The sequence below is a fragment of the Neoarius graeffei genome, chromosome 16, assembly GCF_027579695.1.
Source record: "Neoarius graeffei isolate fNeoGra1 chromosome 16, fNeoGra1.pri, whole genome shotgun sequence".
In the NCBI taxonomy this organism is placed as follows: domain Eukaryota; kingdom Metazoa; phylum Chordata; class Actinopteri; order Siluriformes; family Ariidae; genus Neoarius; species Neoarius graeffei.
Genome location: NC_083584.1, coordinates 4416986 through 4489074, shown reverse-complemented (window position 1 = coordinate 4489074; position 72089 = coordinate 4416986). Strand labels below are relative to the sequence as shown.

General features: G+C 37.0%; 1 protein-coding gene and 1 long non-coding RNA gene across 2 annotated transcripts; both read right to left on the bottom strand.

Moving 5' to 3' along the window:
* Positions 1-19171: 19171 nt before the first annotated feature.
* On the bottom strand, positions 19172-50297 carry LOC132901023 (uncharacterized). Its single transcript, XM_060943435.1, has 7 exons — positions 49332-50297; positions 48805-48963; positions 48586-48617; positions 48378-48525; positions 47950-48048; positions 32698-32826; positions 19172-19684 (listed from the first exon to the last, which is right to left on the bottom strand). The coding sequence occupies exons 1-7, from the start codon at positions 50295-50297 to the stop codon at positions 19172-19174; spliced, it is 2046 nt and encodes a 681-aa protein (XP_060799418.1).
* A 1758-nt stretch (positions 50298-52055) lies between these two features.
* On the bottom strand, positions 52056-54842 carry LOC132899895 (uncharacterized). The gene is made up of 3 exons (XR_009656727.1): positions 54710-54842; positions 53513-53599; positions 52056-52130 (listed from the first exon to the last, which is right to left on the bottom strand). It is a non-coding gene; the product is annotated as an uncharacterized LOC132899895 (long non-coding RNA).
* Between the last annotated feature and the right edge of the window lie 17247 nt (positions 54843-72089).

Here is a 72089-nt window from a genome sequence, read left to right as displayed (position 1 = left end):
CATCTGAGCTAAATGTTGACGTTCTGGACGACGGTCATTTCCACTGTCAGTGTGTTAGCAGTTTGATGCTAAATGTTATTACAGTGTAATATCGGTATTTTCTTATTAATTTTTCAACATATCTGAGGTACGGTAAATGTTAACATTGTAGGTAATTCTGTGTCATTTCCACTGTCACTGTGTTAGCAGTTTGATGTTAAGTGTAATTACAGTGTAATTTAAAAATTTTCGTAATATTTTGCCAACACATCTAATATAAATGTTGACGTTCTGGATGACTCTATGTCATTTCCACTGTCACTGTGTTAGCAGTTTGATGCTAAATGTTATTACAGTGTAATGTAGGAATTTTCTTATTAATTTTTCAACATATCTGAGGTAAATGTTAACATTGTAAGTAATTCTGTGTCATTTCCCCTGTCACTCTGTTAGCAGTTTTATGCCAAATGTTATTACATTGTAATGTAGGTATTTTCTTATTAATTTTTCAACATATCTGAGATGAATGTTAACATTGAACGTAATTCTCTATCATTTCCACTGTCACTGTGTTAGCAGTTTGATGTTAAGTATAATTACAGTGTATTTTAAGTATTTTCGTAATAATTTTTCAACACATCTGAGGTAAATTTTGACTTTCTGGATGACTCTGTCATTTCCACTGTCACTGTGTTAGCAGTTTGATGCTAAATATTGTTACAGTGTACTGTCGGTATTTTCTTATTAATTTTTCAACATATCTGAGGTAAATGTAAACAATGTAGGTAGTTCTGTGTCATATCCACTGTCACTGTGTTAGCAATTTTATGCTAAATGTTATTACAGTGTAATTTAGGTATTTTCTTATTAATTTTTCAACATATATGAGGTAAATGTTAACATTATATGTAATTCTGGTCATTTCCACTGTCACTGTGTTAGCACTTTGATGGTAAGTGTAATTACAGTGTAATTTAAGTATTTTCGTAATAATTTTTCAACATATCTGAGGTAAATGTTGACGTTCTGGATGACTCTGTCATATCCAGGGTCACCGTGTTAGCAGTTTGATGCTAAATATTATTACAGTGTAATGTACGTATTTTCTTATTAATTTTTCAACATATCTGAGGTAAATGTTAACATTGAACGTAATTCTGTATCATTTCCACTGTCACTGTGTTAGCAGTTTGATGTTAAGTGTAATTACAGTATAATTTAAGTATTTTCGTAATAATTTTTCAACACATCTGAGGTAAATATTGACGTTCTGGATGACTCTGTTATCTCCACTGTCACTGTGTTACCATTTTTATGCTAAATGTTATTACAGTGTAATGTACGTATTTTCTTATTAATTTTTCAACATATCTGAGGTAAATGTTAACATTGAACGTAATTCTGTATCATTTCCACTGTCACTGTGTTAGCAGTTTGATGTTAAGTGTAATTACAGTGTAATTTATGTATTTTCGTAATAATTTTTCAACACATCTGAGCTAAACGTTGACTTTCTGGATGACTGTCATTTCCACTGTCAGTGTGTTAGCAGTTTTATGCTAAATGTTATTACAGTGTAATGTAGGTATTTTCTTTTTACTTTTTCAACATATCTGAGGTAAATGTTAACATTGTAGGTAGTTCTGTGTCATTTCCACTGTCACTGTGTTAGCAGTTTGATTGTAAGTGTAATTACAGTGTAATTTAAGTATTTTCGTAATAATTTTTCAAGATATATGAGGTAAATGTTGACATTCTGGATGACTCTATGTCATTTCCACTGTCACCGTGTTAGCAGTTTGATGCTAAATATTATTACAGTGTAATGTAGGTATTTTCTCATTAATTTGTCAACATATCTGAGGTAAATGTTAACATTGTAGGTAATTCTGTGTCATTTCCACTGTCACTGTGTTAGCAGTTTGAAGTTAAGTGGAATTACAGTGTAATATAAGTATTTTCATAATAATTTGTCAACACATCTGAAGTAAATGTTGACGTTTGGGATGACTCTATGTCATTTCCACTGTCACTGTGTTACCATTTTTATGCTAAATATTATTACAGTGTAATTTAGGTATTTTCTTATAAATTTTTCAACATATCTGAGGTAAATGTTACCATTGTAGGTAATTCTGTGTCATTTCCATTGTCACTGTGTTAGCAGTTTTATGCTAAATGTTATTACAGTGTAATGTAGGTATTTTCTTATTAATTTTTCAACATATCTGAGGTAAATGTTAACATTGTAGGTAGTTCTGTGTCATTTACTCTGTCACTGTGTTAGCAGTTTTATGCTAAATGTTATTACAGTGTAAATTAGGTATTTTCTTATTAATTTTTCAACATATGAGGTAAATGTTAACATTATATGTAATTCTGTGTCAGTTCCACTGTCACTGTGTTAGCAGTTTGATGTTAAGTGTAATTACAGTGTAATTTAAGTATTTTCGTAATAATTTTTCAACACATCTGAGGTAAATGTTAACGTTCTGGATGACTCTATGTCATTTCCACTGTAACTGTGTTAGCAGTTTGATGCTAAATGTTATTACAGTGTAATGTAGGTATATTCTTATTAATTTTTCAAAAGCTCTGAGGTAAATGTTAACATTGTACATAATTCTGTGTCATTTCCACTGTCACTGTGTTAGCAGTTTGATGTTAAGTTAATTACAGTGTAATTTAAGCATTTTCGTAATAATTTTTCAACATATCTGAGGTAAATGTTGACGTTCTGGACGACTCTATGTCATTTCCACTGTCACTGTGTTAGCAGATTGATGCTAAATGTTATTACAGTGTAATGTAGGTATTTTCTTATTAATTTTTCAAAATATCTGAGGTAAATGTTAACATTGTAGGTAGTTCTGTATCATTTCCACTGTCACTGTGTTAGCAGTTTGATGCTAAATGTTATTCCAGTGTAATGTTGGTATTTTCTTATTAATTTTTCAAAAGCTCTGAGGTAAATGTTAACATTGTACGTAATTCTGTATCATTTCCACTGTCACTGTGTTAGCAGTTTGATGTTAAGTTAATTACAGTGTAATTTAAGTATTTTCGTAATAATTTTTCAACACATCTGAGGTAAATGTTGACTTTCTGGATGACGGTCATTTCCACTGTCTGTGTGTTAGCAGTTTGATGCTAAATGTTATTACAGTGTAATGTAGGTACTGAATTTTCTTATTAATTTTTCAAAATATCTGAGGTAAATGTTAACATTGTAGGTAGTTCTGTGTCATATCCACTGTCACTGTGTTAGAAGTTTTATGCTAAATGTTATTTCAGTGTAGTTTAGGTATTTTCTTATTAATTTTTAAACATATCTGATGTAAATGTTAACATTGTATGTAATTCTATGTCATTTCCACTGTCACTGTGTTAGCAGTTTGATGTTAAGTGTAATTACAGTGTAATTTCAGTATTTTCGTAATAATTTTTCAACACATCTGAGCTAAATGTTGACGTTCTGGACGACGGTCATTTCCACTGTCAGTGTGTTAGCAGTTTGATGCTAAATGTTATTACAGTGTAATATCGGTATTTTCTTATTAATTTTTCAACATATCTGAGGTACGGTAAATGTTAATATTGTAGGTAATTCTGTGTCATTTCCACTGTCACTGTGTTAGCAGGTTGATGTTAAGTGTAATTACAGTGTAATTTAAAAATTTTCGTAATATTTTGCCAACACATCTAATATAAATGTTGACGTTCTGGATGACTCTGTCATTTCCACTGTCACTGTGTTAGCAGTTTGATGCTAAATGTTATTACAGTGTAATGTAGGAATTTTCTTATTAATTTTTCAACATATCTGAGGTAAATGTTAACATTGTAAGTAATTCTGTGTCATTTCCCCTGTCACTCTGTTAGCAGTTTTATGCCAAATGTTATTACAGTGTAATGTAGGTATTTTCTTATTAATTTTTCAACATATCTGAGATAAATGTTAACATTGAACGTAATTCTCTATCATTTCCACTGTCACTGTGTTAGCAGTTTGATGTTAAGTGTAATTACAGTGTAATTTAAGTATTTTCGTAATAATTTTTCAACACATCTGAGGTAAATTTTGACTTTCTGGATGACTCTGTCATTTCCACTGTCACTGTGTTAGCAGTTTGATGCTAAATATTGTTACAGTGTACTGTCGGTATTTTCTTATTAATTTTTCAACATATCTCAGGTAAATGTTAACATTGTAGGTAATTCTATGTCATTTCCACTGTCACTGTGTTAGCAGTGTTATGCTAAATGTTATTACAGTGTACTGTCGGTATTTTCTTATTAATTTTTCAACATATCTGAGGTAAATGTAAACATTGTAGGTAGTTCTGTGTCATATCCACTGTCACTGTGTTAGCAATTTTATGCTAAATGTTATTACAGTGTAATTTAGATATTTTCTTATTAATTTTTCAACATATATGAGGTAAATGTTAACATTATATGTAATTCTGGTCATTTCCACTGTCACTGTGATAGCACTTTGATGGTAAGTGTAATTACAGTGTAATTTAAGTATTTTCGTAATAATTTTTCAACATATCTGAGGTAAATGTTGACGTTCTGGATGACTCTGTCATATCCAGGGTCACCGTGTTAGCAGTTTGATGCTAAATATTATTACAGTGTAATGTACGTATTTTCTTATTAATTTTTCAACATATCTGAGGTAAATGTTAACATTGAACGTAATTCTGTATCATTTCCACTGTCACTGTGTTAGCAGTTTGATGGTAAGTGTAATTACAGTATAATTTAAGTATTTTCGTAATAATTTTTCAACACATCTGAGCTAAACGTTGACGTTCTGGACGACTGTCATTTCCACTGTCAGTGTGTTAGCAGTTTTATGCTAAATGTTATTACAGTGTAATGTAGGTATTTTCTTTTTACTTTTTCAACATATCTGAGGTAAATGTTAACATTGTAGGTAGTTCTGTGTCATTTCCACTGTCACTGTGTTAGCAGTTTGATGGTAAGTGTAATTACAGTGTAATTTAAGTATTTTCGTAATAATTTTTCAACATATCTGAGGTAAATGTTGACGTTCTGGATGACTCTGTCATATCCAGGGTCACCGTGTTAGCAGTTTGATGCTAAATATTATTACAGTGTAATGTACGTATTTTCTTATTAATTTTTCAACATATCTGAGGTAAATGTTAACATTGAACGTAATTCTGTATCATTTCCACTGTCACTGTGTTAGCAGTTTGATGGTAAGTGTAATTACAGTATAATTTAAGTATTTTCGTAATAATTTTTCAACACATCTGAGCTAAACGTTGACGTTCTGGACGACTGTCATTTCCACTGTCAGTGTGTTAGCAGTTTTATGCTAAATGTTATTACAGTGTAATGTAGGTATTTTCTTTTTACTTTTTCAACATATCTGAGGTAAATGTTAACATTGTAGGTAGTTCTGTGTCATTTCCACTGTCACTGTGTTAGCAGTTTGATGGTAAGTGTAATTACAGTGTAATTTAAGTATTTTCGTAATAATTTTTCAAGATATATGAGGTAAATGTTGACGTTCTGGATGACTCTATGTCATTTCCACTGTCACCGTGTTAGCAGTTTGATGCTAAATATTATTACAGTGTAATGTAGGTATTTTATCATTAATTTGTCAACATATCTGAGGTAAATGTTAACATTGTAGGGAATTCTGTGTCATTTCCACTGTCACTGTGTTAGCAGTTTGAAGTTAAGTGGAATTACAGTGTAATATAAGTATTTTCATAATAATTGGTCAACACATCTGAAGTAAATGTTGAAGTTTGGGATGACTCTATGTCATTTCCACTGTCACTGTGTTACCATTTTTATGCTAAATATTATTACAGTGTAATTTAGGTATTTTCTTATAAATTTTTCAACATATCTGAGGTAAATGTTACCATTGTAGGTAATTCTGTGTCATTTCCATTGTCACTGTGTTAGCAGTTTTATGCTAAATGTTATTACAGTGTACTGTCCGTATTTTCTTATTAATTTTTCAACATATCTGAGGTAAATGTTAACATTGTAGGTAGTTCTGTGTCATTTACTCTGTCACTGTGTTAGCAGTTTTATGCTAAATGTTATTACAGTGTAAATTAGGTATTTTCTTATTAATTTTTCAACATATGAGGTAAATGTTAACATTATATGTAATTCTGTGTCAGTTCCACTGTCACTGTGTTAGCAGTTTGATGTTAAGTGTAATTACAGTGTAATTTAAGTATTTTCGTAATAATTTTTCAACACATCTGAGGTAAATGTTAACGTTCTGGATAACTCTATGTCATTTCCACTGTCACTGTGTTAGCAGTTTGATGCTAAATGTTATTACAGTGTAATGTAGGTATTTTCTTATTAATTTTTCAAAAGCTCTGAGGTAAATGTTAACATTGTACGTAATTCTGTGTCATTTCCACTGTCACTGTGTTAGCAGTTTGATGTTAAGTTAATTACAGTGTAATTTAATCATTTTCGTAATAATTTTTCAACATATCTGAGGTAAATGTTGACGTTCTGGACGACTCTATGTCATTTCCACTGTCACTGTGTTAGCAGATTGATGCTAAATGTTATTACAGTGTAATGTAGGTATTTTCTTATTAATTTTTCAAAATATCTGAGGTAAATGTTAACATTGTAGGTAGTTCTGTATCATTTCCACTGTCACTGTGTTAGCAGTTTGATGCTAAATGTTATTCCAGTGTAATGTAGGTATTTTCTTATTAATTTTTCAAAAGCTCTGAGGTAAATGTTAACATTGTACGTAATTCTGTATCATTTCCACTGTCACTGTGTTAGCAGTTTGATGTTAAGTTAATTACAGTGTAATTTAAGTATTTTCGTAATAATTTTTCAACACATCTGAAGTAAATGTTGACTTTCTGGACGACGGTCATTTCCACTGTCAGTGTGTTAGCAGTTTGATGCTAAATGTTATTACAGTGTAATGTCAGTATTTTCTTATTAATTTTTCAACATATCTGAGGTACGGTAAATGTTAACATTGTAGGTAATTCTGTGTCATTTCCACTGTCACTGTGTTAGCTGTTTGATGTTAAGTGTAATTACAGTGTAATTTAAGTATTTTCGTAAGAATTTTTCAACACTTCTGAGATAAATGTTGACGTTCAGGATGACTCTGTCATTTCCACTGTCACTGTGTTAGCAGTTTGATGCTAAATGTTATTACAGCGTAATGTAGGTATTTTCTTATTAATTTTTCAACATATCTGAGGTAAATATTAACATTGTAAGTAATTCTGTGTCATTTCCACTGTCACTGTTAGCAGTTTTATGCTAAATGTTATTACAGTGTAATGTAGGTATTTTCTAATTAATTTTTCAACATATCTGAGGTAAATATTAACATTGTAAGTAATTCTGTGTCATTTCCACTGTCACTGTTAGCAGTTTGATGCTAAATGTTATTACAGTGTAATGTAGGTATTTTCTTATTAATTTTTCAAAAGCTCTGAGGTAAATGTTAACATTGTACGTAATTCTGTGTCATTTCCACTGTCACTGTGTTAGCAGTTTGATGTTAAGTTAATTACAGTGTAATTTAAGCATTTTCGTAATAATTTTTCAACATATCTGAGGTAAATGTTGACGTTCTGGACGACTCTATGTCATTTCCACTGTCACTGTGTTAGCAGATTGATGCTAAATGTTATTACAGTGTAATGTAGGTATTTTCTTATTAATTTTTCAAAATATCTGAGGTAAATGTTAACATTGTAGGTAATTCTGTGTCATTTCCACTGTCACTGTGTTAGCAGTTTTATGTTAAGTGTCATTACAGTGTAATTTAAGTATTTTCGTAATAATTTTTCAACATATCTGAGGTAAATGTTGACGTTCTGGTTGACTCTATGTCATTTCCACTGTCACCGTGTTTGCAGTTTGATGCTAAATATTATTACAGTGTGATGTAGTTATTATCTTATTAATTTTTCAACATATCTTAGGTAAATGTTAACATTGTAGGTAATTCTGTGTCATTTCCACTGTCAGTGTGTTAGCAGTTTGATGCTAAATGATATTACAGTGTACTGTCGGTATTTTCTTATTAATTTTTCAACATATCTGAGGTAAATGTTAACATTGTAGGTAGTTCTGTGTCATATCCACTGTCACTGTGTTAGCAGTTTTATGCTAAATGTTATTACAGTGTAATTTAGGTATTTTCTTATTAATTTTTCAACATATCTGAGGTAAATGTTAACATTATATGTAATTCTGTGTCATTTCCACTGTCACTGTGTTAGCAGTTTGATGTTAAGTGTAATTACAGTGTAATTTAAGTATTTTCGTAATAATTTTTCAACACATCTGAGCTAAATGTTGGCCTTCTGGACGACTGTCATTTCCACTGTCAGTGTGTTAGCAGTTTGATGCTAAATGTTATTACAGTGTAATGTAGGTATTTTCTTATTAATTTTTCAACATATCTGAGGTAAATGTTAACATTGTAGGTAGTTCTGTGTCATTTCCACTGTCACTGTGTTAGCAGTTTGAAGTTAAGTGGAATTACAGTGTAATTTAAGTATTTTCATAATAATTTGTCAACACATCTGAACTAAATGTTGAAGCTTGGGATGACTCTATGTCATTTCCACTGTCACTGTGTTAGCAGTTTGATGCTAAATGTTATTACATTGTAATGTAGGTATTTTCTTATTAATTTTTCAACATATCTGAGGTAAATGTTAACATTGAACGTAATTCTGTATCATTTCCACTGTCACTCTGTTAGCAATTTGATGTTAAGTGTAATTACAGTGTAATATAAGTATTTTCGTAATAATTTTTCAACACATCTGAGGTAAATATTGACGTTCTGGATGACTCTGTCATCTCCACTGTCACTGTGTTAGCAGTAGTGTTGCCACCTGTCCCGGTTTTTCCTGATTGTCCCGGATTTTCATGGTCTGTCCCGGAAAAAAAAAAAAAAAATCCGGGACACTGAATGTCCCGGTTTTTTGTACATAATGGGCAAAATGTGTATTTCAACTTCCGAGCCAGCTGAGAACCAGTTTGCTTTTCCGAGCTCGCCGTGCTAAGCGGAGCCACGTCATTACGTCGCTGAATACGTCATTACGTCGCTGTATACGTCACTTACGTCGCTGTATACGTCAGTTGCGGCGCTACGTTTGCATAAACCTTGGCGCGAATATCAAAGCAAAAACAACACGGAAGAATCAGCAACAGCAACAATAATAATGATGATGGATGACTTCGCGTTTGTACAGCTGCTGCTTCTCGTCGCTTAAAAATGGCGATCTTTCGCGGTCTTTTTATTGTTGTTGGTCTTAACAACTCCGCCCCCCGCTGACGTAAGCGGTTCTTTCCTCTGGCCCAGCAGAGAGTTGGTGCTAGCCTGGAACCATTTTTTTCTGCCCCCAGAGCCAGTTCTTTGTCAGTGGACACAGAAAACCCGGTTCCAAACTAAGTACTGGCCCCGAACCAGCCCTGGAACTGCTTTGGTGGAAAAGGGGCAATGGAGGATGCTTGGACTGATAAAAGAAACAGACTCTGTTGCAATGGTGAAGGCTGAGTTTCAAGTCAGGCTAAACTTTCAGTTGTCCTGTACTGAGTTCAAGACATTCACTGAAAATCAGCCAGGACTCATAGCAGCAGCAAAGAAAAACACCAAATATAAATGGAAGATTAGGTAAGGTTTTGGTGAATTAAATGAAATAGTGTAGTGTAGTACATACTCCTGTATGTGCCCAGTTATATCAGTTACATGTCCTCCTATGTATTTGTTTAGCCAAGAGCAGCAAGCAGCAGAGGCACCGGCAAGCACAAGCAAAGCACACACCACACTCTAAGCAATCAGGTAAGCTGTTTGACACTACACCTTACATTGTTACATTCAGGTATTCTTAGATACAATGAAAAATTAATTATTTTTATTCCACATAAGCAAACAAACAGAACTTAATTATGTATTCCCCTTTTACCTGTGCCCACTACTGCCCCCAGGTGTCCACAACCAAAAACTGTTAGAAATAAACCAAAATAATGAAGACCTGCTTTATTATGTAAAGCAATTAACTAAACAAATAACTAGCAAAAGCGTCATTTTTACTAATTAGAGCAATACAATTTCAGCGTAGAAGGGCGATTTTTTTTTTTGTCTTGGGTTAGATGTGCGAAGGGCGCCGTTGCTTACAAGCAAAAAGGTCGATTGGATGGTCGAAATGTCCAGGATTTTTGTCAGACACAGGTGGCAACCCTAGTTAGCAGTTTGATGCTAAATATTCTTACAGTGTAATGTAGGTATTTCAGTATTAATTTTTCAACATATCTGAGGTAAATGTTTACATTGTAGGTAATTCTGTGTCATTTCCACTGTCAGTGTGTTAGCAGTTTGATGCTAAATGATATTACAGTGTACTGTCGGTATTTTCTTATTAATTTTTCAACATATCTGAGGTAAATGTTAACATTGTAGGTAGTTCTGTGTCATATCCACTGTCACTGTGTTAGCAGTTTTATGCTAAATGTTATTACAGTGTAATTTAGGTATTTTCTTATTAATTTTTCAACATATCTGAGGTAAATGTTAACATTATATGTAATTCTGTGTCATTTCCACTGTCACTGTGTTAGCAGTTTGATGTTAAGTGTAATTACAGTGTAATTTAAGTATTTTCGTAATAATTTTTCAACACATCTGAGCTAAATGTTGGCCTTCTGGACGACTGTCATTTCCACTGTCAGTGTGTTAGCAGTTTGATGCTAAATGTTATTACAGTGTAATGTAGGTATTTTCTTATTAATTTTTCAACATATCTGAGGTAAATGTTAACATTGTAGGTAGTTCTGTGTCATTTCCACTGTCACTGTGTTAGCAGTTTGATGGTAAGTGTAATTACAGTGTAATTTAAGTATTTTTGTAATAATTTTTCAACATATCTGAGGTAAATGTTGACGTTCTGGATGACTCTATGTCATTTCCACTGTCACCGTGTTAGCAGTTTGATGCTAAATATTATTACAGTGTACTGTTGGTATTTTCTTATTAATTTTTCAACATATCTGAGGTAAATGTTAACATTGTAGGTAATTCTGTGTCATTTCCACTGTCACTGTGTTAACAGTTTGAAGTTAAGTGGAATTACAGTGTAATTTAAGTATTTTCATAATAATTTGTCAACACATCTGAAGTAAATGTTGACGTTTGGGATGACTCTATGTCATTTCCTCTGTCACTGTGTTACCATTTTTATGCTAAATGTTATTACAGTGTAATTTAGGTATTTTCTTATAAATTTGTCAACATATCTGAGGTAAATGTTACCATTGTAGGTAATTCTGTGTCATTTCCACTGTTACTCTGTTCGCAGTTTGATGCTAAATGTTATTACAGTGTAATGTAGGTATTTTCTTATTAATTTTTCAACATATCTGAGGTAAATGTTAACATTGTACGTAGTTCTGTGTCATTTCCACTGTCACTGTGTTAGCAGTTTGATGTTAAGTGTAATTACAGTGTAATTTAAGTATTTTCGTAATAATTTTTCAACATATCTGAGGTAAATGTTGACGTTCTGAATTACTCTGTCATTTCCACTGTCACTGTGTTAGCAGTTTGATGCTAAATATTATTACAGTGTAATGTAGGTATTTTCTTATTAATTTTTCAACATATCTGAGGTAAATGTTAACATTGTAGGTAATTCTGTGTCATTTCCACTGTCACTGTGTTAGCAGTTTTATGCTAAATGTTATTACAGTGTACTGTTGGTATTTTCTTATTAATTTTTCAACATATCTGAGGTAAATGTTAACATTGTACGTAATTCTGTGTCATTTCAACTGTCACTGTGTTAGCAGTTTAATGTTAAGTTAATTACAGTGTAATTTAAGTATTTTCGTAATAATTTTTCAACATATCTGAGGTAAATGTTGATGTTCTGGATGACTCTGTCATTTCCACTGTCACTGTGTTAGCAGTTTGATGCTAAATATTATTACACTGTAATGTAGGTATTTTCTTATTAATTTTTCAACATATCTGAGGTAAATGTTAGCATTGTACTTAATTCTGTGTCATTTAAACTGTCACTGTGTTAGCAGTTTGATGTTAAGTTAATTACAGTGTAATTTAAGTATTTTCGTAATAATTTTTCAACATATATGAGGTAAATGTTGATGTTCTGGATGACTCTGTCATTTCCACTGTCACTGCGTTAGCAGTTTGATGCTAAATATTATTACAGTGTAATGTAGGTATTTTCTTTTTAATTTTTCAACATATCTGAGGTAAATGTTAACATTGTAAGTAATTCTGTGTCATTTCCACTGTCACTGTGTTAGCAGTTTGATGCTAAATGTTATTACAGTGTAATGTAGGTATTTTCTTTTTAATTTTTCAACATATCTAAGGTAAATGTTAACATTGTAGGTAGTTCTGTGTCATTTCCACTGTCACTGTGTTAGCAGTTTTATGCTAAATGTTATTACAGTGTAATTTAGGTATTTTCTTATTAATTTTTCAACATATCTGAGGTAAATGTTAACATTATATGGAATTCTGTGTCAGTTCCACTGTCACTGTGTTAGCAGTTTGATGTTAAATGTAATTACAGTGTAATTTAAGTATTTTCGTAATAATTTTTCAACACATCTGAGGTAAATGTTGATGTTTTGGATGACTCTATGTCATTTCCACTGTCACTGCGTTCGCAGTTTGATGCTAAATGTTATGAAAGTGTAATGTAGGTATTTTCTTATTAACTTTTCAACATACCTTAGGTAAATGTTAACATTGTAAGTAATTCTGTGTCATTTGCACTGTCACTCTGTTAGCAGTTTTATGCTAAATGTTATTACAGTGTACTGTCGTCATTTTCTAATTAATTTTTCAACATATCTGAGGTAAATGTTAACATTGTAGGTAGTTCTGTGTCATTTCCACTGTCACTGTGTTAGCAGTTTGATGGTAAGTGTAATTACAGTGTAATTTAAGTATTTTCATAATAATTTTTCAACATATCTGAGGTAAATGTTGATGTTCTGGATGACTCTATATCATTTCCACTGTCACTGTGTTAGCAGTTTTATGCTAAATGTTATTACAGTGCAATTTAGGTATTTTCTTATTAATTTTTCAACATATCTGAGGTAAATGTTAACATTGTAGGTAGTTCTGTGTCATTTCCACTGTCACTGTGTTAGCAGTTTGATGTTAAGTGTAATTACAGTGCAATGTAAGTATTTTCGTAATAATTTTTCAACACATCTGAGGTAAATGTTGACGTTCTGGACGACTCTATGTCATTTCCAATGTCACTGTGTTAGCAGTTTGATGCTAAATGTTATTACAGTGTAATGTAGGTATTTTCTTATTATTTTTTCAAAATATCTGAGTTAAATTTTAACATTGTATGTAATTCTCTGTCATTTCCACTGTCACTGTGTTAGCAGTTTGATGTTAATTTAATTACAGTGTAATTTAATTATTTTCGTAATAATTTTTCAACATATCTGAGGTAAATGTTAATGTTCTGGATGACTCTGTCATTTCCACTGTCACTGTGTTAGCAGTTTGATGCTAAATATTATTACAGTGTAAATTAGGTATTTTCTTATTAATTTTTCAACATATGAGTTTAATCCTAACATTATATGTAATTCTGTGTCATTTCCACTGTCACTGTGTTAGCAGTTTGATGTTAAGTTGATTGCAGTGTAATTTAAGTATTTTCGTAATAATTTTTCAACATATATGAGGTAAATGTTGATGTTCTGGATGACTCTGTCATTTCCACTGTCACTGTGTTAGCAGTTTGATGCTAAATGTTATTAAAGTGTAATGTAGGTATTTTCTTATTAATTTTTCAACATATCTGAGGTAAATGTTAACATTATATGTAATTCTGTGTCATTTCCACTGTCACTGTGTTTGCAGTTTGATGTTAAGTGTAATTACAGTGTAATTTAAGTATTTTTGTAATAATTTTTCAACACATCAGAGGTAAATGTTGACTTTCTGGACAACTGTCATTTCCACTGTCAGTGTGTTAGCAGTTTGATGCTAAATGTTATTACAGTGTAATGTCGGTATTTTCTTATTAATTTTTCAACATATCTGAGGTACGGTAAATGTTAACATTGTAGGTAATTCTGTGTCATTTCCTCTGTCACTGTGTTAGCAGTTTGATGTTAAGTGTAATTACAGTGTAATTTAAGTATTTTTGTAAGAATTTTTCAACACATCTGAGATAAATGTTGACATTCTGGATGACTCTATGTCATTTCCACTGTCACTGTGTTAGCAGTTTGATGCTAAATGTTATTACAGTGTAATGTAGGTATTTTCTTATTAATTTTTCAACATATCTGAGGTAAATGTTAACATTGTAAGTAATTCTGTGTCATTTCCACTGTCACTCTGTTAGCAGTTTTATGCTAAATGTTATTACAGTGTAATGTAGGTATTTTCTAATTAATTTTTCAACATATCTGAGGTAAATGTTAACATTGTAGGTCTTCTTCTTCTCTCTTCTTCTTTAGCAGTCCGTCGATAACGACGATGACACAGGGAGGGGCTTGTGCCTATGGCGGATGTGGGAGGACATCCCAATTGCTGTCTTAAATGTCCTGTCGCAGATGACACACCTGTAGGTCGCTTCAGCAGGTGGAGGTGCTGGTTCTAGTTTGCGCTGCCTCTTTTTTGACAATAACTGAACATTTCGTTCCCTGATAGCGCCGGCAGCGCCGGCCACCACCTTCCTCCAGGTCACACGATCTTCAGCTTTCACCCTCCAGTTTTCGTATTCATTAATGTTCTTCAGGTGCCTCTTGAACACGTCTTTGTAGCGCAGCCGCGGTGCTCCTACTTTCCTTGACCCTTCTTTCAGTTCTCCATAGAAAACAGCTTTTGGTAGTCGGCTGTCTTCCATGCGTGTAACATGTCCTGTCCACCTTAGTTGACATGTGGTGAGCATTTCCTCAACACTCTGCATTTCTGCCCTTTCCAGTACTTCAAAATTTGACACGTGATCTTTCCATGAGATGTTCATTAGTTGTCGGAGATGTCTCTGCTGTACTTTATCAAGACTCTTAATGTGGCGTTTATAGATGGTCCAAGTTTCAGAGCTGTACAGAAGTGTTGGCATTATGATGGCTCTGTAGACTTTCATCTTGGTTTTCAGATGGATTCCTCTCTGGTCCCATAGACGACTTCTCAGTTTTCCGAAAGCTGATGCTGCAGATTGGATTCTTTTTGATATTTCTATGTCTATACTTCCACTGTTGGAGATAGTACTACCCAGGTAAGTGAACTTGTCTACTTCAGCCAATGGAGTACCATTCAGGAGCACTTTTCGAGGATTCAGCTTTGCGTTATAGGTGTCTTGGATTAAAACTTCTGTTTTCTTTATGTTGATTGTTAGTCCGAATCTTTTGGATGCTTCAGCAAAAGCTGTCAGTAGATCTTGCATGGCCTGAAGACTGTGAGTTACAAGCGCCGAATCATCTGCAAAGAGCAACTCCTGAATCAGTAGTTCCCGTGTCTTGTTCTTTGCTTTCAGGCGCCTAAGGTTAAAAAGGTCTCCATCACTTCTGGTTCGAATGTAAAGGTCACCAAGTTCTTCTGGCATACTTTGTAGGACTGCAGTAAGGAAAATAGTAAATAGAGTTGGTGCAAGAACACATCCTTGTTTCACGCCATGCCCCACACTGAATGGGTCTGAACAACCATCACCACAGCAGATGCTAGCAGTCATACCATCATGGAAACTGCGTAACACTCTGATGAAGGTTTGTGGACAACCGTAACAACTTAGTAGCTTCCATAGGGTCTCTCTGTGAACCGTGTCAAAAGCCTTGCTGAAATCCACGAAGGTGACAATAAGTGGTTGGCGTTGTTCAGCACACTTTTCTTGCAGTTGTCGCAGTGTGAATATCATATCTTGAGTGGATCTGTTTGATCTGAACCCACACTGACTCTCAGGAAGGATATCTTCAGCAAGAGTCTGCAGTCGAAATTGCAGAATTTTGGCAAGTATCTTTCCCGCTACTGACAGAAGTGAAATTCCCCTGTGGTTTCCACATTCTGTACGGTCTCCTTTTCCTTTATAGATGGTCACGATGGTCGCATCCTTAAAATCTTGGGGGACTTCTGCTGTTGTTGACCAGATGTTGCAGAATAACTGCAACAATTGGTTTCTCAAAGCTGGTCCACCATATTTCCAGACCTCCGGTGGTATACCGTCTGGTCCTGCAGCTTTTCCACATTTTGTTCTCTTGATGGCCTTGTCAAGTTCTTCCCCGGTTGGTGGCGCATCCATGTGGTACCTGACTGGTAGCTGTGGGATGTTGCTGACAACATCATCATCGACGGTGGTCTCTGGGTTCAGCAGAAAATTGAAGTGTTCTCTCCATCTCTCCATGATCTTGTTTTTATCTGTGTGGAGCACGCTGCCGTCAATACTCTTCACCGGGTCCAAGCAGGCACCCTTCGGACCATATACTTCCTTCAGTGATGCAAAGAACGCTTTGGAGTCGTTTTGGTCTGCAAGGCTCTGGATTCCAGCCGCCTTCTTGGCCCACCAGTCATTTTTCATTTGCCGCAATTTCTTTTGGAGCTCAGACTTTACGCTCTTATACTTGTTCTTTGTTGTTCTGGTGCATCCACCAGCTAGTGTCTTATGGAACAGCATATTCTTCTCATTAATAAGTTCCATGATTTCTTCGTTTGATTCGTCGAACCAGTCTGCATGTTTCCTAGTAGGTTTGCTGAGCACATCTGATGCAGCACTATACACTGTATTCTTCAAGGCTTGCCACTGTTCTTCGCTGGTACCAGTTGGTGGTGTTGGGAAATTATCATTGATCACAGTTACAAGCTTATCCTTCTCACTTTGCTTCTTCAACTTCTCTACGTTCAGTTTCTTTGGGGGTTTTGATCCTTTCCTCTTCATAGGTGGGGGTTTTAGTTTGATGTTACATTTAGAGCGGATCATAAAATGATCAGTAGAGCACTCGGCTCCCCTCATAGCTCTGGTGCTGCGAAAGTCCTTCATATCACACTTCCTAGTAATGATGTAATCCAGTAGAGTCGGGTGCTTGGATCTTGGATGTTTCCAGGAGTAATACCACTTGTCTGGGAAGTTGAAGAATGTGTTTGTGATAATCAGTTCGTGTTCAGAACATTTTGTTAGGAGCATTTCGCCGTTTGAATTCATTTTCCCTCTTCCAAATTTCCCCAGCGTTTGAGGCCATGTTTCATGTTCCTTTCCTACTCTTGCATTAAAATCTCCTAGTAGTATGAGCTTGTCTGCAGCAGGAGTCTCAGAGAGCAGGCTGTCCAGTGAGCGATAGAAGAGCTCTTTAGCTTCATCGTCGTTGGTCATTGTTGGTGCATAGGCTGAGATCAGTGTCAGATATCTTCTTTGACCAATATGAATTCTTAGCGATATCAGACGGTCATTCTTTCCAGTTGGTAGTGTCTCAAGGTCTTTTACAAGTCGATTTGAAATTGCAAAGGCAACCCCTGCTTCTCTTCGTTCACCTGATGGTTTGCCAGACCAGTAGAACGTATGAAACTTTTCTCTAAGTTGCCCCTGATTAGAGAAACGAGTTTCTTGTAGTGCTGCTATGTCAATCTTGTAACGTTCCAGTTCACGTGAGATGAGAGCTGTTCTTCTTTCAGGTCGATCGTCATTATCTAGTAGAGTTCTGACATTCCATGATGCCAGGACAAGATTAATAGTTGTTTTTTCCGTTTTTCTACCGCTGTTGTGGATTCCCGCTGGCCGCGGTTTGCCAGCCAGGATTATGTGAACGAACAGTTTTTAGTCCACCTTTTCTAGGACCTTCCCTGGACTAGGGCAGGCAGTGCATCCCTAAAAAGAGCTGCCTGGTCATCGGAGCAGCTGCCTTGCAATGCTGTCGTTCATCAGCAGGAGCACGACCATCACACTCCGACCGCCTATGTGCAGAGATCACGCTGCGGCTTCCGGTTCATCAGACCTGCCGGTATGCCCTCACTCCATCGCCACAGGGCTTTTCCTTTCCTCTCCTAGCTTGGGCAATTATAGGAGCTAGCAGCTTGCCCAGTACTGCTAGTACCCTCTCTATTGGCAGCAAAAGTACAGAGGCAAGGACGGACCAAGACAGTCTGCACACAAGCAACCAACTGCATCCGATGGCTGGAGCAGAACTGGATCAGGTCCTCAACACCCTTGGTGACCGCGTCGGCACTGCGGTGCTGGCTCGTCCGCTGTCTAGTCGTTGGGATTCACATCGCCTTCCGACATAGTACACCGTTGGCCAGACTTTTTTTTTTTTTTTTCACCTGTGACCCTAAGTAGGGGGGCAAGAGGGTACTATCACTTGCCCAAGGTGAACCCTCAGACTGGTGGAGGGAAGGAGGTGTCTTACTTCTCCATTCTAGACTTGCTCCAAGCAAAGTCTAGCCACTGCCCATTGTAGGTAGTTCTGTGTCATTTCCACTGTCACTGTGTTAGCAGTTTGATGTTATGTGTAATTACAGTGTAATTTAAGTATTTTCGTAATAATTTTTCAACATATCTGAGGTAAATGCTGATGTTCTGGATGACTCTATGTCCTTTCCACTGTCACTGTGTTAGCATTTTGATGTTAAATGTTATTACATTATAATGTAGGTATTTTCTTATTAATTTTTCAACATCTATGAGGTAAATGTTAACATTGTAGGTAGTTCTGTGTCATTTCCACTGTCACTGTGTTAGCACTTTTATGCTAAAAGTTATTACAGTGTAAATTAGGTATTTTCTCATTAATTTTTCAACATATCTGATGTAAATGTTAACATTATATGTAATTCTGTGTCATTTGCACTGTCACTGTGTTAGCAGTTTTATGTTAAGTATAATTACAGTGTAATTTAAGTATTTTCTTAATAATTTTTCAACACATCTGAGGTAAATGTTGACGTTCTGGACGACTGTCATTTCCACTGTCACTGTGTTAGCAGTTTGATGTTAATTGTAATTACAGTGTAATGTAAGTATTTTCGTAATCAGAACTCTGATCAACAGTTAGAGCAGAATAAACGTCTTTAGCCTTTCCAGTCAACACGCATTGCAGCAACAGTGTCCACACAGCAGAAGGCCATTGTAATGTTGTTGCAACGCGTTCAAAGTGTGCAAAATATTTTTCAACTTCGGCTTCACTAAAAATTGGTACCATTCGAATATTTCTGGTTACATCGAAAGCATGTAAAGTCACGTCGAAGAGTAGTGGGTGAAACAACGGCAGCTTGAGAACTACCAGCAGGTAGAGTCACCTGCACAGGCTGTACAGGAGACGACTGAACAGAGTGTGGCGGAGAGGCAGGAGGAGGAACTAGCGGAGCGCTGGGCTGCCTTGCAGCCAACTCTAATCGAAGCTTTTCCAATAGGAACTCACGCTCCGCTTGTTCTCTCTGGCGTTGAAACTCTCTTTGTCTTTCTTTCTCCACAGCCTCCTGTTCCAACTTTTTAAGGTCCAACTCACGATCGACTTCCAGTCGTCTGAGTTGGACTTTATTATCAAGCTCGAGTTTTTTAAGAGCGCGCGCCTCACAGTCGACACAAAACTTTTCTAAACTTCCCCCACGCAACTGAGAACCAGGTGTACCAAATGTTCGTGATGGAGAGGGAGGGGCACTAGAACCTTTAATAAAAACTCCTTGCTCGATTAATGCCTTTTCCACAGCCGAAAATAACGCGTCTTTTAATCTTTTGTCGTCACTACTGACGTGCACGGAATAATGGTCCGCAATTTCCAACAGCTGATCTTTCATACATTTTAATAAAACATCCCTTGAAGGATTGTCAGGAAATTCTTCTAATGAAGACATGGTTTCAAATCAGAACAAAGAACCACGAAATTACGGCACAACAAACTCTTTGCAGTATTCCGAAATTAAATCTACAAAAATAACAATACTAACAGGGCCGTCACCACCAGCTGAAAAAACAAATACACGAAATGAAACAAATGAAACGAAATCAAAACCACTAGTGCGAATTTACCCAACCACCCTTAAACAGCCAAGACACGACTGCGGAAACTCTAGTCCTACTTGCCTCCCCAAGAAAATACTAACTAACCTCATCTAGTCTTCAGAGGCGTACCAATTAAAGGCGACTTTAAACGCTTAACGCATAGAAGCTGAATCAACTTGATCCAACTCCTTGCAGCGTACCTCCCCCCGGAATAACCTCCAAAACAGAAAACAAAGAAAATAAAAATAGTACTCTGATGGAAGGATTTCAAAACCCAGCTGGAGCACACTACCTTACCAGAGTTCCCGAAATACGAGCAGTTGGTTCCTCCACACACACAAAAAAAAAAAAAAAAACGGACAAACGCCCAATTGATAAATTGGGTGTATAAAATGAATCTCCAATTGATAAATTGGGTTTAGGACGAGCCCCCAATTGTTACATGCTCTAGGAAGGCATGAACAATCAAAAAAAAAAAAAAGGGGTGGTGGTGACATAAACCCAAAACGCAAGACGACATAAAGTAAAAAAGGTGAAATTTATTTACAAGAATGCTTAACAAAAGGTGATGGAAAAAACGGAATGCAAAGTCCAACAAGGAGGGTGGCAGCCCCAGGAGCCAACCCTCCAACCAAGCAGACGGACGCGAAATGGCAAAGCGAGCATGCAAAAACCCCAAAACCCTCTCTCCTCTCTAACAGGTGGAAGCACAGGTTTATATAGGCCTTCCTCAAGTGGAAACAGGTGAAAGGAGGAGGAGCCAACACAAGCTGCTACACCTGAGGAGAGAGAGAGACACACACAAGAAAGGAGAAACATGCACACATACAAACACAGGAGGCGTAACACGTAACACATCTGAGATAAATGTTGACGTTCTGGATGACTCTATGTCATTTCCATCGTCACTGTGTTAGCAGTTTGATGCTAAATGTTATTACAGTGTAATGTAGGTATATTCTTATTAATTTTTCAACATATCTGAGGTAAATGTTAACATTGTAAGTAATTCTGTGTCATTTCCACTGTCACTCTGTTAGCAGTTTTATGCTAAATGTTATTACAGTGTAATGTAGGTATTTTCTAATTAATTTTTCAACATATCTGAGGTAAATGTTAACATTGTAGGTAGTTCTGTGTCATTTCCACTGTCACTGTGTTAGCAGTTTGATGTTATGTGTAATTACAGTGTAATTTAAGTATTTTCGTAATAATTTTTCAACATATCTGAGGTAAATGATGATGTTCTGGATGACTCTACGTCCTTTCCACTGTCACTGCGTTAGCAGTTTGATGCTAAATATTATTACATTGGAATGTAGGTATTTTCTTATTAATTTTTCAACATATCTGAGGTAAATGTTAACATTGTAGGTAGTTCTGTGTCATTTCCACTGTCACTGTGTTAGCAGTTTTATGCTAAATGTTATTACAGTGTAAATTACGTATTTTCTTATTAATTTTTCAACATATCTGAGGTAAATGTTAACATTAAATGTAATTCTGTGTCATTTCCACTGTCACTGTGTTAGCAGTTTGATGTTAAGTGTAATTACAGTGTAATTTAAGTATTTTTGTAAGAATTTTTCAACACATCTGAGGTAAATGTTGACGTTCTGGATGACTCTATGTCATTTCCACTGTCACTGTGTGAGCAGTCTGATGCTAAATGTTATTACAGTGTAATGTAGGTATTTTCTTATTAATTTTTCAACATATCTGAGGTAAATGTTAACATTGTAAGTAATTCTGTGTCATTTCCACTGTCACTGTGTTAGCAGTTTGATGTTAAGTTAATTACAGTGTAATTTAAGTATTTTCGTAATAATTTTTCAACATATCTGAGGTAAATGTTGACGTTCTGGATGACTCTATGTCATTTCCACTGTCACTGTGTTAGCAGTTTGATGCTAAATATTATTACAGTGTAATGTAGGTATTTTCTTATTAATTTTTCAACATATCTGAGGTAAATGTTAACATTGTAGGTAATTCTGTGTCATTTCCACTGTCACTGTGTTAGCAGTTTGAAGTTAAGTGGAATTACAGTGTAATTTAAGTATTTTCATAATAATTTGTCAACACATCTGAAGTAAATGTTGACGTTTGGGATGACTCTATGTCATTTCCACTGTCACTGTGTTAGCAGTTTTATGCTAAATGTTATTACAGTGTAATTTAGGTATTTTCTTATTAATTTTTCAACATATCTGAGGTAAATGTTAACATTGTAGGTAATTCTGTGTCATTTCCACTGTCACTGTGTTAGCAGTTTTATGCTAAATGTTATTACAGTGTACTGTCGGTATTTTCTTATTAATTTTTCAACATATCTGAGGTAAATGTTAGCATTGTATGTAATTCTGTGTCATTTCAACTGTCACTGTGTTAGCAGTTTGATGTTAAGTTAATTACAGTGTAATTTAAGTATTTTCGTAATAATTTTTCAACATACCTGAGGTAAATGTTGATGTTCTGGATGACTCTGTCATTTCCACTGTCACTGTGTTAGCAGTTTGATGCTAAATATTATTACAGTGTAATGTAGGTATTTTCTTATTAATTTTTCAACATATCTGAGGTAAATGTTAACATTGTAGGTAATTCTGTGTCATTTCCACTGTCACTGTGTTAGCAGTTTTATGCTAAATGTTATTACAGTGTACTGTCGGTATTTTCTTATTAATTTTTCAACATATCTGAGGTAAATGTTAACATTGTAGGTAGTTCTGTGTCATATCCACTGTCACTGTGTTAGCAGTTTTATGCTAAATGTTATTACAGTGTAATTTAGGTATTTTCTTATTAATTTTTCAACATATCTGAGGTAAATGTTAACATTATATGTAATTCTGTGTAATTTCCACTGTCACTGTGTTAGCAGTTTGATGTTAAGTGTAATTACAGTGTAATTTAAGTATTTTCGTAAGAATTTTTCAACATTGTTACATGCTCTAGGAAGGCATGAACAATCAAAAAAAAAAGGGGGGGGGGGGGTGGTGACATAAACCCAAAACGCAAGACGACATAAAGTAAAAAAGGTGAAATTTATTTACAAGAATGCTTAACAAAAGGTGATGGAAAAAACGGAATGCAAAGTCCAACAAGGAGGGTGGCAGCCCCAGGAGCCAACCCTCCAACCGAGCAGACGGACGCGAAATGGCAAAGCGAGCATGCAAAAACCCCAAAACCCTCTCTCCTCTCTAACAGGTGGAAGCACAGGTTTATATAGGCCTTCCTCAAGTGGAAACAGGTGAAAGGAGGAGGAGCCAACACAAGCTGCTACACCTGAGGAGAGAGAGAGACACACACAAGAAAGGAGAAACATGCACACATACAAACACAGGAGGCGTAACACGTAACACATCTGAGATAAATGTTGATGTTCTGGATGACTCTATGTCATTTCCACTGTCACTGTGTAAGCAGTTTGATGCTAAATGTTATTACAGTGTAATGTAGGTATTTTCTTATTAATTTTTCAACATATCTGAGGTAAATGTTAACATTGTAAGTAATTCTGTGTCATTTCCACTGTCACTCTGTTAGCAGTTTTATGCTAAATGTTATTACAGTGTAATGTAGGTATTTTCTAATTAATTTTTCAACATATCTGAGGTAAATGTTAACATTGTAGGTAGTTCTGTGTCATTTCCACTGTCACTGTGTTAGCAGTTTGATGTTATGTGTAATTACAGTGTAATTTAAGTATTTTCGTAATAATTTTTCAACATATCTGAGGTAAATGATGATGTTCTGGATGACTCTACGTCCTTTCCACTGTCACTGCGTTAGCAGTTTGATGCTAAATATTATTACATTGGAATGTAGGTATTTTCTTATTAATTTTTCAACATATCTGAGGTAAATGTTAACATTGTAGGTAGTTCTGTGTCATTTCCACTGTCACTGTGTTAGCAGTTTTATGCTAAATGTTATTACAGTGTAAATTACGTATTTTCTTATTAATTTTTCAACATATCTGAGGTAAATGTTAACATTATATGTAATTCTGTGTCATTTCCACTGTCACTGTGTTAGCAGTTTGATGTTAAGTGTAATTACAGTGTAATTTAAGTATTTTTGTAAGAATTTTTCAACACATCTGAGGTAAATGTTGACGTTCTGGATGACTCTATGTCATTTCCACTGTCACTGTGTGAGCAGTCTGATGCTAAATGTTATTACAGTGTAATGTAGGTATTTTCTTATTAATTTTTCAACATATCTGAGGTAAATGTTAACATTGTAGGTAATTCTGTGTCATTTCCACTGTCACTGTGTTAGCAGTTTTATGCTAAATGTTATTACAGTGTACTGTCGGTATTTTCTTATTAATTTTTCAACATATCTGAGGTAAATGTTAGCATTGTATGTAATTCTGTGTCATTTCAACTGTCACTGTGTTAGCAGTTTGATGTTAAGTTAATTACAGTGTAATTTAAGTATTTTCGTAATAATTTTTCAACATACCTGAGGTAAATGTTGATGTTCTGGATGACTCTGTCATTTCCACTGTCACTGTGTTAGCAGTTTGATGCTAAATATTATTACAGTGTAATGTAGGTATTTTCTTATTAATTTTTCAACATATCTGAGGTAAATGTTAACATTGTAGGTAATTCTGTGTCATTTCCACTGTCACTGTGTTAGCAGTTTTATGCTAAATGTTATTACAGTGTACTGTCGGTATTTTCTTATTAATTTTTCAACATATCTGAGGTAAATGTTAACATTGTAGGTAGTTCTGTGTCATATCCACTGTCACTGTGTTAGCAGTTTTATGCTAAATGTTATTACAGTGTAATTTAGGTATTTTCTTATTAATTTTTCAACATATCTGAGGTAAATGTTAACATTATATGTAATTCTGTGTAATTTCCACTGTCACTGTGTTAGCAGTTTGATGTTAAGTGTAATTACAGTGTAATTTTAGTATTTTCGTAAAAATTTTTCAACACATCTGAGGTAAATGTTGACGTTCTGGACGACTGTCATTTCCACTGTCAGTGTGTTAGCAGTTTGATGCTAAATGTTATTACAGTGTAATGTAGGTATTTTCTTATTAATTTTTCAACATATCTGAGGTAAATGTTAACATTGTAGGTAGTTCTGTGTCATTTCCACTGTCACTGTGTTAGCAGTTTGATGGTAAGTGTAATTACAGTGTAATTTAAGTATTTTCGTAATAATTTTTCAACGTATCTGAGGTAAATGTTGACATTCTGGATGACACTATGTCATTTCCACTGTCACCGTGTTAGCAGTTTGATGCTAAATATTATTACAGTGTAATGTAGGTATTTTCTTATTAATTTTTCAACATATCTGAGGTAAATGTTAACATTGTAGGTAATTCTGTGTCATTTCCACTGTCACTGTGTTAGCAGTTTGAAGTTAAGTGGAATTACAGTGTAATTTAAGTATTTTCATCATAATTTGTCAACACATCTGAAGTAAATGTTGACGTTTGGGATGACTCTGTCATTTCCACTGTCACTGTGTTAGCAGTTTTATGCTAAATGTTATTACAGTGTAATTTAGGTATTTTCTTATTAATTTTTCAACATATCTGAGGTAAATGTTAACATTGTAGGTAATTCTGTGTCATTTCCACTGTCACTGTGTTAGCAGTTTTATGCTAAATGTTATTACAGTGTACTGTCGGTATTTTCTTAATAATTTTTCAACATATCTGAGGTAAATGTTAACATTGTAGGTAGTTCTGTGTCATTTACACTGTCACTGTGTTAGCAGTTTTATGCTAAATGTTATTATTGATTGATTGATTGATTGATTGATTGATTGATTGATTGATTCTGAACAATAAAGAAGATATAAAAATTTAAATTAAAAAAATACAATAATCAAAACATCATCATAAACAAACAAACAGAATAGCGTAGCCACAAGGCAATAACATAACAATGTTCAGAAAGGATTAGGAAGAAGTAATAACTTATCCAATCCTAATCCTCTATACCACCGCTAATCAAATGTCACTTTCCACCATAATAAAGTATATATACAAAAGAAAACAAAAGCAATAAACAAAAAAGAAAACATACCAACATACCGAAACATACCGACATGGTATAATATCGACCAAATCAAATCATATATACAGATACTTATGTTATGCATATAGACACACATACAATACATATATACAGTACATACATATACACATACCTATAACTATAGACTAAATACAAGAAGACCAGTCACAGACTTACTCTCAATTTCATCATCACCTATATAGTCTGCCTGTCCTCATTCTCATATATTTTTATTAACATGTTTTTATATAATTTTTTAAACAGTTTTATGTTGGTGCTATTTTTGAGTTCATTTTCCAGACCATTCCACAATTTCACCCCACAGACTGTTATGCACATACTTTTCAGAGTTGTTCTAACATTTACTCTCTTAAAATTCATTTCCCCTCTCAGGTTATACCCACCCTGCCTTTCCATAAACGTATTTTGTACCTCACCCAGAAGGTTATGTCTTGCTTTATACATAATTTGTGCAGTCTTGTGTTTAACCAGATCAGTGAATTTCAGAGTGTGTGCTTTTACGAATAATGCGTTTGTATGCTCAAGATATCCCGTATTATTGACAATTCTTATTGCTCTTTTTTGTAATGTGCATAACGGCTGCAGGTTAGATTTGTAGGTATTACCCCATATCTCCACACAGTAGCTCAGATATGGAAGTATGAGTGCATTATACAGAGTATGTAGTGATTTATAGTCCAGAATGTGTCTTGATTTCCCCAAAATTGCAGTAATCTTTGCTATTTTTGCTGTAACATGATTAATATGCGGTTTCCAGCAGACTTTATGATCAACAATCACACCAAGAAATTTTATTTCATACACTCTTTCTATGGTTATGTTGTCTATTTTCAATTCAACTTGAGGGTTCGACTTATATTTTCCAAATAGCATAATCTTTGTTTTACTCAAATTCAATGACAATTTGTTTACGTTAAACCACCTTTTTAATTTATTCATTTCGGTTGTGATTGTTTCCATCAGCTGCTGTGCATTGTCCCCGGCGCAAAAGATGTTTGTATCATCAGCAAATAATATGCATTTCATTATACTTGATACATTACATAAATCATTAATGTACAATATAAACAGTTTAGGACCCAAGACAGACCCTTGCGGTACTCCACATGTTATGGGCAAATACTCAGATGTGTGATCTCCAATTTTTACAAATTGTTGCCTGTTACTTAAGTAGCTCCTCACCCTGTCCAAACCAACCCCTCTGATACCATACCTCTCTAATTTTTTGAATAGAATGTCGTGATTTATTGTATCAAATGCTTTCTTTAGATCTATGAAAATTCCCATAACATGTTTTTTATTGTCTATACCATTTGTGATTTTCTCGATAAGTTCCATTAATGCCAGGGTTGTTGATCTGTCTTTCCGGAATCCGTATTGACTGTGAGCTAAAAGTTTATATTTTTCAATGAAGTTGTCTAGTTTTGCTGTGAACAGTTTTTCGAGGATCTTGGAGAACTGAGAGAGTAAAGAAACTGGCCTGTAATTTGTGTAATGGTGTCTATCTCCACATTTATATAAAGGTATAACTTTAGCTATTTTCATGTTGTTTGGAAATTTACCAGATTGAAAAGACATATTACATATGTGAGTAAATGGTTCTGCAATTTCTTCAATAACTTTTTTTATTAAACTCATATCAATATCATTCCAGTCAGTGGAGGTTTTACTTTCACTTCTCCTTACAATGTCTATGACCTCTTTTATGCCAACTGCACCAAGGAATATAGATTTAGGATTTCTCTCCCATCGAGCAGCCTCCACCCCTCCAGGTGTGTCTGTATCCTGAATCTTTTCTGCCAAATCTGGTCCCACATTTACAAAGAATCTATTAAAACCATTTACCACTTCCTCCATATTATTTATTGATCTGTCATTCTCAATATAATGATCAGGGTAGCTTGTGTTTTTGTTTTTAGCTCTATTCCTAATAATACTATTCAGTACATTCCATAGCCCCTTCATATTATTTTTATTACTATCTAATAATTTATTATAATATTCCTTCTTACATGTCCTCATAATGCTGGTTAATTTATTCTTGTATTTTTTATATTTAATTTCTGCCTCCAAAGTTCTTTTTTTTTATGAATTGTCTATACAGCGTGTTCTTTTTTTTAAAGGCATTTTTTAATCCTTTGGTGATCCATGGACCATTTGCTTGTTTTTGTCCATCATTGTATTTCCTTACAGGACAGGTTTTATCATATAGTGTTTTAAAGATATTTAGGAATCCACTCTATGCTTTGTCAATATCTTCTTCCTCATATACGACTCTCCAGTTCTGTTTACGTAATTCACTCTTAAGTATCCTTATGTTTTCTTCGGTTCTTATTCGTTTGTATTTCAGCTGATTCATATCCTTAGGTTTCCAGTAATTACAGTGATAGACAATAAATACAGGCAAATGGTCACTGATGTCATTATATAAAAGCCCACTTTCTGTATTATTTTCCATACTGTTTGTAAATATATTATCTATTAATGTGACACAATGAGAAGTAATTCTACTAGGTTTGGTGATTTTTGGGTATAAACCCATACTGTACATTGTATTTATGAAATCTTCTGTCATTTTATGCTTTTTTGGATTTAACAGATCAATATTATAATCCCCACAGATAAACACAGTCTTCTGCACTGAGTTAGAAAACATGTTTTCCATCCAGTTTTCAAATATATCGATACTTGATGCTGGAGTTCTGTACAAACAGCTCACAATTATATTTTTTACTTTTTCCATACAAATTTCCACTGTGAGACATTCCACCAGATTATCAATAGTTGCTGTCATACTCTCCACCACCTTATACTTCAATCCTTTGTCCACATATATTGCCACACCTCCTCCTCTCTTTTTCACTCTGCTTATATGATTTAGATCATAACCCTCCATCTCAGACCCCGTCCACACGTAGCCGGGTATCTGCTAAATCGAAGATATTTTTCTACGTTTTGGCCTGTCATCCACATGAAAACACATCAAAAACGAATATTTAAAAAAACTCCGGGCAAAGTGAAGATTTTTGAAAACTCCGTGTATGCCTTTTCATGTAGACAGAGATAACCGGAGTTTTGCGTTTTAGAACGTCACAATCTGCGCCAAAAAAATGACAACAAATCTGCCCTGACGTCAAACGTGCGACCTTTGTTTACTGCAGAAGCCAGATTAAGCATGGACTTAAGCTAGCCGCACACTACGGCGATCCACGCGGTACCGAACCGACCCATTTCAGAGCCGACTCCCGACAGGGCACGCACATATCCCCCGACTGTTGACGAGTGCAGTCGCGATTGAAGCGACACGTGACAACTTAATAGCTTTGTGATTGGCTATTGGATATCGTTACTGTTAAATCCAACACTTGAAGATGCTACAGGCTGAATTACAAATGACACAACATGGAATATGTAGCGCACTATCTAGGCTGCATGAGCTATTATTCCCAACCTTAAATAGTGCACTTATATAGGGGAGTTAAAGCGATTTGGAATTCAGCCACACAACTTGAGCAGAGTGGCTTTCCAGCCCACTGTGTCTATGGATAAAGCTTCAGTCTATGGAATTACAGTATATACCTGCATTAGGTGCTACCAACACGTATTTCTCGCGCTAGAAATTGTGTTTAATGATGTCACGTGTTATATGCGAAAGATATGATTGGCTATTGCTCGCGACTCTCGCCGATCAGTCTGGCTCCCGATTAGTTTTTCGAATCGGCTGTGAGATGAGTCGGTACCATCGAAAATTAGTCTTTACGCCTGACTCGCGACTTCAGTTGGCTCGGTACGCTGAAAATCGGCGTAGTGTGCGGCTAGCTAAAGAGTAATGGATCGGAGTAGTGCCTTGAAAGCGTTAATTATTGTGCAGGTGCTATTTACATGTTTAATTTTAGAAGCCCAACTACTGCTCCAAGAGCACAGGCGATGTGATTAGGGGGTAGGATTTGGGGAAATAACCATCTACAGGTTTGGAATGCTTATGAATGCGATTGAAAACGCAGATGTTCGGTTATGTGTGGAAGGGATTTTTTTCGAAGACGAGGTGGTGTGGATAAAACATTTTTATAAACGGAGGGGGGGGAAATGTTCGGTTTTAAAAATACCCGGCTACGTGTGTACATGGAGATGAACAATCAAAGTCCACATCTCTGTCAGTGCTGCTATTGAAGTGGATGATTGATATGTTATGCTTTGATTGGAAAGTTGCGTTGTATTTCTCATCTGTGTAATAACTGCAGCTGTTTTCTATATCATTTAGTAAATTGTTATCCGGATCAATATCATGTTCTATGTCCTGTATTTTATGTTCTGTATATACACTGTAAAAAAACTTAAGTGACTTTAACTTAAAAAAATTATTCAACATTATGCGTACAGATTTTTGAGTAAACAGAACTTTTCGTCAGCAACTCAGATTATTGAGTTCAAACTTAAGTGGACCAAACACACTAAACTCAGTAACTACAACAGAGACTGTTATGTTCCCTGTACTCAATACTTGAAGTTAATGGAACACTTTCTGAAACTCAGATTATTGAGTTTCATACTTCAACTTAAAAAAATGATTCAACATTATGCATACAGATTTTTGAGTAAACAGAACTTTTTGTCTGTAACTCAGATTGAGTTCAAACATAAGTGGACCAAACACATAAAACCCAGTAACTACAAAGATGCTAATGTTGCCTGAACTCAATAATTGAACTTACTGTAACACTAAAAAAATGTGTTTTCCTGTAACACTAAAATCGTTAAATGTTTGACTTCTTTTGCAGGTTTTGTTACTTGCTGAAGCAATTTAGACTAGGGATGGGCATGATTAACCGATTAATCGATCATTAAGGATTTCATTGATCACATGCAATCACTTAATTTGTGAATTCCTATTTTCTCAACTGGTGTACTTACAAATGACGGTACATTTTTTTAGTCAGAGAGAACTTTATTTGAAGAGCTGAGCTTCGGCACCTTCAAGTAATGCACAGTGAGGCAAAAAGATTACAAAAGACAAATGGGTACGTCTCTGGTTACTGATACACAAATAGCCACGGTCACATGACAGACGTGACCCCTGTTTCAACATCAAAGATTGCCATTTGAAAACAGTTAACTAGGCAAAAATAATGCAAAGCACAAACAAAAAAATAAACCCTGTAAATTTAAAGGAACAGTGCGCTTTTTTACACTTAAAGCCCCGTTTTCAGTCATCTCGTCATCAAGTACAACAAGCAAATGTGATTTTTGTTCAAATACACCTGTTTGAAGACTTTGTGCTACTTGGTAGCAGCCAGACCATATTGACAATCACTCCAAAAACTGATTAAACTTCCATTTACAAAGACGTGAAACTCACCGAGTGGCCAGGGGTGCTCACTGATACTCTTACAAAAAAATTGCGGCGAAATAGCAGCTTTCCAAAAGGTTTAATCCAAGTTCTTGTGCAGCAACCATAAGAACAACAACTTGCAGGAAAACCAAAGACTCTTGAGCAAAACAAGCTACAGTACAGCCAGAACTTGTAAAGAATGGCACCCGTGGAACAGTACTTCCATTCTTCCTCATTGTCGGTTTGTTTTCATGGAAGCGACTCTTCTCTTTCTGCTGAAGGGTCTTGAGTTTACTCCCACCACTGTCAGAATTGTTCAAGAATGCCTTTGTAGTCTTTTGCTGCGGCAATATCTTCTGCTACACTTACCAGAGTTCACTAGACATCCATTTCTATCATCCAGAGTCTTAACAGCGAACACCCCTGACCACTCGGTGAGTTTCACAACTTTGTAAACGAAAGTTTAATCCGTTTTTGGAGTGATTGTCCATATGGTCCGGCTGCTACCAAGTAGCACAAAATCTTCAAACAGGTGCATTTGAACAGAAATCACATTTGCTCGTTGTACTTGACGCGATGACTGAAAAAAGGGCTTTAAGTGTAAAAAAAGTGCACCGTCCCTTTAAAAGGGTACATCTTTGGTTACCCATACAAAAACAGCCACTGTCATATGACCGAGGTGTCCCATTTCATCTCAGCATCACAAATTGCCATATGAAAAAACACGTTCACAGCAACAGGCTGCACAGGAAAAAATATATAGTGTATAAAACATAAAACTTCAAACATACAATCCACAGTGAACCAGGCAATTAACTACACACCAGGCAATGAATTTTACAAATTCAGCCAGTAGCTACCGTAACAGTTTGTCTTTGAATGATTGAGCTCTGGTAGAGCAGTTATCCCCAAGACCAAGAAAGACTTTGAATTATTTCACAAGTGTAATTTAATTTCCAGTACCCCAAGGAATTGAGCACATAACAATCCGAAAAATAAGGAAAACGCAGAAGGCAAATTCTTAATGTTGTGGATTACCACACATTCTTCAAGCACTATTGCGAAGTCCTCCATTGCACACCAGGCAATGAATTTTACAAATTCAGCCAGTAGCTACCGTAACAGTTTGTTTTTGAATGATTGAGCTCTGGCAGAGCAGTCATCCCCAAGACCAAGAAAGACTTTCTGAATTATTTCACACGTGTACTTCAATTCCTTGGGGTACTGGAAATTTAGCTACATATAACAATCCAAAAAATAAGGAAAACGCAGAAGTCAAATTCTTAATATTGTGGATTACCACACATTCTTCAAGCACTATTGCGAAGTCCTCCACGTGAGGTGAAGCTGTAGCCCCGCCATCATCCTCGACCACAGTCAGGACTGCCATTCTCACACCTTTGGTGTGTTGTTCTTCTGGATCAGTGTTCTGTTGAGCAACAAGGCAAAAAAAAAAAGTTTAGTTGTAGGCATCTGGACTTCTTCACTCTATTCCAAGGAGCATTTTCTTTTCTGGTTGGTATGAGGGAATCTAGTGGTTGTATATACTTCTCTAGACCCTTCCTTCACCAGTTGACCAAGGAGTCACATGTCAAGGTGTTCGAGAACCCTTAGCAAAGACCATAGATCCTAAGACGGCTTACTGGCCAGGAAATGCATTGCCAAACGTGTAGTACGGAATGCTGTTCCATGGGCCCCTCCATTGGGCCATAGGGGTGCATTGGATGCCATTTTAGGGGGATTATGGTGACAGGTAGTCATAGATATAATAAAACACCTCACCTCAGGTAGCTGTTCTGAAAAATGGCTTCCGAAATAAGTCACCATATATGGTCAAATCTGGCCGAACATCTGGATTATGGAGACCCAAAAACTTAATTTTCGTCCATTTCATGAACCATGTGACCAAATTCGTGGCGAGATCAATGTGTCTGGGTCATAGACATGTATCTACGGTCTGGGTCACTTTTCCCTTAAAAATAGTGTCCATGGCCGTACCAAATAGGTTGTATAAAACACGAGTGGACATGTCATTGCCTGACAGTACCGGAAGGTGGCCAGTGTCGCCGCCATCTTCTGTAGGTAGACCTGTGCTGGGCTGTCAGAGTAAATCAATGGAGAGAGGGCCCACCTCTGTCAAAAAGTGACTGACTGACTCAAAACTGTGGAAATATCCTTTGACACAATAAAACACACAACTATTTGAAATACCTGGCTAAATATCTACCTAAATCATATGACTTATTATATTTTTTTCTTAAAAAAACAACAACAGTTATTTAGTCAGGCATTTCAAATACTGTCCTTGTTTAATGGATTTTTTTTTTACAGTATTAAGCCAACTCTTGAAAGAGACAGGTCGTTTCTCCATTGATTTACATGGACTGCAGAGCAACTGTCTACATACAAAAGATGGCTGCCAGGATTACCGCGACAACTGGAGGTGTGGCCACTCTAGTGAGCTTTGGGCCGTACTACACGTTTTGATGTGAATGACCTGTCCTAGTATCAATAGTCCTTGCTGTTAGTATCACATCTCTCAGTAGATGTTCAAGTGATGTGAGTTGCAGATGGGCATAGAGTGCAACTCTAGCAGGTGATGATGGTGATGAAACTGCATATCAGCGGGAGTTTGAGAGACTGGTGCTCTGGTACAGTCAACATAACCTGGAGCTTAACACTTCAGATTGTGGAGATGGTTGTGGACTTCAGTAAGCACCCCAAAGTACTGCCTCTCCTCACAATATGAAACAGCCCAGTATCAATGGTGAACTCAATCAAGTTCATGGGAAACACCATCCTCAAAAAAGCTCAGCAGAGGATGTACATTGTGAGCCAACTGAGTAAATATGGTCTACCAAGAGAGCTGTCAGTCATCTTCTACACTGCTACAGTCGAATCCATCCTTGGCACATCTATCACCGTCTGGGTTGGGTCAGCCACTAAAAAGGACAGATGCAGAATACAGCGCACTAGCCAGGCTGCGCCACCTAGTGCTCCATTTCAATTTCATTTCACTTTGCGACTACGTCAGGGATTCCTAGAACACCGTGACCCGGAAGTCCAAGTAACACATAAGCGAAACTCAAGCGTCTTTTGCTGTTCAGCACAGCAGTAAACAAAGCAGTAGATTAGAGAACGGACAAAGCCATGCATTGTGTTGGCAACGATTCCCAACATCGAGAATTTAAATCCAGAACAAACCTAGGCTATGCCCGAGCGAATCCCAGTGCTGTGCGCTCAGACGGTTTCCACAAAGTGTCAAGGGTGATGCATCAGGCTAACAGCGCACAGTCAGGATGGCTGAAAAGATAATTGGGGCCCCCTGCCCTCCTTACAGGACCTGTACTCTGCCAGGATCAGGAAGAGAGCAGACAACATCGTCAAAGACCCCACACACCCTGCACATACACTCTTCAACCTCATACCCTCTGGTAGATGCTACAGATCCCTGCGGACCTAAACTACCAGGCACAGGAACAGTTTCTTTCCCACTTCCATCACTCTCCTGAAGAGCCAATAAGTTGGTCACCACCATCTGACCACAAGATTCTGCACCACTGAACGTACTTTTGTTGTTTCACTAGTTCACCATCCGAATTTTGGATAGACATATATGTGTAACCCCTATGGAAAATGGGCTACTAAAATGCAATTATCTAGTATTGCCACATGAGGGCGCACTACCCTGTCCAGAGAGTAGTGAACCACCACACACTTCCGGTTCTCTCTCTCTTTTCAACGCAACGTTTCCCTGTGAACACGAGTTTGATGAGCTCCGTGAATGTGATAACTTAAAAGACAAATAACCCACATAAAGTAACAAGTTTGACTCAAAGCAGTAAATCAGAAGTACCCGACACCACAAACCTGCCGGTGGAGCAGAAAAACAAGTGTTTTTCCACCTAGTGTTTTATGAGAAGAACTTCGGTGAGTGAACATGTTGCCCCTTGCTAGTTCAACCGTGTTAGCTATACCCAGTGTTAAGTTCCCGACAGTTATTCCTTTAAAACCAGTCGAAGTGACTGCAGAGAATTGTGTTCGTGGTAAATGTTTATATTGGAACTTTGGTAACTGGTACTTTTCTTCAATGTTTAACCCACTTTGGTGCATTTTGCATCATTGTGACTTTACTGGTTGGCGGATGCCCTGGCGTGCCGTGCTGCCTCCACAGTGGCACGCACCACCCTGGACATGCTGTCTGAACGTTCCAGAAGGAACATGATGTTATTAGCTCACAGTTAACTACTCGGTGAAGCTAGCTACCGAGTGGTGGCGATTTTCAGGGTAGCTGCCTTGTGTATGCTACTGTTTGAAGCCATATCTTTGTGATATTTAATGCAAAGAAAGGGAAATGTTTTCCTAATGATGTAAATATGTTGTAATAGTGTTATAGCCTAATGGTTACAAATTAAAAGGTTTAAAATGTGATAATACAGAAATGGACAATATATAAAAAAGTACAATTCATACTGTTTTGTTAAGACTGAGTTACAAACTTTATTGTTTAAGCCATGCAATATTTTCTTTACAACTGGGAAGTAAGTCATGTAAATACTTACTGTATTTTGTAATATGGGTTAATGTGGTAAATCATTCACATTACATTTAAAAGAGGAATGTATCTTTTCATATAAGTTACATGATAAATGAATGATAGAAATTGAATAATTGAGATCTCAGAGAAGAATACTTATTAGTCTACTGTTCTGTAGACTGGTTTTTTTGGACATTGATTAGAATCCGATCCAAGGATGGCGAGCCGAGCCCATGGACTGGAGATGGTCGACAGTGCGGTGTGGCCAGCCGTGTGACCGCTTCAGGAGCCAGATGATCTTCACATTAACAGATACCAGATAAGAGGAATCTTAATACATTGCCTTTGACTCAACTTGATCTTCGAACTTCTAAATCAGATTTCGGATACTGTTTTTGGATATCTTCATATTTTTTGTGGAAAAGAAGGACTGAATTGATTTGGACTGAACTGGGAAAAGACTGAACCATTTCTTATTTTATAATTTTGTTATTTTTATTTGAAGAGCTCTTCCTTTTGTTTTATTTTCCTTTCATTGATATTGCGTTGAACCGGGACTAAGTCACATCATTGAAAGGTTAAAGCTGTGCAAAAGGTGCACAGCCGGTGTATATATAATTGTAGATCAATAAAACTGTCAACTGTTCAACTCCTTTTACAACGGTTTCCAGGTTACCATTTTCAGTTGTTCTATCTTGAAGCTTACCTCTCTACCGAGCCTAGGAGATATTTAGTGCTTTTTCTACAGGTCCACGACACAAGCGCTACATAATTAGTGGCGAGCCAGCCAGGAGAGGTATTACCCTATTTTTTCAGTTGGTAGTCGAACAGTTGACATTTTTATTGTGGTCAATATTTGCAACCTGTTATTTTGAAACATTGCCTTGGTGAAATAGCCTGAAATATGGATGTAATCAGAGAATGGAACGTGAAAGTGCCGAATGCACTCCTTGTAGGTGGTTTAACAATGGGAGTAGAGGATAATGAGGTCATGGACTACCTAGCCACGCTTGGTTCCATTGATAGAATAATTAGAGTGCCTAGTGACGAACCTCAGTTTAAAAACACTGCCATTGTAGAATTCACATCAGGTGAACCTATCACTTTCATTCAGGACACTTTGCCTTGTGAACGACACACCAGTAACCCTGAGGTCACCCACAGCATTCAGCTCCTCTCTGAGCTGTATGCCGCTGACAAAAGTTCTAGCTTAACCAGCTCTTACTTGGCTGAACTAAAAGGCGTAGCTAAATTGAGTGGTGCCGACTTTGAGAAACTCTTGCGAGATGAGCTAGCTAAAATTCAAAGGTCTACTAAAAGTAACCCTACCGGTGATGCTGACATAGCCACACTTAGCCAATCATCACAAGCCTCTGACAACCCCACTCATGATGAACCAACAGGTGACAAAACTGTGAACCACACACAAAAAGACACTGTCTTATCTCACTCAAATGATTCTGATTCCATTACTAGTGTATTAAGCTCCCCAACTGTAGCACAAACACCGAAACTTCCCAACACGGCTGAGGCCTCAGTTGCCCCACAAGCTCAAGCACTCCCTGACATGGCGGACGCCATAGCCAGACCCAAAGCACAAGCCTTTACCTTGGCTCCTGAGCATTTTACTACTGATGCTGTTCAGAAAGTAGTAGTTGAGCATGTGATTAAGAACAGTGACTTCACCCCTGATCGTATCAAACTGAGACCATTCTCCGGAAAAGTCCCCTGTCCTGCTTCTGAGTCTGACTATGATACATGGCGCAGCAATGTTGACTTTTTCTTAACTGATGCAACTGTGTCTGAGAAACACACTGTGCGGAAGATAGTAGAGAGCCTCCTCCCACCTGCTGCCCATATCGTTAAGAATCTTGGTCCAAAAGCATCTCCACATGACTACTTAAGCCTTCTTGATTCCGCATATGACACTGTGGATGATGGTGATGAGCTTTTTGCTCGCTTCTTGAGCACAAATCAGAACTCGGGTGAAAAACCTTCCGCCTACCTGCAACGCCTACGCACCATTCTGAGCAAAGTGGTGAAGAGAGGTGGCATTGCCGCTGCTGAATTCAATCGCCAGCTCCTCAGGCAATTTTGTAGGGGGTGCTGGAATAATGCTCTGATTACCAGCCTTCAGTTAGAGCAGAAAAAGAAAGACCCACCCCCGTTTTCTGAGCTACTCTTTCTCCTCCGCACTGAAGAAGACCGGCAAGCAGCTAAATCTAGCCGTATGAAACAGCACTTAGGCTTACCCAAAGCCAAAGCACATGCTAATGCCCACTTTGCAGAAGAATACAGCCCTGATTATGCTGGACCAGAGTCTCTCTCTGACACACAAAAGCTTGAAAAGCAAATTGCAATGTTGCAGACCCAGATGGCTTCTCTTAAAGCAACACTGAATACTGGCTCACGCCCGAAAACTGCTAAGCAAACTAAGAAACAAAAACCCAAACCGAACCTGCCCAGTGAAGAACACTCTTCTTCCGAACCAAAACTCACTAAGAGACCACGCCCAGGCTACTGCTTCAGATGTGGCGAGGATGGCCACATTGCTCCTTCCTGCAGCAACGAACCAAACCCTCAGTTAGTGCATGAAAAGCGCACAGATTTTGAACAGAGGCTACAGTCCTGGGGCGAAGCCAGTGAGCAGCCGTTAAACTGAACCCAGTTCCTGATGCGGGACTATCGGGAGCTGTGCAACAGAAATGTCCCAAAAGCAAATCTGCCATTAAAGTGTCCAGTCAATCACATTCAACAGGACATCAACCCCACCTTCCAATGGGTCTCATTGGACAGAAGTGTACAGCTCAAGTCATTGTTTCAGGTGTCAATTGTAACTGTGTCCTGGATACTGGGTCACAAGTGACCACCATATCTGCTTCTTTTTACAACGATCACCTATCAGACTGTCCCATTCAACCAGTCGAAGGCCTAGATGTTGAAGGCGCTAATGGCCAAAGTGTTCCATATTTAGGTTATGTGCCTATAAGCCTGAAGTTCCCAAAGAATTTTGTTGAAAATGAACCTGAAGTATGCACTTTAGCTTTAGTCACCCCAGACGTGCGCAGTAGCTGCGATTTACCAGTGCTAATTGGAACAAATGCTCTTGATGTCTTGTATAATGAGCACTGTCACCACAGAAGGCCAATTGACTTGTCTTCTGTATATGGCTATCAGCAAATCCTTCACACACTGAAGCACAGACAGGAAGCCAGTTCGACAGGCCGGATTGGCTTGGTGACGCTGAAGGGCAAAGTTCGGCAAACGATACCTGCTCACGGAAGAGTCCTTGTCGAAGGCCATGTCAAGACCAACAGTCCTGGTGAGCGTGCAGTAGTTGAACAGCCTGTGACATCTTCCTTACCAGGAGGAATCCTTGTTGAATGTTGTCTTGTCACCTTGCCCCGACTGAACCCCCATAAGCTACGTGTGTGGGTAAGAAATGAAACTGAGCATGACATAACCCTCCCCACACACTGTGTTATAGCCGAGCTCCACACCCCTGAAGTAATCCAGGAACTTAGCAGAAAAACGGAAAGCGCGAAATGCTGTGCTGTAAATCATCAAGTTTCTGACCTTGGAAAGTCCAACCTAACATTTGACTTTGGACACTCGCCTCTCTCCAAAGAGTGGAAGGAAAGAGTAACACAGAGTTTAACAGCCTACTCCGACGTTTTCGCACAACACGACCTTGACTTTGGTCATGCATCTCAAGTGAAACACCATATAAACTTGAAAGACGGAACCCCGTTTAAGCAAAGATCACGACCCATTCATCCCAAAGATTACGAAGCTGTAAGAAAACACCTGCAAACACCCCTTGAGGCCGGAGTGATTCGCAACTCAGAGTCACCGTACTCATCCCCAATTGTAGTTGTCCGCAAAAAGAATGGAGATGTTCGTCTATGTGTTGATTACCGGAAACTCAATTCCTTGACAATACGTGATGCCTATGCATTTCCCAATCTTGAAGAAGCCTTTTCAGCCCTGGCTGGGTCCAAATGGTTCTCGGTAATGGACCTGAAGTCAGGTTATTACCAGATTGAGATGGAGGAACGCGATAAGGCCAAGACTGCTTTTGTATGCCCACTGGGGTTTTATGAGTTTAACCGTATGCCCCAGGGCATCACCAACGCACCAAGCACTTTTCAAAGATTAATGGAGAGGTGCATGGGAAATCTTAATCTGGAAGAAGTACTTGTGTTTTTAGATGATGTCATAGTTTTTTCTAGCACCCTAGAAGAACACGAAACCAGACTGTTACATGTACTCCAACAGTTGAGAGAACACGGCTTGAAACTTTCACCTTCAAAGTGCAGCTTTTTTCAAAGCTCCGTGCGTTACTTAGGACACATCGTTTCAAGTAAAGGTGTAGAAACTGATCCTGAAAAGGTCCGTGCCCTCCACATGTGGCCTAGACCCCAAAATCTCAAAGAACTCAAGTCGTTTTTAGGTTTTGCAGGATATTATCGTCGCTATGTGAAGGACTATTCGAAAATAGTCAAACCCTTGAATGATCTTACAAAGGGCTACCCACCCTACCAAAAAGGAAGGAGAGCAACAGCTCACTCTGGAGCCTATTTCAATGTGAAGGAGCCGTTTGCAAATCGCTGGACAGATGAATGTCAGAATGCTTTCGACACAGTCATACAGAAACTAACATCAGCCCCTGTACTTGGATATGCAGACCCAAAACTCCCATATGTTCTCCACACCGATGCGAGCACCTTTGGGTTGGGTGCCGCCCTCTATCAAGAACAAGAGGGTGAAATGCGAGTAATTGCCTATGCAAGTAGAGGACTGTCCCCCTGTGAGAAGCGATACCCAGCTCACAAGTTGGAATTTCTCGCATTGAAATGGTCCATCGTAGAGAAATTTCAAGATTATTTGTATGGCAATACGTTCACTGTAGTGACTGACAATAACCCTCTCACCTACATCCTGAAATCTGCCAAACTTGATGCTGCCAGTTACCGGTGGTTGGCAGCACTTTCCACATTCGATTTTAATATCAAGTATCGCGCTGGAAAGTGCAATCAAGATGCCGATGGCCTTTCCAGACGACCTCATGACACGCTGGAGGATGATGATGTTTCTCTGGAAGAAAGAGAACGAGTGAAACAATTCACCTCTCACCATTTATCTTCACGTCCTGACCAGAGCCTGTCTGTTGAGACCGGACATGCCGTCTGTCACCGCCACCTCTTGAGTGAAACGGACGATGATCTGCCCTCCATCACCCTGGTAGAGTCTCTTTCACTCCACGCAGATGCAGTGCCAGATGTGTATGAGGAGGAAGTGTCTTTGGGCTGTCACACCTTGCCTACATTCAGCCAGGGAGAGCTCCAACGGCAACAGAGGTCTGACCCAGTTATAAGCGCTGTGGTTGAGCTTTTGGAAGCTGCAGATGCTGTGAAGCCCAATATCAACCCAGACTCCTTGGAGTTGAAGCTCTTGCTCAAAGAATGGAAAAAATTGGAATTGAGAGATGGTCTTCTTTTCAGAACTCGACAAACGGACAGTGACGTTACTTATCAGTTTGTGACCCCCAAATCCCTGAGACCCACCATTCTCCAGTGCCTCCACGATGATATGGGGCACATGGGCCTGGAAAGAACTCTAGATTTGGTCAGATCAAGATTCTATTGGCCCAAGATGGCCACAGACATGGAAACCAAGATAAAGACATGTGGCCGTTGTGTCCGAAGGAAAACGCCACCTGAGAGATCAGCACCTCTTGTGAATATCCAAACAACTCGGCCCATGGAACTAGTATGCATGGATTATCTGTCCTTGGAGCCTGATAGTCACAATACAAAAGACATCTTGGTTATCACAGATCATTTCACCAAGTATGCCGTAGCTATTCCTACAAAAGACCAGAAGGCTACAACAGTTGCAAAGTCACTTTGGGAACAGTTTCTAGTGCATTACGGGTTTCCTGAGCGCCTACTGAGTGACCAGGGCAGGGACTTTGAGTCCCAACTCATCAAAGAATTATGTGCCCTTGCTGGTATTACCAAAGTGCGCACCAGTCCCTATCACCCAAGGGGAAACCCCGTGGAGCGTTTTAATCGAACTCTATTAGGTATGTTAGGAACTCTCACTGACAAGAAGAAAAGTCACTGGCGTGATTTTGTAAAACCTTTGACGCATGCCTATAATTGTACTAGGAACGAGGTAACAGGGTTTAGCCCATACGAATTGATGTTCGGACGTCAACCAAGGCTCCCTGTAGACATTGCATTCTGTTTGCCTGCCAAAAAGTCAGCTCCCAAGACTCATTCTCAGTATGTGAGAGCTCTGAAATCACGGCTGGAGGAAAGCTACCAGATAGCGAAGGGGAATTCACAGAAGGTCGCTGACCGCAACAAGCGACGCTTTGACAAGAAAGTGAGAGAATCTACTTTAGAAGAAGGAGATCAAGTACTTGTCCGAAATGTACGGCTGCGAAATAAACACAAGCTCGCAGATAAATGGGAGTCAACAATGTACAGAGTCCTGAGGAGGATGGGAAACCTTCCTGTGTATACAGTGGAACCAATGGATGGAGATGGCCCCACCCGAACTCTACATAGAGACCTTCTGCTCCCTTGCGGTGACTTGTGTGAGGCTGAAGAAGAAGAGACGACAAAGTCAAAACCTCAACGTCCACGAACCCGACGGAGTCGACCTCCTGCTCCAGACGAGGACCTTGACTCGGAGGATGATTTGTCGTACTACTCCTTCCAGCCATCAGTCATTCCAGAGAGACGCTTCTATGAGGTGATTGATGTTCCAGTGATGCTGCAACCCACCCAGACATCAGCCGTTCCATCAACTTCTGCCGAACCTACTGGACACCAGACTGCCCACTGTTTGGGTGAACCCAGGGCAGACCACCAAGTGAAGCCTGTCAGTGTTACCCCAGCAGAAGTTGAATCAGCAGAACCTGTCAGTGTTACCCCAGCAGAAGTTGAATCAGCAGAACCTGTCAGTGAATCTCCAACAGTAGTTGAATCAGCGGAACCTGTCAGCGTACTTCCAGCAGCAGCTGAACCAGTGGAAACAGAGAACACCCAAGAACAGAAGTCTGATGAAAAGGATATGACCTTGCCAGATGACAAACGTGAAACCTCAATGGTCGTTGACCAAGAAACATCCCTAATTATTATTCCAGAGAGTCTTGAAGTTGAAACTGATGTTAACACTCAGCAAAGCACTGATCAAGCAAATACACCACTTCATGTAGAAACTGATATAGGTACTGACACTACTGACACTACACGTAGGTCAGACAGAATACATAGACCACCTGGTCGTTTTCATTACCCTGAGTTAGGAAAACCCTTAATCTCTTTTGCACAAACTCTTTTGGAAGGTTTCAATAGAGCCCTTGACACTATTAATGATGGAACCTATCCTATTGTTGCTATGTGAACTGATGTATTGGTATGATAGGCATGAAGGGACTCATGCAGAGTAAGGGGGGGAGGGTGTAACCCCTATGGAAAATGGGCTACTAAAATGCAATTATCTAGTATTGCCACATGAGGGCGCACTACCCTGTCCAGAGAGTAGTGAACCACCACACACTTCCGGTTCTCTCTCTCTTTTCAACGCAACGTTTCCCTGTGAACACGAGTTTGATGAGCTCCGTGAATGTGATAACTTAAAAGACAAATAACCCACATAAAGTAACAAGTTTGACTCAAAGCAGTAAATCAGAAGTACCCGACACCACAAACCTGCCGGTGGAGCAGAAAAACAAGTGTTTTTCCACCTAGTGTTTTATGAGAAGAACTTCGGTGAGTGAACATGTTGCCCCTTGCTAGTTCAACCGTGTTAGCTATACCCAGTGTTAAGTTCCCGACAGTTATTCCTTTAAAACCAGTCGAAGTGACTGCAGAGAATTGTGTTCGTGGTAAATGTTTATATTGGAACTTTGGTAACTGGTACTTTTCTTCAATGTTTAACCCACTTTGGTGCATTTTGCATCATTGTGACTTTACTGGTTGGCGGATGCCCTGGCGTGCCGTGCTGCCTCCACAGTGGCACGCACCACCCTGGACATGCTGTCTGAACGTTCCAGAAGGAACATGATGTTATTAGCTCACAGTTAACTACTCGGTGAAGCTAGCTACCGAGTGGTGGCGATTTTCAGGGTAGCTGCCTTGTGTATGCTACTGTTTGAAGCCATATCTTTGTGATATTTAATGCAAAGAAAGGGAAATGTTTTCCTAATGATGTAAATATGTTGTAATAGTGTTATAGCCTAATGGTTACAAATTAAAAGGTTTAAAATGTGATAATACAGAAATGGACAATATATAAAAAAGTACAATTCATACTGTTTTGTTAAGACTGAGTTACAAACTTTATTGTTTAAGCCATGCAATATTTTCTTTACAACTGGGAAGTAAGTCATGTAAATACTTACTGTATTTTGTAATATGGGTTAATGTGGTAAATCATTCACATTACATTTAAAAGAGGGATGTATCTTTTCATATAAGTTACATGATAAATGAATGATAGAAATTGAATAATTGAGATCTCAGAGAAGAATACTTATTAGTCTACTGTTCTGTAGACTGGTTTTTTTGGACATTGATTAGAATCCGATCCAAGGATGGCGAGCCGAGCCCATGGACTGGAGATGGTCGACAGTGCGGTGTGGCCAGCCGTGTGACCGCTTCAGGAGCCAGATGATCTTCACATTAACAGATACCAGATAAGAGGAATCTTAATACATTGCCTTTGACTCAACTTGATCTTCGAACTTCTAAATCAGATTTCGGATACTGTTTTTGGATATCTTCATATTTTTTGTGGAAAAGAAGGACTGAATTGATTTGGACTGAACTGGGAAAAGACTGAACCATTTCTTATTTTATAATTTTGTTATTTTTATTTGAAGAGCTCTTCCTTTTGTTTTATTTTCCTTTCATTGATATTGCGTTGAACCGGGACTAAGTCACATCATTGAAAGGTTAAAGCTGTGCAAAAGGTGCACAGCCGGTGTATATATAATTGTAGATCAATAAAACTGTCAACTGTTCAACTCCTTTTACAACGGTTTCCAGGTTACCATTTTCAGTTGTTCTATCTTGAAGCTTACCTCTCTACCGAGCCTAGGAGATATTTAGTGCTTTTTCTACAGGTCCACGACACAAGCGCTACATATGCATACATTCTAAGAGCTTCTCTTGATCGAGCGGTCTCAGAGGAGAACTACCTGTGCGCGCCGGGCGATCAGAAAGTGCTACACGGGTCACAGCGGGACATGAGCACCCGAGAAGCGCGAGAGCTCGATCTCGGAGAATATGCAATATGGGCATAATAGGGCTAAGCGTGCTTCTCTGGATCAGCCAGGTCTTGCTGGAGAGCCACCTGTGCTGGCTGGAGTGATCACTAGTGCTAAACAGGGTATCAAGCTCGCATGGCGGGAATTGTGAAGTCTAAGCTAACACATAGTAGTACCCTTCTCTACTGGGGCATAGCAGAGAAGGGTCCAGGAGCACGGACAGCATGGTGACAACCATGGGGTAGACCTTGAACGCCGCCGAGGAAGCCACATCCGGGGGCAGGTTGGTGAGCTCGAGGGGCCATGAGCCGGTGAACCAGTGACCGTCGTAAAAGCCGCTGAACCCATCTGAGGGTGTGGCATCAATGAAAAGGCAGAGCTCCACGGAGAAATGCGGTCATCGTAAAACATGGACAAGCCATTCCATTGTAGGAGAAACAGGTGCCACATCTCCAGATCCCGAAAGCACTGACCGTCGAGCGAAACGGAATCTTCCAGGGCCAGAATGGAGTGCGCGGCTGTCAAAAGATGGGAAATGATAGCCCTGCCCTGGGGGGTGACCCAGATAGCAAAGTTGACATGGCCGAGTAAAGACAGGAGGTTGTGCTTAGTCTGAGTTGGACAAGCCAAGAAGCCGTAAATAATCATGATGATGCGGTCAACTTTTTCCTTGGGGACCGTTATGGGGAGCGGAGAGGTCAACGATGAGCCTCTTTCCTGAATACTTTCGAGTAGCGACCCCAATGGGGTTAATGCAATACACCGGGAAGGGGGGTTTGGAGAACGCCACTGCTGAAACTAGGCAGGGGGTGGTGGCACGGCTCCATTGAAGGGGGGAAAGGTAACGCGGGTGCTGCGGGCATCTGCGTGGGTGGGGGTCAGGGGCAAATGCGGTCCAAGACTGAGGGATGGAGAGGGGGAGGGTAGGGAGCAGCGAGGTGGTCGCCGTGGAGGGAGGCAGCGGCACAGCACCCTGGTTCAGCAAGGAGAGCAGCGTTGGGGAATCAAGGGCGGGCACTTGGGATGCCACCGCAAACGAGGAAGCAGGAGACCGGCAGGCCCCAGACAGCCGCGCGGGAGGGTCGAGACCAGGCACGGTCGGCATGGAGGAATCGCAGGCAGGAGAGAGCAGGAGGCAGCCTTAGCCTGGCCCTCAGTCATCCCTGGAGAAGGGGAGGAGCAGAGGAGAAAAAAACAACAGTGGATGGCAGAAGCAGGCAGCCAGAATCATCCCTCTGGAGCAGGTGGACAAGGGTATCCTTCCGTGCAGATGAGGAGAAGCAAATCCCCCGACACCTCAACTCACCCCAGAGCTAAGTGACTGTGTCGGCGATGTGGACCTGCGAGGCGGGGCTCCAACAAGACGCCGAGGAGTGCACCGACCCGCGGAATGGGGCAGGAGAAGAAGCGTGGCAAGACCTGGCACACCGCTACGCTTAGCTGGGACCGTGGCTCGGACGCCCGCAGTGCTGAGGCAGCGGGAAGCCACCAGGGTGACTTCCACGCACGTGAGGTGGAGCCGCGGCGAGGGGAAGCTGGAGGGGCAGTTGCCCGGTCGGCACGGTCCTGGCGAGCGGGAGGCGAGTCCTTGGCGGGGACGTCCGCGGGGTGGAGGAGCAGCAGAGCTTGGCTGGGAAGCGGAGCCCTAGTGAGTGGGTGAGTAGAGGTGGGGGAGCCAGCAGGGAGGCTCACTAGGCAGAGAAGACGGAGGACCAGGCTGGGAAGCGGGGATGAAGTCATCGAGGTCGGAGTCCAACGCATGGAGGTAGAGCTCCACGGTAGCCAGCAGAGACAAGATTTGCCGGAGCAGAAACCAGTTCGTGCGAGCAGAGGACACGAGATCCAAAGAATGACAGGTGAGCGCTGATTAAATTGCTCAGCGGCCGAAAGGAAAGGTGTGTCAAATTTCGTCACGCTCCAAGTTACGTTTTGTAGAAACCCCATTTGTTTTTAGAGAGAGCTCAGCTGAAGACCAATTCCTTGTATATGAAAGTATACTTGGCCAATAAAGTCTGATTCTGAAATGGCTTGTGTAGGCCAGTTGTATGCCTCTTCTCTTGGTAGTTTATTCCCTTGTAAATTTAAAGTGTGCTAAAGTAATCCTATTTTTCTACAATGTCATATTTAATCTGGCTTGTAGTGTAAAATGTAATTTCATACAAGTCTATTTCTGCATTAATATTTTAAGGCTTATTTGTACATTGGCATAGTATATTTTGTACATGCATATTTGCACAAGACCATTGCATTTTCGCACATTAACTAAATAATTGTTGTGTTTTCTCTCTATATTTATATTTCTTGAAGGTTTTTCACATAAATAAAAGATCTAAAGTAAAGACCTTGACTGCACCAACCACAACTGTTTCCTGCTGCTAACATCTTCCTGCCATTGCAACTCTATGGATGTGCCCTAAACTTTAATCCATCCACCCATTCAAAAGTTATCGCATTAACACGAAAAATATACGAGTCGGCCATCTTGAAAGTCGGCCATCTTGAAAGCGTAGGCCTCCAAAATCTAATTAGTCCATGTCCCTATTGCTGAGTGTCAGCATATAAAATCTGAGCCACATCCGTCCACCTGTTCAAAAGTTATCGTGTTAATACGAAAAATATACGGCAGCGGTCGGACCAAAACTATAATATCCCCGATGCTCCATGTTTCAAGGATATAAAAAAACCCAGGCGAATGAGAATATCCATACACCTGTAAAACATGTACTTACCAAGCATGTTTTCAGGATCTTCTCTGCTCCATAATCCCTGACAAAGAGCAGAAGTCCTCTGAGGGCTACAGCTTTTCTGTGTCCAGAGATGTCAGATGTCTGGAGAGGGCGGCAGATAGAGACAGAGACCATCAGCATTCATCAGTGAAAGAGGCGAAACTGATTTGCATACTGTTTGTGCATGTCAGTGAGTCAAGAGAAAGGGATTGGGTGAGTGAGTACATGAATGAGTGTGTATGAAAGTCAAGAGTGACTGTGTAAGTGTGTGAGTGAGAGAGAAAGTGAATGAATGTGTGTATGAGTGGATATGTGACAGCATGTGCCCCACCCACAAACAAAACTGCACTTCACATACTTTACTGCTATCACAACATGCCACCAAGACACACTCACCCCCGTGCCCCTCTCACCAAACATATTACACTTACATACACTCTGTTACACATACAGCTACACAGTGTCGTCTTTGACTTGAAACATCTACATTCGTCCACCAGTAGAGGCTCAGAGGCAAGGATTTCTGTGGAGTCGGAAGAAGTGCATTTATGGCCTAGCAGATGCCTCTCTATATTGGTACTGTACAATAAAATGTAAGACACTATGCATCAGTTGGGAGCAATTGTCTCACAAGCTTACCAAGTTGGATGCGAAGAGCACAACACCTTCAGCTACGTTAGAATGTTTTTTTGTTGAGTGACTGAGTAAAGTTTCATGTTTGTTATAATCCGTTGTCTTTGACTGTTGTCATCTTTGACCATTAACACTACCCTCCCAAAAGCACTAACATCATTCACAAAGTGGGGGAGATTGAGAGAGACAAGAAAAACTACATTGACTACATGTCTTCCTTCTTACCTCCTTATCCAACGAGTCAATGAGTTTCTGCATCTCCTCACCGAAGTGTGTTCTTCTGGTTCGATACATCTTCAGGATTTTAGGGGTGTGAGTTTCCAGGAAACCAAGGAATTTTCTTTGCAGGTCAACCATAGTGATTCTGTGAAATTCACAATTCACCTGTAGAGGAATACAGTGAAAACAACAAGGTTAGTAAAGATTTTGTGAATGTGAATGAAAGTGTGTGTGAGATCTTGAAAGAAACATTACTAAGTTGGACAGTATGTGCATGTCAAGATGGATGGTTTTGAAAAAAGGTTTTGGAAGCAGTGTAACTGGCAAAGGGAGAGGAGGTCACCCCACTCAGCTTTGTACCAGGGTGTCTGGCATACCAAATATGTGTTCTGACCGCCATATTAATAAGCTTGGCTCTTTGTCATTGCAGTCAGAGCACATGTTTGGCACCCTTGAGACCAGGGTTCGAAGCTTGATTGGGTGACTTCTCTTCCCTTCTCTCCAGTAACATTTAACATGCGACACAGACTAACCTGGTATTCCATGAAAAGTGCTGGCCATCTGCGCTTCACCAGATCAACACCGGGTTCCTGGTCAACTATTTCCTTCCTCCTCAAGGGAAACGTACGATCCATAGCGTCATTAATAAACGTCATGTTCGGACTCCTTTTTTCCATCTCTGCTGTCAGTGCCTCTCTGTCTTTTTCCATAGTGTCTTGAGTTTGTCCAGCGGGCTGGTCAGGGAGGAAATGAACTTCAGCTCTCCTTGCTTTTTTTAAGCCGGGCCTACCTTCTTCACGGCTTCCCCTCCTTTCATTTACTTTAACTTCTTCACAGCCGGCATTCCGCAGCTTTTGACGGTAATTTCCAATCTTGAACGCAATACTCATTCTCCATCCATTCCACCCATTTCCACTGCCTGGTTCACGGAGACAGGGATATTTGTTGACCAGAGCCATTGCTACAGAATCTATTTCTGACCTGTCTGGATATGCAGTCAACTCAAACACGGCTTGTGCAATTTTATCAAGGATTTCACTCTTGATGTCTCTGGTGACGTCGAGCAGAGTACCATTGTCGTTGTAGATACCATTTGCCTTTTGAAGGCGCAATTCAACATCATAAGAGAAGCTTGGTATTGGAAAAGGAGAAGGCCATGCAGAGGACCGCCTACCAGCTCTTACAGTTGTTCTGGGGGATTCAGATGAGCTTGGAGGTGATGCAGTATCCAGTGAAGACAATGACACATCTGATCCCTCAGGGTCAGGGCTTGAAGCATCAATGACTTTTAACGTTGCCTTCTCTGGTGGGAGCTCTGACATATCTTCTAAGTCACATAGTTCGTTTCCGAACTCTGGATCCTCATACTGCAAACGGAATCTTTCTTTCAGCCAAAGTTCTTCCTGGAGAATTTCTTTTAAACGTTGCACAGAGTCGGGGAGCTCTGGTAATTGCAACTTCTTCACTCTGTTTTCTGGTAGTTTCACATGCAGAATCATTTTCTAAAAATAATAAAAGAATTGGTGAGGTGATAATTTGAATGATGACTACTTAAAGGGATAGTTTGGACATTCTGGTGCTATTTATGCATGATAAATACAACATTGCAGTATGAGGATTAAGTTCTAAGGATACCCACACTCTTCAATACCATTTCCCCAATGAACAAAAGCAAGAGGCAAAGATGGCACCAGTTTAAATGATCATGAATCAAAAATGCATTCCGTCATAATACACAGTATCCCAAAAATACATACAAACTTTAAATCTTCATGAAGTAGGTGTTTATCAAAATTCATGCAATTTTCAAAACGTAATAGACTTTACAAACATTATTCTATTGTTTTGTTACCACCTGTTCTCAAACTGACATCTAAAGTCTACGTTATGATACCTACAACAGCCACTGAATTGATAGCACCCCAATGAAAATGAATGCAAGCAAATACAAAGACAATTGTGTGTGATTCGCGTTGTAAGCAGCATCTGGACCAGAACGAACATCAGTTTGAGAACAGGAGGTGACAAAACAATAAACTGATGTCTGTAAAGTCTGCTTCATTTTGAAAAATAAATGAATTTTAAGAAACACCTACTTTACAATGGTTTAAAGTGTGTGTACATTTTTTGATACACCCTGTAGTTACCAATGACCAAATCAGTGCATTAGAAATTTCTTTGGCGACACAAGGAGTTTCCCCCTGACAGAGTAGGCTATCAAAGGATAAAAGTCATTCAAGTCCTCAAGCATCAAAATGTCAGTTTCAGCATAACTTGTTACATCCAACTCAAATGATCGAACATGTTCAATGTACCAAGATGGGTGCTTTATGCACAAAAACCCAATGTTTTCTGCAACAAGAATTCTATGTATTCTATAGAATTCTGGTAGGCCACCACACTGACCTGCAGAGATAATCATGCCCTCTCTGTATCTAATTCCATCCACTTGAACATCAGATGACAAAGACACTGTGGTGAGATGTGAACACCTTCTCTGTACAGTATCCCTCCATGTTGCATCTAAAGATGTAACCTGAACAACTCTGACATTCTCCACATGGATACGCTGTCTGAATAAATTTGAATCCAGGTGATATGCTACCATCAATTGGTGTTTGGATGCTAGGGTAACAAAAAATGTTCTTAAAATTTTGGACATCATGGACAACTGTCTTAAAAAAACTGTGTTTCGCCTCGAAACGCATTGTCCATAGCTCAACCAAGGGACCAAAACACCTAACCAGATGTGGATAATGTTCCAAGTAATGATGCTTGGGACGTAAACGGATGTCAGGGAACGTCTGAATTAGCAAGCTACGATGGTCTGCTATTTTACTTTCCAAATAGTTCAGTGATGTCTCAGAGAATTTTGTGCTGACTACAATTTCAGTGATGTCTTTGAGAGCCATAAGAATTTCCCACGCTGGCTCGTTTTCCGGTACACAACTACCAATCATAAGAGGCAATAGCCTCAACAAAGTCCAATTTTCATGGCCATTGCCCCAGCCAGTGCCTCTCAAGAAACTTGATTTTGGGATTTTGTGAGGTTTATTAACCTTGTCGTAATGCATGTACAGGAATGACATTATCGTACTGTTGAGATAATCAAAGGAAATGAATTCTTTTCTGATTAGTTCTTTCAGACACAAGGATAACTCTACTGGCACAATTCCCTCAAAGAGATCATGAAGGAGGTCAGGAGGAAAGCCGGTGATGGGGTGGAAATAGGCTAGCTGTTTGCTTAAAGCACACTCGCCTTTCACACCATAAAGAATGTTGTTGCCGTCGATATTTGCCAGCAGGTTGTTGTGCTGCTCAGTTGTTCTCATCTGAAAATTAGAAGGAGGAGTTTGTTGTAGTGTCTCGCGGTTGATCAGACAAAATCTGCAGAAATTGGACACTGAAAAACTCTCTTGAAAGCCAGCCAAGCCATGTGCTGCCAGGTTATCAGCACAGACACAAAAAATGCTGCCTTTCACACTGTGTCGTTTTGCCTCAACATATATCCCTTCCTTTTCCAAGATTGAAATGTCTCTCAACAAAGGTGCAAAGAATCTGTCAAATCCATACTGCTTCACATCATCACTCCTACCAAGAGCAGCCAGCTGAATAGATGACAAAGATGACCGGAACTTTGCAGGTAAGTTCAGTGGTACCCAATAAACTGCTGTGATTTTATGTTTTTTTCTGGAAGTACCCAATGGATTGCAAACTTCAAAATCATCGGTGTAAAAAGCTAAAGCCAAGCTAGACTCTTCCTCTCCAAACAGTTTATTGCATTGAAAGTATCGCCCATCTCTGAATGACTGAAAAAACCCAGGAGTCGTCTCTCCAGTGAAATGAAATGTTTCCAACCACATCCTGGCAACAAAGTAGACGTTCAAGCATCTGCAAAACTGGTACATAGACAAAGCATTTCTTTGATGCACCATCATAAAGATACTCTACTGGTTGTACTACTGGAAAGTTTTGTAAATAGTAACTGTTCCTATGATAATCAGTGGATAGAGCACCCTTTGCTTTAGTACTCTCATAAAATGGGTTAGCTCTAAGCACGGCTTCAGTCACCTCCTCGACAACACGGTCATCAACTTCCTGGCTGTGTTTAAGAAGTACCCCTCTCACATTTTGCTGTGCACGTAATCTTGAATAATGAACTATGTCATTCAACTCCTCTATAATTTTCTGTGTGGCCTGTCTTGAAATATGCAATGTTGTCTGCATACAAAGAAAAAGTGAAGCAAGTCTATGCTCTAGAGAAGGTGCATCTACTCTATCTTCACAATCACTTACTGCTGATGAAGAGGGAATATGTTCACAGACATGTTCACTAGCTGACTGTCCAACTCGGTCTTCATCTACAGGCTCTGTTTCAACAACATCACTTTCAGCTGTCCTTATATCTTTCACAGTGTGGTGTTTATGCAACCTACTTCTGTGACTACTGAAAGTAGACACCACATTGCTTCTGAAATCACAATTTACAAATGGGCGTCTAACTGTCTGACGACTCCTTAAATGCAATCCTAAATGACTGAAAATCTGCTTTTCATCACACACATCCTTGAAATCACATAGTTCACATGTAAATGTTGTGTTCTGTACATGTGTTTGTGATTGTGAGTGGAAGTTAGACAGATGACATCTTAATGAACCAGATGTTTTAAGAACAGACACAATCATTGAAAAAACATGACCAGCGGGCACCTACATGACCGTGGTGAATTCTGTGGTGTCTCAGAAGAGTCTCTGTGCTGTGGTGTGAAAATGTACAGAATTTGCACTGCATCACCATTCACTAAGATGAAGAGAGAGAGATAAACAGAATAAACACTTCTGATAAGGAAAATGCCATGAATAACCTACATGAAAAAATAGCAAGCAGCCTATCACATGCTAACACCAGCAGAGGGGTAAGCTGGTGTGCTCACAAGTAATGTAGGGTAAGCTTAACTAAATATGCATACTGTACATGCATGCATACTGTATAGGGCAACTACAGAGTCTATTTACAATTTATGAAATGTATTACAACAGCAAAAAGGCACAATTAGTCTGAATCACATGCATACAAGACCATATTCAATTTAAACTGTACAACTACTCGGGCTCGATGACAAATTGGTGTTTTGATTTAAATTTCTTTGACTAATCAGCCAACATGCGCCATGTGTTTCTAATACTTCGATTCACCTCGCGGGCAAAAGCAGGCTATCACGTGACACCAGCAGAAGAGCAAGCCGGTGTGCTCACTGATTACAAGTAATGTTAGGTACCATGAAACATCTAAACTGATGAACGTAACTTAACATGCATATAGGGCAACCACAAAGTCTATTTACAATGTATAAAATGTATTACAAAAGCAAAAGGCGCAATTAGTCCGAATCACATCCATGCAACACATTTAAATTGGGCTCACTGACAAAATGGTGTTTTAGCTCTGGTGTAACTTTCTTGGACTAACCAGCCAACATGTGACGCATGTTTCTATAGGCTAGCCTACTTAAATTCACCTCCTATGTGCACTGAAATCTCTCGGTAAAATGTTAAGGACAAACCAGTTACTCCAAGCGAACATTGGGTAACGTGGAGAGACAACACTTTTGTGGCGTGTTTTAGCTGGCGAACGTGCGCTAAATAGTTAGACAAAGCTGAACGCACAATATAAGGGCTAACAGTTGGTTAAACTAGCAAACGCGCTCGACAGCCCACAGCAAACACAGTTGAATGCATGGGCGAAGCTAGCGTGCCCCAGCTTAATTAAATCGACTGCTTCTCAGAAAACCTCCCTTGGTCTTTACAAAAACAACTGCTTTCGTTGGTATATTGTCTTGGGTAGAGACACTTAAAGTACTTCAAACATATCAGACAACAAAGCAAAAATTCTTGAACAACTTCCACTCACCAACGAAGTTACAAGAGGTGTGGATTGCAATGGCGCTGCGGTGGATTCATTGCTCTTCTGACCTCTTGGACGTTGCCTCCTACTGAGCATGCTCAGTCATATTTCAAAAAAGTTGCGTCAACTTGGCAAAGACGTTGCTGCAGTTTACGTACATATTTTATTTTTCCAGACTTTCAAGCTCAATTTTTCTCAACATTGACTTAAAACAGACATGCAAAACACATTTGTGAGTTACGGCAACTTCCATGACATACAAGTTTCTTTGTTAATTAGTTATTTGAGTGAAGGCAACTAATTTCCGAGTTGGATTTTTTACAGTGTACAAAGTTTTCTAGTCCTAATGTGTGTTTATTATCAGGAGTTGTCATGGCTGTAGTTTAAGGATACCTTGTTGTACGTTTCATTAATATTTGCTCAGCTCCTCCAGCTCCCTGATGACTAGTACTTTGGCTTGTTCTGGTGTTCCATTTAACTTGATGTATATTTTGCAGTTTGAAGTCCATGTTGATTGTATTTTCTTCTGTTTTCTGAGTATTACAGTGTAAATTAGGTATTTTCTTATTAATTTTTCAACATATGAGGTAAATGTTAACATTATATGTAATTCTGTGTCATTTCCACTGTCACTGTGTTAGCAGTTTGATGTTAAGTGTAATTACAGTGTAATTTAAGTATTTTCATAATAATTTTTCAACACATCTGAGGTAAATGTTGACGTTCTGGACGAATCTATGTTATTTCCACTGTCACTGTGTTAGCAGTTTGATGCTAAATGTTATTACAGTGTAATGTAGGTATTTTCTTATTAATTTTTCAACATATCTGAGGTAAATGTTAACATTGTACGTAATTCTGTGTCATTTCCACTGTCACTGTGTTAGCAGTTTGATGTTAAGTTAATTACAGTGTAATTTAAGTATTTTTGTAATAATTTTTCAAAATATCTGAGGTAAATGTTGATGTTCTGGATGACTCTGTCATTTCCACTGTCACTGTGTTAGCAGTTTGATCCTAAATGTTATTAAAGTGTAATGTAGGTATTTTCTTGTTAATTTTTCAACATATCTGAGGTAAATGTTAACATTGTAGGTAGTTCTGTGTCATTTCCACTGTCACTGTGTTAGCAGTTTGACGTTAAGTGTAATTACAGTGTAATTTAAGTATTTTCGTAATAATTTTTCAACATATCTGAGGTAAATGTTAACATTGTAAGTAATTCTGTGTCATTTCCACTGTCACTCTGTTAGCAGTTTTATGCTAAATGTTATTACAGTGTAATGTAGGTATTTTCTAATTAATTTTTCAACATATCTGAGGTAAATGTTAACATTGTAGGTAGTTCTGTGTCATTTCCACTGTCACTGTGTTAGCAGTTTGATGTTAAGTGTAATTACAGTGTAATTTAAGTATTTTCGTAATAATTTTTCAACATATCTGAGGTCAATGTTGACGTTCGGGATAACTCTATGTCATTTCCACTGTCACTGTGTTAGCAGTTTTATGCTAAATGTTATAACAGTGTACTGTAGGTATTTTCTTATTAATTTTTCAACATATCTGAGGTAAATGTTAACATTATATATAATTCTGTGTCATTTCCACTGTCACTGTGTTAGCACTTTGATGTTAATTGTAATTACAGTGTAATTTAAGTATTTTCGTAATAATTTTTCAACACATCTGAGGTAAATGTTGACGTTCTGGACGACTGTCATTTCCACTGTCAGTGTGTTAGCAGTTTGATGCTAAATGTTATTACAGTGTAATGTCGGTATTTTCTTATTAATTTTTCAACATATCTGAGGTACGGTAAATGTGAACATTGTAGGTAATTCTGTGTCATTTCCACTGTCACTGTGTTAGCAGTTTGATGTTAAGTGTAATTACAGTGTAATTTAAGTATTTTTGTAAGAATTTTTCAACATTGTTACATGCTCTAGGAAGGCATGAACAATCAAAAAAAAAAAAGGGGGGTGGTGACATTAACCCAAAATGCAAGACGACAAAGTAAAAAGGTGAAATTTATTTACAAGAATGCTTAACAAAAGGTGATGGAAAAAACGGAATGCAAAGTCCAACAAGGAGGGTGGCAGCCCCAGGAGCCAACCCTCCAACCGAGCAGACGGACGCGAAATGGCAAAGCGAGCATGCAAAAACCCCAAAACCCTCTCTCCTCTCTAACAGGTGGAAGCACAGGTTTATATAGGCCTTCCTCAAGTGGAAACAGGTGAAAGGAGGAGGAGCCAACACAAGCTGCTACACCTGAGGAGAGAGAGAGACACACACAAGAAAGGAGAAACATGCACACATACAAACACAGGAGGCGTAACACGTAACACATCTGAGATAAATCTTGACGTTTGGGATGACTCTATGTCATTTCCACTGTCACTGTATTAGCAGTTTTATGCTAAATGTTATTACAGTGTACTGTCGGTATTTTCTTATTAATTTTTCAACATATCTGAGGTAAATGTTAACATTTTCTGCGTCATTTCAACTGTCACTGTGTTAGCAGTTTTATGCTAAATGTTATTACAGTGTACTGGTGGTATTTTCTTATTAATTTTTCAACATATCTGAGGTAAATGTTAACATTGTATGTAATTCTGTGTCATTTCAACTGTCACTGTGTTAGCAGTTTGATGTTAAGTTAATTACAGTGTAATTTAAGTATTTTCGTAATAATTTTTCAACACATCTGAGGTAAATGTTGACTTTCTGGACGACTGTCATTTCCACTGTCGGTGTGTTAGCAGTTTGATGCTAAATATTATTACAGTGTAATGTAGGTATTTTCTTATTAATTTTTCAACATATCTGAGGTAAATGTTAACATTGTAAATAATTCTGTGTCATTTCCACTGTCACTCTGTTCGCAGTTTTATGCTAAATGTTATTACAGTGTAAATTAGGTATTTTCTTATTAATTTTTCAACATATGAGGTAAATGTTAACATTATATGTAATTCTGTGTCATTTCCACTGTCACTGTGTTAGCAGCTTGATGTTAAGTGTAATTACAGTGTAATTTAAGTATTTTCGTAATAATTTTTCAACACATCTGAGGTAAATGTTGACGTTCTGGACGACTCTGTGTCAATTCCACTGTCACTGTGTTAGCAGTTTGATCCTAAATTTTATTACAGTGTAATGTAGGTATTTTCTTATTAATTTTTCAAGATATCTGAGGTAAATGTTAACATTGTAGGTAGTTCTGTGTCATTTCCACTCTCACTGTGTTAGCAGTTTGATGGTAAGTGTAATTACAGTGTAATTTAAGTATTTTCGTAATAATTTTTCAACACATCTGAGGTAAATGATGATGTTCTGGATGACTCTACGTCCTTTCCACTGTCACTGCGTTAGCAGTTTGATGCTAAATATTATTACATTGGAATGTAGGTATTTTCTTATTAATTTTTCAACATATCTGAGGTAAATGTTAACATTGTAGGTAGTTCTGTGTCATTTCCACTGTCACTGTGTTAGCAGTTTTATGCTAAATGTTATTACAGTGTACTGTCGGTATTTTCTTATTAATTTTTCAACTTGTCTGAGGTAAATGTTAACATTGTAGGTAGTTCTGTGTGATTTACACTGTAACGGCTTTAGCACTTTTATGCTAAATGTTATTACAGTGTAAATTAGGTATTTTCTTATTAATTTTTCAACACATCTGAGGTAAATGTTGACGTTCTGGACGACTCTATGTCATTTCCACTGTCACTGTGTTAGCAGTTTGATGCTAAATATTATTACAGTGTAATGTAGTTATTTTCTTATTAATTTTGCAACATATCTGAGGTAAATGTTAACATTGTACGTAATTCTGTGTCATTTCCACTGTCACTGTGTTAGCAGTTTGATGTTAAGTTAATTACAGTGTAATTTAAGTATTTTCGTAATAATTTTTCAACATATCTGAGGTAAATGTTGATGTTCTGGATGACTCTGTCATTTCCACTGTCACTGTGTTAGCAGTTTGATGCTAAATGTTATTAAAGTGTAATGTAGGTATTTTCTTATTAATTTTTCAACATATCTGAGGTAAATGTTAACATTGTAGGTAGTTCTGTGTCATTTCCATTGTCACTGTGTTAGCAGTTTGATGTTAAGTGTAATTACAGTGTAATTTAAATATTTTCGTAATGATTTTTCAACATATCTGAGGTAAATGTTGATGTTCTGGATGACTCGGTCATTTCCACTGTCACTATGTTAGCAGTTTGATGCTAAATGTTATTACAGTGTAATGTAGGTACTGTATTTTCTTATTTATTTTTCAACATATCTGAGGTAAATGTTAACATTGTAGGTAGTTCTGTGTCATATCCACTGTCACTGTGTTAGAAGTTTTATGCTAAATGTTATTTCAGTGTAGTTTAGGTATTTTCTTATTAATTTTTAAACATATCTGAGGTAAATGTTAACATTGTATGTAATTCTGTGTCATTTCCACTGTCACTGTGTTAGGAGTTTGATGTTAAGTGTAATTACAGTGTAATTTAAGTATTTTCGTAATAATTTTTCAACACATCTGAGCTAAATGTTGACGTTCTGGACGACGGTCATTTCCACTGTCAGTGTGTTAGCAGTTTTATGCTAAATGTTATTACAGTGTAATATCGGTATTTTCTTATTAATTTTTCAACATATCTGAGGTACGGTAAATGTTAACATTGTAGGTAATTCTGTGTCATTTCCACTGTCACTGTGTTAGCAGTTTGATGTTAAGTGTAATTACAGTGTAATTTAAAAATTTTCGTAATATTTTGCCAACACATCTAATATAAATGTTGACGTTCTGGATGACTCAATGTCATTTCCACTGTCACTGTGTTAGCAGTTTGATGCTAAATGTTATTACAGTGTAATGTAGGAATTTTCTTATTAATTTTTCAACATATCTGAGGTAAATGTTAACATTGTAAGTAATTCTGTGTCATTTCCCCTGTCACTCTGTTAGCAGTTTTATGCCAATTGTTATTACATTGTAATGTAGGTATTTTCTTATTAATTTTTCAACATATCTGAGATAAATGTTAACATTGAACGTAATTCTCTATCATTTCCACTGTCACTGTGTTAGCAGTTTGATGTTAAGTGTAATTACAGTGTAATTTAAGTATATTCGTAATAATTTTTCAACACATCTGAGGTAAATTTTGACGTTCTGGATGACTCTGTCATTTCCACTGTCACTGTGTTAGCAGTTTGATGCTAAATATTGTTACAGTGTAATGTAGGTATTTCAGTATTAATTTTTCAACATATCTCAGGTAAATGTTAACATTGTAGGTAATTCTATGTCATTTCCACTGTCACTGTGTTAGCAGTGTTATGCTAAATGTTATTACAGTGTACTGTCGGTATTTTCTTATTAATTTTTCAACATATCTGAGGTAAATGTAAACATTGTAGGTAGTTCTGTGTCATATCCACTGTCACTGTGTTAGCAATTTTATGCTAAATGTTATTACAGTGTAATTTAGGTATTTTCTTATTAATTTTTCAACATATATGAGGTAAATGTTAACATTATATGTAATTCTGGTCATTTCCACTGTCACTCTGTTAGCACTTTGATGGTAAGTGTAATTACAGTGTAATTTAAGTGTTTTCGTAATAATTTTTCAACATATCTGAGGTAAATGTTGACGTTCTGGATGACTCTGTCATATCCACTGTCACCGTGTTAGCAGTTTGATGCTAAATATTATTACAGTGTAATGTAGGTATTTTCTAATTAATTTTTCAACATATCTGATGTAAATGTTAACATTGTATGTAATTCTGTGTCATTTCAACTGTCACTGTGTTAGCAGTTTGATGTTAAGTTAATTACAGTGTAATTTAAGTATTTTCGTAATAATTTTTCAACATATCTGAGGGAAATGTTGATGTCCTGGATGACTCTACGTCCTTTCCACTGTCACTGTGTTAGCAGTTTGATGCTAAATGTTATTACAGTGTAATGTAGGTATTTTCTTATTAATTTTTCAACATATCTGAGGTAAATGTTAACATTGTAAGTAATTCTGTGTCATTTCCACTGTTACTCTGTTCGCAGTTTGGTGCTAAATGTTATTACAGTGTAATGTAGGTATTTTCTAATTAATTTTTCAACATATCTGAGGTAAATGTTAACATTGTAGGTAGGTCTGTGTCATTTCCACTGTCACTGTGTTAGCAGTTTGAAGTTAAGTGGAATTACAGTATAATTTAAGTATTTTCATAATAATTTGTCAACACATCTGAAGTAAATGTTGACGTTTGGGATGACTCTATGTCATTTCCACTGTCACTGTATTAGCAGTTTTATGCTAAATGTTATTACAGTGTACTGTCGGTATTTTCTTATTAATTTTTCAACATATCTGAGGTAAATGTTAACATTGTATGTAATTCTGTGTCATTTCAACTGTCACTGTGTTAGCAGTTTGATGTTAAGTTAATTACAGTGTAATTTAAGTATTTTCGTAATAATTTTTCAACACATCTGAGGTAAATGTTGACTTTCTGGACGACTGTCATTTCCACTGTCGGTGTGTTAGCAGTTTGATGCTAAATATTATTACAGTGTAATGTAGGTATTTTCTCATTAATTTTTCAACATATCTGAGGTAAATGTTAACATTGTAAATAATTCTGTGTCATTTCCACTGTCACTCTATTCGCAGTTTTATGCTAAATGTTATTACAGTGTAAATTAGGTATTTTCTTATTAATTTTTCAACATATGAGGTAAATGTTAACATTATATGTAATTCTGTGTCATTTCCACTGTCACTGTGTTAGCAGCTTGATGTTAAGTGTAATTACAGTGTAATTTAAGTATTTTCGTAATAATTTTTCAACACATCTGAGGTAAATGTTGACGTTCTGGACGACTCTGTGTCATTTCCACTGTTACTGTGTTAGCAGTTTGATCCTAAATTTTATTACAGTGTAATGTAGGTATTTTCTTATTAATTTTTCAAGATATCTCAGGTAAATGTTAACATTGTAGGTAGTTCTGTGTCATTTCCACTCTCACTGTGTCAGCAGTTTGATGGTAAGTGTAATTACAGTGTAATTTAAGTATTTTCGTAATAATTTTTCAACACATCTGAGGTAAATGATGATGTTCTGGATGACTCTGCGTCCTTTCCACTGTCACTGCGTTAGCAGTTTGATGCTAAATATGATTACATTGGAATGTAGGTATTTTCTTATTAATTTTTCAACATATCTGAGGTAAATGTTAACATTGTAGGTAGTTCTGTGTCATTTCCACTGTCACTGTGTTAGCAGTTTTATGCTAAATGTTATTACAGTGTACTGTCGGTATTTTCTTATTAATTTTTCAACTTGTCTGAGGTAAATGTTAACATTGTAGGTAGTTCTGTGTCATTTACACTGTAACGGCGTTAGCAGTTTTATGCTAAATGTTATTACAGTGTAAATTAGGTATTTTCTTATTAATTTTTCAAAACATCTGAGGTAAATGTTGACGTTCTGGACGACTCTGTCATTTCCACTGTCACTGTGTTAGCAGTTTGATGCTAAATATTATTACAGTGTAATGTAATTATTTTCTTATTAATTTTTCAACATATCTGAGGTAAATGTTAACATTGTACGTAATTCTGTGTCATTTCCACTGTCAATGTGTTAGCAGTTTGATGTTAAGTTAATTACAGTGTAATTTAAGTATTTTCGTAATAATTTTTCAACATATCTGAGGTAAATGTTGATGTTCTGGATGACTCTGTCATTTCCACTGTCACTGTGTTAGCAGTTTGATGCTAAATGTTATTAAAGTGTAATGTAGGTATTTTCTTTTTAATTTTTCAACATATCTGAGGTAAATGTTAACATTGTAGGTAGTTCTGTGTCATTTCCATTGTCACTGTGTTAGCAGTTTGATGTTAAGTGTAATTACAGTGTAATTTAAATATTTTCGTAATAATTTTTCAACATATCTGAGGTAAATGTTGATGTTCTGGATGACTCGGTCATTTCCACTGTCACTATGTTAGCAGTTTGATGCTAAATGTTATTACAGTGTAATGTAGGTACTGTATTTTCTTATTAATTTTTCAACATATCTGAGGTAAATGTTAACATTGTAGGTAGTTCTGTGTCATATCCACTGTCACTGTGTTAGCAGTTTGATCCTAAATTTTATTACAGTGTAATGTAGGTATTTTCTTATTAATTTTTCAAGATATCTGAGGTAAATGTTAACATTGTAGGTAGTTCTGTGTCATTTCCACTCTCACTGTGTTAGCAGTTTGATGGTAAGTGTAATTACAGTGTAATTTAAGTATTTTCGTAATAATTTTTCAACACATCTGAGGTAAATGATGATGTTCTGGATGACTCTACGTCCTTTCCACTGTCACTGCGTTAGCAGTTTGATGCTAAATATTATTACATTGGAATGTAGGTATTTTCTTATTAATTTTTCAACATATCTGAGGTAAATGTTAACATTGTAGGTAGTTCTGTGTCATTTCCACTGTCACTGTGTTAGCAGTTTTATGCTAAATGTTATTACAGTGTACTGTCGGTATTTTCTTATTAATTTTTCAACTTGTCTGAGGTAAATGTTAACATTGTAGGTAGTTCTGTGTGATTTACACTGTAACGGCTTTAGCACTTTTATGCTAAATGTTATTACAGTGTAAATTAGGTATTTTCTTATTAATTTTTCAACACATCTGAGGTAAATGTTGACGTTCTGGACGACTCTATGTCATTTCCACTGTCACTGTGTTAGCCGTTTGATGCTAAATATTATTACAGTGTAATGTAGTTATTTTCTTATTACTTTTGCAACATATCTGAGGTAAATGTTAACATTGTACGTAATTCTGTGTCATTTCCACTGTCACTGTGTTAGCAGTTTGATGTTAAGTTAATTACAGTGTAATTTAAGTATTTTCGTAATAATTTTTCAACATATCTGAGGTAAATGTTGATGTTCTGGATGACTCTGTCATTTCCACTGTCACTGTGTTAGCAGTTTGATGCTAAATGTTATTAAAGTGTAATGTAGGTATTTTCTTATTAATTTTTCAACATATCTGAGGTAAATGTTAACATTGTAGGTAGTTCTGTGTCATTTCCATTGTCACTGTGTTAGCAGTTTGATGTTAAGTGTAATTACAGTGTAATTTAAATATTTTCGTAATGATTTTTCAACATATCTGAGGTAAATGTTGATGTTCTGGATGACTCGGTCATTTCCACTGTCACTATGTTAGCAGTTTGATGCTAAATGTTATTACAGTGTAATGTAGGTACTGTATTTTCTTATTTATTTTTCAACATATCTGAGGTAAATGTTAACATTGTAGGTAGTTCTGTGTCATATCCACTGTCACTGTGTTAGAAGTTTTATGCTAAATGTTATTTCAGTGTAGTTTAGGTATTTTCTTATTAATTTTTAAACATATCTGAGGTAAATGTTAACATTGTATGTAATTCTGTGTCATTTCCACTGTCACTGTGTTAGGAGTTTGATGTTAAGTGTAATTACAGTGTAATTTAAGTATTTTCGTAATAATTTTTCAACACATCTGAGCTAAATGTTGACGTTCTGGACGACGGTCATTTCCACTGTCAGTGTGTTAGCAGTTTTATGCTAAATGTTATTACAGTGTAATATCGGTATTTTCTTATTAATTTTTCAACATATCTGAGGTACGGTAAATGTTAACATTGTAGGTAATTCTGTGTCATTTCCACTGTCACTGTGTTAGCAGTTTGATGTTAAGTGTAATTACAGTGTAATTTAAAAATTTTCGTAATATTTTGCCAACACATCTAATATAAATGTTGACGTTCTGGATGACTCAATGTCATTTCCACTGTCACTGTGTTAGCAGTTTGATGCTAAATGTTATTACAGTGTAATGTAGGAATTTTCTTATTAATTTTTCAACATATCTGAGGTAAATGTTAACATTGTAAGTAATTCTGTGTCATTTCCCCTGTCACTCTGTTAGCAGTTTTATGCCAATTGTTATTACATTGTAATGTAGGTATTTTCTTATTAATTTTTCAACATATCTGAGATAAATGTTAACATTGAACGTAATTCTCTATCATTTCCACTGTCACTGTGTTAGCAGTTTGATGTTAAGTGTAATTACAGTGTAATTTAAGTATATTCGTAATAATTTTTCAACACATCTGAGGTAAATTTTGACGTTCTGGATGACTCTGTCATTTCCACTGTCACTGTGTTAGCAGTTTGATGCTAAATATTGTTACAGTGTAATGTAGGTATTTCAGTATTAATTTTTCAACATATCTCAGGTAAATGTTAACATTGTAGGTAATTCTATGTCATTTCCACTGTCACTGTGTTAGCAGTGTTATGCTAAATGTTATTACAGTGTACTGTCGGTATTTTCTTATTAATTTTTCAACATATCTGAGGTAAATGTAAACATTGTAGGTAGTTCTGTGTCATATCCACTGTCACTGTGTTAGCAATTTTATGCTAAATGTTATTACAGTGTAATTTAGGTATTTTCTTATTAATTTTTCAACATATATGAGGTAAATGTTAACATTATATGTAATTCTGGTCATTTCCACTGTCACTCTGTTAGCACTTTGATGGTAAGTGTAATTACAGTGTAATTTAAGTGTTTTCGTAATAATTTTTCAACATATCTGAGGTAAATGTTGACGTTCTGGATGACTCTGTCATATCCACTGTCACCGTGTTAGCAGTTTGATGCTAAATATTATTACAGTGTAATGTAGGTATTTTCTAATTAATTTTTCAACATATCTGATGTAAATGTTAACATTGTATGTAATTCTGTGTCATTTCAACTGTCACTGTGTTAGCAGTTTGATGTTAAGTTAATTACAGTGTAATTTAAGTATTTTCGTAATAATTTTTCAACATATCTGAGGGAAATGTTGATGTCCTGGATGACTCTACGTCCTTTCCACTGTCACTGTGTTAGCAGTTTGATGCTAAATGTTATTACAGTTAATGTAGGTATTTTCTTATTAATTTTTCAACATATCTGAGGTAAATGTTAACATTGTAAGTAATTCTGTGTCATTTCCACTGTTACTCTGTTCGCAGTTTGGTGCTAAATGTTATTACAGTGTAATGTAGGTATTTTCTAATTAATTTTTCAACATATCTGAGGTAAATGTTAACATTGTAGGTAGGTCTGTGTCATTTCCACTGTCACTGTGTTAGCAGTTTGAAGTTAAGTGGAATTACAGTATAATTTAAGTATTTTCATAATAATTTGTCAACACATCTGAAGTAAATGTTGACGTTTGGGATGACTCTATGTCATTTCCACTGTCACTGTATTAGCAGTTTTATGCTAAATGTTATTACAGTGTACTGTCGGTATTTTCTTATTAATTTTTCAACATATCTGAGGTAAATGTTAACATTGTATGTAATTCTGTGTCATTTCAACTGTCACTGTGTTAGCAGTTTGATGTTAAGTTAATTACAGTGTAATTTAAGTATTTTCGTAATAATTTTTCAACACATCTGAGGTAAATGTTGACTTTCTGGACGACTGTCATTTCCACTGTCGGTGTGTTAGCAGTTTGATGCTAAATATTATTACAGTGTAATGTAGGTATTTTCTCATTAATTTTTCAACATATCTGAGGTAAATGTTAACATTGTAAATAATTCTGTGTCATTTCCACTGTCACTCTATTCGCAGTTTTATGCTAAATGTTATTACAGTGTAAATTAGGTATTTTCTTATTAATTTTTCAACATATGAGGTAAATGTTAACATTATATGTAATTCTGTGTCATTTCCACTGTCACTGTGTTAGCAGCTTGATGTTAAGTGTAATTACAGTGTAATTTAAGTATTTTCGTAATAATTTTTCAACACATCTGAGGTAAATGTTGACGTTCTGGACGACTCTGTGTCATTTCCACTGTTACTGTGTTAGCAGTTTGATCCTAAATTTTATTACAGTGTAATGTAGGTATTTTCTTATTAATTTTTCAAGATATCTCAGGTAAATGTTAACATTGTAGGTAGTTCTGTGTCATTTCCACTCTCACTGTGTCAGCAGTTTGATGGTAAGTGTAATTACAGTGTAATTTAAGTATTTTCGTAATAATTTTTCAACACATCTGAGGTAAATGATGATGTTCTGGATGACTCTGCGTCCTTTCCACTGTCACTGCGTTAGCAGTTTGATGCTAAATATGATTACATTGGAATGTAGGTATTTTCTTATTAATTTTTCAACATATCTGAGGTAAATGTTAACATTGTAGGTAGTTCTGTGTCATTTCCACTGTCACTGTGTTAGCAGTTTTATGCTAAATGTTATTACAGTGTACTGTCGGTATTTTCTAATTAATTTTTCAACATATCTGAGGTAAATGTTAACATTGTAGGTAGGTCTGTGTCATTTCCACTGTCACTGTGTTAGCAGTTTGAAGTTAAGTGGAATTACAGTATAATTTAAGTATTTTCATAATAATTTGTCAACACATCTGAAGTAAATGTTGACGTTTGGGATGACTCTATGTCATTTCCACTGTCACTGTATTAGCAGTTTTATGCTAAATGTTATTACAGTGTACTGTCGGTATTTTCTTATTAATTTTTCAACATATCTGAGGTAAATGTTAACATTGTACGTAATTCTGTGTCATTTCCACTGTCAATGTGTTAGCAGTTTGATGTTAAGTTAATTACAGTGTAATTTAAGTATTTTCGTAATAATTTTTCAACATATCTGAGGTAAATGTTGATGTTCTGGATGACTCTGTCATTTCCACTGTCACTGTGTTAGCAGTTTGATGCTAAATGTTATTAAAGTGTAATGTAGGTATTTTCTTTTTAATTTTTCAACATATCTGAGGTAAATGTTAACATTGTAGGTAGTTCTGTGTCATTTCCATTGTCACTGTGTTAGCAGTTTGATGTTAAGTGTAATTACAGTGTAATTTAAATATTTTCGTAATAATTTTTCAACATATCTGAGGTAAATGTTGATGTTCTGGATGACTCGGTCATTTCCACTGTCACTATGTTAGCAGTTTGATGCTAAATGTTATTACAGTGTAATGTAGGTACTGTATTTTCTTATTAATTTTTCAACATATCTGAGGTAAATGTTAACATTGTAGGTAGTTCTGTGTCATATCCACTGTCACTGTGTTAGAAGTTTTATGCTAAATGTTATTTCAGTGTAGTTTTCGTATTTTCTTATTAATTTTTAAACATATCTGAGGTAAATGTTAACATTGTATGTAATTCTATGTCATTTCCACTGTCACTGTGTTAGCAGTTTGATGTTAAGTGTAATTACAGTGTAATTTAAGTATTTTCGTAATAATTTTTCAACACATCTGAGCTAAATGTTGACGTTCTGGACGACGGTCATTTCCACTGTCAGTGTGTTAGCAGTTTGATGCTAAATGTTATTACAGTGTAATATCGGTATTTTCTTATTAATTTTTCAACATATCTGAGGTACGGTAAATGTTAACATTGTAGGTAATTCTGTGTCATTTCCACTGTCACTGTGTTAGCAGTTTGATGTTAAGTGTAATTACAGTGTAATTTAAAAATTTTCGTAATATTTTGCCAACACATCTAATATAAATGTTGACGTTCTGGATGACTCTATGTCATTTCCACTGTCACTGTGTTAGCAGTTTGATGCTAAATGTTATTACAGTGTAATGTAGGAATTTTCTTATTAATTTTTAAACATATCTGAGGTAAATGTTAACATTGTAAGTAATTCTGTGTCATTTCCCCTGTCACTCTGTTAGCAGTTTTATGCCAAATGTTATTACATTGTAATGTAGGTATTTTCTTATTAATTTTTCAACATATCTGAGATAAATGTTAACATTGAACGTAATTCTCTATCATTTCCACTGTCACTGTGTTAGCAGTTTGATGTTAAGTGTAATTACAGTGTATTTTAAGTATTTTCGTAATAATTTTTCAACACATCTGAGGTAAATTTTGACTTTCTGGATGACTCTGTCATTTCCACTGTCACTGTGTTAGCAGTTTGATGCTAAATATTGTTACAGTGTACTGTCGGTATTTTCTTATTAATTTTTCAACATATCTGAGGTAAATGTAAACATTGTAGGTAGTTCTGTGTCATATCCACTGTCACTGTGTTAGCAATTTTATGCTAAATGTTATTACAGTGTAATTTAGGTATTTTCTTATTAATTTTTCAACATATATGAGGTAAATGTTAACATTATATGTAATTCTGGTCATTTCCACTGTCACTGTGTTAGCACTTTGATGGTAAGTGTAATTACAGTGTAATTTAAGTATTTTCATAATAATTTTTCAACATATCTGAGGTAAATGTTGACATTCTGGATGACTCTGTCATATCCAGGGTCACCGTGTTAGCAGTTTGATGCTAAATATTATTACCGTGTAATGTACGTATTTTCTTATTAATTTTTCAACATATCTGAGGTAAATGTTAACATTGAACGTAATTCTGTATCATTTCCACTGTCACTGTGTTAGCAGTTTGATGTTAAGTGTAATTACAATATAATTTAAGTATTTTCGTAATAATTTTTCAACACATCTGAGGTAAATATTGACGTTCTGGATGACTCTGTTATCTCCACTGTCACTGTGTTACCATTTTTATGCTGAATGTTATTACAGTGTAATGTACGTATTTTCTTATTAATTTTTCAACATATCTGAGGTAAATGTTAACATTGAACGTAATTCTGTATCATTTCCACTGTCACTGTGTTAGCAGTTTGATGTTAAGTGTAATTACAGTGTAATTTATGTATTTTCGTAATAATTTTTCAACACATCTGAGCTAAACGTTGACGTTCTGGACGACTGTCATTTCCACTGTCAGTGTGTTAGCAGTTTTATGCTAAATGTTATTACAGTGTGATGTAGGTATTTTCTTTTTACTTTTTCAACATATCTGAGGTAAATGTTAACATTGTAGGTAGTTCTGTGTCATTTCCACTGTCACTGTGTTAGCAGTTTGATGGTAAGTGTAATTACAGTGTAATTTAAGTATTTTCGTAATAATTTTTCAAGATATATGAGGTAAATGTTGACGTTCTGGATGACTCTATGTCATTTCCACTGTCACCGTGTTAGCAGTTTGATGCTAAATATTATTACAGTGTAATCTAGGTATTTTCTCATTAATTTGTCAACATATCTGAGGTAAATGTTAACATTGTAGGTAATTCTGTGTCATTTCCACTGTCACTGTGTTAGCAGTTTGAAGTTAAGTGGAATTACAGTGTAATTTAAGTATTTTCTTAATAATTTGTCAACACATCTGAAGTAAATGTTGACGTTTGGGATGACTCTATGTCATTTCCACTGTCACTGTGTTAGCAGTTTTATGCTAAATGTTATTACAGTGTAATTTAGGTATTTTCTTATTAATTTTTCAACATATCTGAGGTAAATGTTAACATTGTAGGTAATTCTGTGTCATTTCCACTATCACTGTGTTAGCAGTTTTATGCTAAATGTTATAACAGTGTACTGTCGGTATTTTCTTAATATTTTTTCAACATATCTGAGGTAAATGTTAACATTGTAGGTAGTTCTGTGTCATTTCCACTGTCACTGTGTTAGCAGTTTTATGCTAAATGTTATTACAGTGTAATGTAGGTATTTTCTAATTAATTTTTCAACATATCTGAGGTAAATGTTAACATTATAGGTAGTTCTGTGTCATTTCCACTGTCACTGTGTTAGCAGTTTGATGTGAAGTGTAATTACAGTGTAATTTAAGTATTTTCGTAATAATTTTTCAACATATCTGAGGTAAATGTTGACGTTCTGGATGACTCTATGTCCTTTCCACTGTCACTGTGTTAGCAGTTTGATGCTAAGTGTTATTACAGTGTAATGTAGGTTTTTTTCTTATTAATTTTTCTACATATCTGAGGTAAATGCTAACATTGTAAGTAATTCTGTGTCATTTCTACTGTCACTGTGTTAGCAGTTTTATGCTAAATGTTATTACAGTGTAATTTAAGTATTTTCGTAATAATTTTTCAAAATATCTGAGGTAAATGTTGATGTTCTGGATGATGCTATGTCATTTCCACTGTCACTGTGTTAGCAGTCTGATGTTAAATGTTATTACAGTGAAATGTAGGTATTTTCTTATAAATTTTTCAACAGATCTGAGGTAAATGTTGACGTCCGGGATGACTATGTCATTTCCACTTTCACTGTCTTAGCAGTTTTATGCTAAATGTTATTACAGTGTAATGTAGGTATTCTCTTGTTAATTTTACATATCTGAGGTAAATGTTAACATTGTAAGTAATTCTGTGTCATTTCCACTGTCACTCTGTTAGCAGTTTTATGCTAAATGTTATTACAGTGTAATGTAGGTATTTTCTCATTAATTTTTCAACATATCTGAGGTAAATGTTAACATTGTAGGTAGTTCTGTGTCATTTCCACTGTCACTGTGTTAGCAGTTTGATGGTAAGTGTAATTACAGTGTAATTTAAGTATTTTCGTAATAATTTTTCAACATATCTGAGGTAAATGATGATGTTCTGGATGACTCTACGTCCTTTCCACTGTCACTGCATTAGCAGTTTGATGCTAAATATTATTACATTGGAATGTAGGTATTTTCTTATTAATTTTTCAACATATCTGAGGTAAATGTTAACATTGTAGGTAGTTCTGTGTCATTTCCACTGTCACTGTGTTAGCAGTTTTATGCTAAATGTTATTACAGTGTAAATTAGGTATTTTCTTATTAATTTTTCAACATATCTGAGGTAAATGTTAACATTATATGTAATTCTGTGTCTTTTCCACTGTCACTGTGTTAGCAGTTTGATGTTAAGTGTAATTACAGTGTAATTTAAGTATTTTCGTAAGAATTTTTCAACACATCTGAGGTAAATGTTGACGTTCTGGATGACTCTATGTCATTTCCACTGTCACTGTGTGAGCAGTCTGATGCTAAATGTTATTACAGTGTAATGTAGGTATTTTCTTATTAATTTTTCAACATATCTGAGGTAAATGTTAACATTGTACGTAATTCTGTGTCATTTCCACTGTCACTGTATTAGCAGTTTGATGTTAAGTTAATTACAGTGTAATTTAAGTATTTTCGTAATAATTTTTCAACATATCTGAGGTAAATGTTGACCTTCTGGATGACTCTATGTCATTTCCACTGTCACTGTGTTAGCAGTTTGATGCTAAATATTATTACAGTGTAATGTAGGTATTTTCTTATTAATTTATCAACATATCTGCGGTAAATGTTAACATTGTAGGTAATTCTGTGTCATTTCCACTGTCACTGTGTTAGCAGTTTGAAGTTAAGTGGAATTACAGTGTAA

Coding starts and splice junctions, on each gene's coding strand:
- LOC132901023 (XM_060943435.1), bottom strand. CDS start 50,297: ATGATTCTGCATGTGAAACTACCAGAAAACAGAGTGAAGAAGTTGCAA. Junction 48,964..49,331: donor CACTTTTCATGGAATACCAG/GTTAGTCTGTGT, acceptor ATTCCTCTACAG/GTGAATTGTGAATTTCACAG. Junction 19,685..32,697: donor TAGTGCTTGAAGAATGTGTG/GTAATCCACAAT, acceptor GCTGTGGAAAAG/GCATTAATCGAGCAAGGAGT.